This window comes from Capricornis sumatraensis, chromosome 13, assembly GCF_032405125.1.
Source record: "Capricornis sumatraensis isolate serow.1 chromosome 13, serow.2, whole genome shotgun sequence".
Taxonomy (NCBI): domain Eukaryota; kingdom Metazoa; phylum Chordata; class Mammalia; order Artiodactyla; family Bovidae; genus Capricornis; species Capricornis sumatraensis.
The window spans coordinates 7004885-7076973 of NC_091081.1; the positions used below are offsets into that span (position 1 = coordinate 7004885).

The following is a 72089-nucleotide window of genomic DNA, read 5'->3' on the forward strand; positions in this document are numbered from 1 at the left end:
CCAAAAAATCTCTTTATAAAAAAATTTGATATAGTTTAGCACTTTTGAGAGATTCAGTTCCTAGTAAGTAACAGGAACACAATTTAGAAGATGTAAGTAGTACATCTTGTAATTAGGGACCTAACCAGTAAGTCTTGTCAGATAATTATGAAATTATATTCAATAATCATTTATAAGAACTCAAGATAGAAACTGATTCCCTGATCAGTATGTATGCTTGGCATCAGAAATCCTACTATGAACAAATATGTAGCAAATTCTTGAAAACTACAGTTCACTTTAGAATAAATGCCAATCACCACTTGTTCTTTCCCTGACATACTATTTCCACCACTCTTCATTTGCACTGCCTTTTCTCCTAGGTTGGTGGTATATTTCTGCTGCTTAAAGACCAATCATGCCCAGCATAATCCAAGGTCATCGACTCCTTTGCAGCTGAAGTGGGCTATGAAACAGCAAAAAAAGCCCAAACACTTTTCAACAGAAAAATCATCCACCCAACTCAGCAAGGGAGGAGCTCCATCTGTAAAACACTTTTCACCAAGGCTGCTTTAAAACTAGTCCTCTTAAGTCCAATGGTATCACATGATCATTGTCTCTTTGGTTTGACAGTAAGTTCAAATCTTAAAGTACATGTTAAAATTTCCAAGTTATGTTACTCTGAGTTGAAAATCTTGCTCTAGTGGGATGAAATTTCTTCCATTCTGTGCATTTGGTATGACATCTCACAATCAATCACTGAGATACAAAGAGCGTTAGGAGTTCAAGGAGAGGAATTACTGATTACACTTCACCAGAGCCTCTGGAAGCCAAGACAGGGAGGGCGTCATTCCTGCGAACAGAAAGACGTCTTCTGAATTCAACCTGATGAGTTAGCACAGCTGTAGGTAAGTGATGTACTGAGACTCTGTCACTGCGAAATGAGTAGCATTTAACTGTGGTTACTTCCAGAAGAATGGGAAATTCCCATGTTGTCACCATTTCCACTTAAGACTAGCTCAGCCTTGGCATGTTAGAAAGGGACCCCCTTCACTCCTAGTCACAGTGGAGAGGTTCCTAGTGGCACCAGCTCCCCACTTCTGGTAACTGCACTTCCCTACAGCACCTCTCACTCTTCATTTCCACGCAACCATCAGCGGGAAAACTGCATTTAGCTCAGTGAGGACAGGACCAAAAATAATAGGGATAAAACAGAAAATGAATGTGTATGCCAATGGAGTAAAACTCCTCATAGAGCTGATTCAAGAGGTAAAACCTATTTGCAAAAAGGAAGTGAGATACATCTCTATTTGCACAAAGAAAGTAAGATACATCTCTATTTTTGGTTTCATTCAAAAGAGCCTCCTTCTGTATTGGCAAACTAGCTACATGGTGTGGTATGAGCTACTTTTCACTGTATTTATATACTAAAAATTATTCCTTCATAAGGACTTGTTAATACATTACAATACTCACTTCCTTTTTGCAAATAGCTTTTACCTCTTGAATCAGCTAAATACTGTATTAAAATATCTTAATAATTACAACTGGAAAAAGACATTCTAGTCAGTCATCTCAGCACTACTTCTTCAATTTCATCTTCTACAGAATCAACTGCTTTTACCGCTGGTTTACTGTTTCCATGTCTTAATCGGTGTCTGCTTGGATTAAAACTTCCTTTGCTGAGGAAAGAGTCATCATCATCTCTATGTTCCCTATCCCAGCTGCTTTTATCCCCAGGGAGAAAATTTAGAGAGTCACAGTCTTCTTTAGTGGCAGCCAGAGAACTTGGGTCACTGCTTTTGGAGGAAAGGCTGCTGCTGCCACTGGCACCAAACAGCAGTTCCATCAGGCTGGCTTTTCTTTCTCGTCGGGTAACTGAATCTATACCGTCTCTACTACATTTCTCTGTATTATTTCCTGAGAAACCCAAAAGGTCACTTTTTTGGCTAACTGGATTCGACCTCACTGGTGTTTTTGCGAATGAAGGCACATAGCTGCCAAACACAAGCTCAGCTGGAGAGGCTGGGCTTCGAGTACGGCCTGGATCCTGACCATCTTCTCTGGTCGTTGAAAGACTGAGGTCTTGCAGATGATGCTCGTTAAGTAATCTCTCTGAGGATCCAGAGGACATGTGTGTTCTGGGGTTTCTCTCTGGGGAACGCAGTTTTGGTTTCAAGTCAGGAAGCGATGGCAGCAAAGGATATTTTACATTCTGAGAGTCTTGTTCTCTATTGATTTCATTCAGTTTAGCAAGTAGCATTTCTCTCTTTAGCCTCCCTTCTTCCAGTTTATCAATTTTCTGAACCTGGTACATTTCCGCTTGGTATTGTCCAGTTTCCAACATTGGCTTTCCTACTCTTTCCAACAAAGATGTCTTTTGCTTTGGCTTTTTAGCAAGTTTTTCTCTTTCCCATCCTGTAAGAAATCAAATTTTTAAAATGGGATTTTATAGTAGTCAGTATTTTCAAATAAGAAAACAACTCTCATCTTAATTTACAAACCAGTTTCAGCTAATTTGTGTATGCTCAGTACACTATAAATTTCATTTTTATACTTGATATTCTGGGTTTAAAAAACATACTTAAAGACTTAAAGTCTTCATTCTTTTTCTTTCCTTCAAAACTTCATTCAGATGTCTGCGCCTCTTGATAAAGGGGATATTAACCCTTTCTTTCCCAAGGGATGTTTACTCATCATTTGCTTAAGCTCTTACCATTCTCCAGCTTCTCAACATTCTGTTTCACAACACGGAGTCCTTGATCTTTAGCAAATTTGTCTTCTCTTTCCACAGTTGGGTTTAGAATCCCAACTTCTCCAAGATTATCTCTCTCTTGAGATTCCATATCCTATTATGTGTTTAAAAAAAAAAATGCAAAGTTCACATGCCGGAAAAGGGGGAAAAGTAAGTATCATAAATTTATCTCCCATTAAGCAACTAAGTTAGAAATTAAAGCAAATTTTCCATTTCCAAAGCAGCAAGCCACAAGTTACCACCTTTGAAAGATTTTCACAAGCACATAAAATTCTTACTTTAGTTAAAATTTTTAAAGAGGCATTTGGAAGACATATCAGAACCAATATCCTACATAAAATTCTAAAGTACCCTTACTTCATACATTTCACAACAAAATCTGATGAATTCAGTTAACAAGAAAAGGCTATTCATCAACTATTAAAGGCCCAAGTGACGCACTCAATCTTTCAAGTTTATACTATGCCCAAGGCCTCCAATTAGTAAATCTCATAACATTTAAAATCAATTAAAAATATAAACTTAAAACATATTGTTTCTTATAGTCCCTTTCATATGTGTGTGTGATTTTTCTTAATAAAAGTAGAATATATAATTAGTGGACATGCAGAAGAAAGAACTGTCTCCTAGTACCCATTTCCTCCTTCTTCCTTTTAGTTACAGAATCCCTTGAGTTTCAGCAGAACATAGGGCTCCCTAACTGGAGGTCTTATTTGCTAGCCTTCCCCTGAAGCTAGACAGGACCAGTGGAAAGTGAGTGGAAGTACATATGCAACTTCTGACCACATTTATTTAAACAAAAACTGCTTGCCCTGCACTTCCTCATTCCTCCTTCTCCCAGGTGTGCTAAGCCAATTCCAGCCACACAGATGAGGATATATTCTTTATGACTGAAAAACAGGCCAAGAATGGCTACCATGGAACAAAGGTGTCCACCCATCCTGGACTATCCCCTGACCTTCAGTTTATTACAAGAGAAAGTGTCTTGAATCTGGCTTGCACCACTGTATTCTGGGTCTCTTTCCAATTGTAACAGCTCCCATCTGCTGGGACCCCTTAAAGTTACAGGATAAGCTTCCTGATTAGTTACTACCACAGACCTGAAGGGTAACCCGCCCTTGTTTTATAGATTAGGAAACTGATGTTCCAAGAAGTCATACAAGTCACTAAAATGTTAGAATCATAATTTAATTAAAAAGCAGCGCTAACTCCAAGGCCACATCCTCTCTTTCACCACACCAGACTGCTGCTGCTTGTGCTGACTCTTAAAAAAGAGCATTTTTTTTTTACCTTTCTAAGATTAAGAATTACTTTGGTATTCTACGCTTTACCTTTAAAAATAAATCAACATGATCTAGTCTTGATGGGCTTTCCAGGTGGCACTAGTTGTAAAGAACCAACTGCCAATGCAGAAGACATGAGAGACGCGAGTTTGGTCCCTGGGTTGCGGGGATCCCCCGGAGGAGCACCTGGCAACCCACTCCTGTATTCCTGCCTGGAGAATCCCATGGACAGAGGAGCCTGGTGGGCTACAGTCCATGCGGTCACTAAGTGGGACACGCTGACTTAGCACACACACAGTTTCAATGATATTCAAATGAAGAAAGAAAAGAGATACCATAACTTATATTGTAAAACGAAATAAAAGAAAAAACTAGAGTACACACAGGAACCAATTTAGTCCGTCCTTTTTATTTTATACCACAGGAGGAGATCTCAACTGTAAACACCGAAGACAAAACCCTATTAGAGAAAAGGACCTTTCGGTACTCAATGAATCCTTTTTAATGAAGATCCAACACAGAGCTCCTGAAGGCCACTCTAATTTGAATGATATAAAGTCAGATTCTACTGCAATTATTTGGTTCAACATTCATCTAACCTATAAAAGTCTCTTATGCAGGAGGCCAAAAAAATAGTCAAATTCTAACAGATCATTTGAAAGCTACTATAGTTTGCTATTAAACACAAAAGCAAGAAGGATTTTGAGAGACTATCTGGTAAGAAACATAAAAGGTAAGACACTTCAAAACTTTTCTTCTTTCTCCAGCCCAGAAAGTACAACATTTCTGAAGCACCTGAAAGATAGTGCTAACTGACAGTCAATCCAAAGGAGTTTAATAAAATGCACAGATGTTACCTTTTTCCTTATAAAAGGCTAGCTGCATATTTATACAGCTACAGCACTCACTCCATTGTTGAAATTTGTAAATGTTTGATATTGTGTATTTAGGAATACTTTACACCTAGACTTTAGTACCTAATCATATTGCTAAACTCACCAAAGAAAGACGTTCAGGTTCTTCCCTTTTGTTTTCATAACACATAACTGTCTGTGGTGTTATAGGATAGTCCTCCAGCTTGAAGTCGTCACTGGTTTGTATTCCTTTTGTACACTGGTTTGTAAAATCACTCTGGCATGCAGCTACCATGAAAATTATAAAAGAATTTTTCTAATCGTACAGTGCTAAGATTTATGGAATTCAGCTGGTATATGTTCACGCTCTACATGAGATAATGCATGTTTCTCAGCTCCATGACTACTCACTATTACTATTTTTTCTTTTATTTCTAGGATTTGCTGGCAATTTTGTGACTTAATCCCATGGATGGACGAGCCTGGTAGGCTGCAGTCCATGGGGTCCTGAAGAGTGGGACACGACTGAGCGACTTCACTTTCACTTTCACTTTGTGACTTGAAGACAGTTCTGAGAAATAAATCCTATTAAACTTTTAGGAAGTTTATGTTTTTAACTCTTTGGAATTCAGAGAAAAAGGAAATTTACACTTTTGTTTTTTAAAAAACGTATGGATATGCATAAAAACACCAAAGTATTTATGAGTGAAATGAACAAGAGCTGGGATTTCCTCTAAGGTAGAAAAAAAGTAGACAAACTAGATGAAATAAAATTAGTAAAATGTATAACTGTTAAAAGGCAGGTAAGCCATAAATAAAGGCTCATTATACTATAATCTCCCATTTAGGGTATGCTTATATTTTTTCATAAAAGATAAAAAAAACATTACATTTTTTTAAATTATGTAAAATAATTTTAATGACCTCAAGGGAAAAAGCTGAGAAAGTCAAAGATTTCTGAAAAGTACCTATAAGGGAATTTAAATTTATTTCAATAAAGTTTTTTCCCCTCAGCTTCCTTCTACTTAAAAATTAATTTATTAATAAGAAAAACTGCAATATGTCTTTCAACAATAACTACTATACCATTTTTTCTTGATGGAAATTCTTTTTCTTTCTTTGAAGTCTTTGGCAGACGATTAGAATATCTGTTTTTTATGTCCAGTTCTCTCTCCTTTTCCTAAAAACAAACCCAATATAATTAAGAATGTATAGAGTTTCAGTTTAAAATAAAAATCCTCACCTTGTCCACTGGTATTTTCCTCATCAAATTGGAATACACCTAGGTGCAGCTTCCCTTTGCAACTACCAACTATAGAAAGGAATGCTTTTAGGGCATTTAGGTTAGGGTAGACCAGTGATTCTCCATTAAAAATCCAATACACACTAGCAGTCAAGAAAATCAGAATAAGGCAAAAGTCTTTTTCTACCCACTCCTATTGTCTTCAACTGACTTCCAGGCCTAGCCTCAGAGATAAAGAATTTAATTAGCATCTCTCAAATTTGGGTTCCAAATTAATGATGAGTTAAAAATTAGGCCATTTTTTAAAACACAAGTGTTCTTCACCATTTTGCAGCTAAGACTTTCTCTCTCTGAAAATTTGATTAACAAAATGAAAATTCTATGAAAGATAACGCATAAATGCTTTAAGTTGCACAATATGTCAACCCATCAGTGAACTTTGGGTAGAATTAAGAACATCTACTTCAACAAAATTAAATAATTTGAATGTTTCCTCTAAATACTATGAAAAGAAAGGGCATTATCTGAAACAACTTTAAAAATAATCAATCATGGGGTTATATGAGGAAGAACATTGGATTATTCAACCATGCAACACAGAAAGACTCTAGACCCATAATTTTTCTTCCAGGATTCTATAACATTTTTCAGTTGTAGCATTCCTATCTACATTAGTGAATCTAATGTCTCATTTTTAGTTACAGTGATTATATTAATAAATATTTTCTTTATAAGTGTCAAAATCAAAGTTCCAAATATAAATGATAACAGTGTTAAAATATTGAGTTTTCATCTAAGATATATCATGGAGAGAAATGATGCAATTTAAAATAAAATGCTTACCTTTAATTTGTCATATAGTCCTTGTAGCTCCTTTTGAAGAAGTTTATTTTCATCATGAGCCTCACATGCCCTTTTCCTTTCAGCAAGCAACTGTCGCTGCAAACTGTTAGTACTTAGCTCAAGGTTTCTTGATAGTTCCTATGATATGTATATAAATACACAGAAAAAAGTACTTAAAAAATAATTCAACAGTAAAATACTGCACACAGTGTCAAAATGACATTTTCTGTGGTACCAAACAAGACACACAAATTAGACTGGGCTTCGTGTTCATAAATATACAATGAAATGGAACATAGATTTATCAACAATTTAGTAAGATATTTAGCCTATTATTTCACTTACTATATTTCACAATGATTTATACATAAATGCTGCATGAAGAGTACATGGATAGTCATTTAAATTGGGAGCAAAAGACAGCTAAAAGATGTGATGAGAAACACTGGCTTTGGGAACCATTATTTAGCAAACAGAAACTGAGACAGCTGTGTAAAATTACACAGCACTATTCAAGGTGCAGAGAGCATCATCCCAGTTTTTACTTATTTCAGCTCAAAAGACATACGAGATCAAAGTGAAAGGATGGAATATGGTATTTTAAGCAAACAGAAATCAGAATAAAGTGGCACAGTTTTACTTATATCAGATAAAATAAACCTCAAGCCAAAAAAGGTAACAAAAAACAAAGGTCAATGATAAAGTAGTCAATACATTAAGAACATATCATAACATATACACTATCAACACCCAAACAATGAAACATATTAAGCAAATACTGATAGATATTAAGGGAGAAGTCAACAACAATACTATAACAGTAGGAAAGTTCAATACCACACTATCAGCAATGGAAAGACTGTCCAAACAGAAAATCAACAAGGAAATGTTGGAACCACACTTTATATCCAACAGTAGCAGAATACTTATTCTTCTCGAGTACACATGCAACATTCTCCAAGATTGATCATACTGATCAAAACAAATCTTAGCAAATTTAAGAATGAAATCATACCAACTATCTTTTCTGATGACTTATGCTTGTGTGCTTGTGCTAAGTCACTTCACTCATTTCTGAATCTTTGCGACCCTATGGACTGTGGCCCACCAGGCTCCTCTGTCCAAGGGATTCTCCAGGCAAGAATACTGGAGTGGGTTGCCAGGCCCTCCTCAGGGGATCTTCCCGACCCAGGGACTGAACTCTTGTCTCTGCACTGACAGGCAGGTTCTTTACCACTAGTGCTATCAATCACAAGAACAAAGTTAAAAGATTAAAAAACATGGAAATAAAAGAACACAGTTCAGTTCAGTTGCTCAGTCGTGTCTGACTCTTTGCGACCCCATGAATTGCAGCACGCCAGGCCTCCCTGTCCATCACCATCTCCCGGAGTTCACTCAGACTCACGTCCATTGAGTCAGTGATGCCATCCAGCCATCTCATCGTCTGTCGTCCCCTTCTCCTCCTGCCCCCAATCCCTCCCAGCATCAGAGTTTTTCCAGTGAGTCAACTCTTCGCATGAGGTGGCCAAAGTACTGGAGTTTCAGCTTTAGCATCATTCCGTGTTAGAGAAGACTCTTGAGAGTCCTCCAACAAGTCCATTCTGAGGTAGATCAGCCCTGGGATTTCTTTGGAAGGAATGATGCTAAAGCTAAAAGAACACACTTCTATACAACCACTAGGTCAAAAAAGAAACCAAAAGGGAAATTTTAAAAATTATCTTAAAACCAACAAAAATGGAAATATTTAATACACACACCAAATCTTGTGTATTGCAGTGAAAACTCAAAGCTTAGAGCATTAATGCATATATTTAGAAATTAGAAAGATCTCAAATAAGCAACCTAACTCAGACGACCATTATATCTACTACTGTGGGCAGGAATCCCTTAGAAGAAATGGAGTAGCCATCATGGTCCACAAAGAGTCCAAAATGCAGTACTTGGATGCAATCTCAAAAACGACAGAATGCTCTCTGTTCGTTTCCAAGGCAAACCATTCAATATCACGGTGATCTAAGCCTATGCCCCAACCAGTAACGCTGAAGAAGCTGAAGTTGAATGGTTCTATGAAGATCTACAAGACCTTTTAGAACACCCAAAAAAGATGTCCTTTTCATTATAGGGGACTGGAATGCAAAAGTAGGAAGTCAAGAGACACCTGGAGTAACAGGCAAATTTGGCCTTGGAATATGGAATGAAGCAGGGCAAAGGCTAATAGAGTTTTCCCAAGAGACCGCACTGGTCATAGCAAACACCCTCTTCCAACAACACAAGAGAAGACTCTACACATGGACATCACCAGATGGTCAACACTGAAATCAGATTGATTATATTCTTTGCAGCCAAAGATGGAGAAGCTCTATACAGTCAGCAAAAACAAGGCGGGGTGCTGACTGTGGCTCTGATCATGACCTTCTTATTGCTAAATTCAGACTTAAATTGAAGAAAGTAGGGAAAACCACTAGACCATTCAGGTATGACCTAAATCAAATCCCTTATGATTATACAGTGGAAGTGAGAAATAGGTTTAAGGGACTAGATCTGATAGAATACCTGATGAACTATGGACAGAGGTTCGTGACAGTGTACAGGAGACAGGGATCAAGACCATCCCCATGGAAAAGAAATGCAACAAAGCAAAATGGCTGTCTGAGGAGGCCTTACAAATAGCTGTGAACAGAAGAGAAGCAAAAATCAAAGGAGAAAAGGAAAAATATAAGCATCTGAATGCAGAGTTCCAGAGAATAGCAAGAAGAGATTTAAAAAAAGCCTTCCTCAGCAATCAGTGCAAAGAAATAGAGGGAAACAACAGAATGGGAAAGACTAGAGATCTCTTCCAGAAGATTAGAGATACCAAGGGAACATTTCATGCAAAGATGGGCTCAATAAAGAACAGAAATGCTACGGACTTAACAGAAGCAGAAGATATTAAGAAGAGGTGGCAAGAATATACAGAACTGTACAAAAAAGATCTTCACGACCCAGATAATCACAATGGTGTGATCACTCACCTAGAGCCAGACATCCTGGAATGTGAAGTCAAGTGGGCCTTGGAAAGCATCACTACAAACAAAGCTAGTGGAGGTGATGGAATTCCAGCTCAGGTATTTCAAATCCTGGAAGATGATGCTGTGAAAGTGCTGCACTGAATATGCCAGCAAATTTGGAAAACTCAGCAGTGGCCACAGGACTGGAAAAGGTCAGTTTTCATTCCAATCCCAAAGAAAGGCAATGCCAAAGAATGTTCAAAAGTGAAAGTGAAGTTGCTCAATCGTGTCCGACTCTGTGACCCCACGGACTGTAGCCTACCAGACTTCTCTGTCCATGGGATTTTCCCAGCAAGGGTACTGGAGTGAGTTGCCGTTTCCTTCTCCAGGGGATCTTCCCAGCCCAGGAATTGAACCCGGGTCTCCCACATTGTGGGCAGATGCTTTACCCGCTGAGCCACCAGGGAAGCCCCAAGAATGTTCAAACTACCGCACAATTGCACTCATCTCACACGTTAGTAAAGTAATGCTCAAAATTCTCCAAGCCAGGCTTCAGCAATACATGAACCGTGAACTTCCTGATGTTCAAGCTGGTTTTAGAAAAGGCAGAGGAACCAGAGATCAAATTGCCAACATCTGCTGGATCATGGAAAAAGCAACAGAGTTCCAGAAAAACATCTATTTCTGCTTTACTGACTATGCCAAAGCCTTTGACTGTGTGGATCACAAGAAACTGTGGAAAATTCTGAGAGAGATGGGAATACCAGACCACCTGACCTGCCTCGAGAAATCTGTAGGCAGGTCAGGAAGCAACAGTTAGAACTGGACATGGAACAACAGACTGGTTACAAATAGGAAAAGGAGGACATCAAGGCTGTATATTGTCACCCTGCTTATTTAACTTCTATGCAGAGTCTTCTTCATCATGAGAAATGCTGGACCAGAAGAAACACAAGCTGGAATCAAGATTGCTGGGAGAAATATCAATAACCTCAGATATGCAGATGACACCACCCTTATGGCAGAAAGTGAAAGGAACTAAAAAGCCTCTTGATGAAAGTGAAAGAGGAGAGTGAAAAAGTTGGCTTAAAGCTCAACATTCAGAAAACGAAGATCATGGCATCTGGTCCCATCACTTCATGGGAAACAGATGGGGAAACTGGAAACAGTGTCAGACTTTATTTTTTCGGGCTTCAAAATCACTGCAGACGGTGACCGCAGCCATGAAATTAAAAGACGCCTACTCCTTGGAAGGAAAGTTATGACCAACCTAGACAGCATATTAAAAAGCAGAGACGTTACTTTGCAAACAACGGTCCGTCTAGTCAAGGCTATGGTTTTTCCAGTGGTCATGAATGGATGTGAAAGTTGGACTGGGAAGAAAGCTGAGCGCCAAAGAATTGATGCATTTGAACTGTGGTGTTGGAGAAGACTCTTGAGAGTGCCTTGGACTGCAAGGAGATCCAACGAGTCCATTCTAAAGGAGATCAGTCCTGGGTGTTCTTTGGAAGGAATGATGCTAAAGCTGAAACTCCAATACTTTGGCCACCTCATGCGAAGAGTTGACTCATTGGAAAAGGCTCTGATGCTGGGAGGGATTGGGGGCAGGAGGAGAAGGGGAGGACAGAAGATGAGATGGCTGGATGGCATCACCGACTCGATGACAAGAGTTTCGGTGAACTCTGGGAGTTGGTGATGGACAAGGAGGCCTGGCGTGCCTGCGGTTCATGGGATCATAAAGAGTCGGACACGACTGAGTGACTGAACTGAAATGAACTGTACTTTACTTTGAGGAGCTCAAAGAAGAAGACCGAATTTAGCAAAAGGAAGGAAATAATAAAGATCAAAGTGGAAGTAAGTGAAATAGAGACCAGGAAAACAACAGAAAGGATCAATGAAACTAAGAGCTGGTTCTTTGAAAAGGTAAACAAAACTGACAAATCTTTACATGGACTAAGGAAAAAAGAACTGGAAACGAGAGGGGAGAGATTACAGCCAATACTACAGAAATGCTCTGTATCATAAGTGACTAGTATGAACAATTATGTGCCAAAAATTTACATAACCTAGAAAAAATGAAATACACAACCTACCAAGAATGAATCAGGAAGAAACATAAAATGTGAATAGGCTAATAATGAGTAAAGAGACTGAATCCGCAATCAAATTCCCAACATGGAAGAAAGGAGATCAAGATGGTGGAGTTAAGGGGACATGGAGTTCACCTGCCCCAAGGAACACATCAAAAATATGTCTACAGATTGAATAATTCTCACAGAAAACTAACTAGAAACTGAAAAAAGGGCTGTATAACCACAGCTGTAAGGAAGATAAACAGGTAAACAGGAATGAGAGAAAAGTGACTGGGTAAGGACTTGTGCTTCTGGGCAAGAACTCAGGAAATGAGAAATTGCATGGGGACTAAGTATGTTTAGCCACAGACTGGGGTCCCAGTCCTGGGGTCTTAGTGGAGGAGAGAAGCACCCTGGACTGCTTGGACAGACGGAAAGGCTGGGGAACCCTGGACTCCACTGAAGAGGAGCACATGAACACTGGCCTGCCTCTGAGGCTGGCTGGAGGAAGGCCCACTCTAGCAGCTACTGGGTTTCCCACAACCGTGTCACTCCAGGCCCCAGCTGAAGCCAAGTGAACAGTCAAGCCCCGCTCACTCTATGCCACCATGCTGCAATGAATCTGGGGTAGCCAGCATCAGGGGACAGACTCAGCTTTGGGACACAGAGGCAGCAGAGTCCTGCGGCAGGGCCTGGTGCGTCTGCAGCAGCCATTTTCGGCACTTTTTAAAGCAGTGCCCAGAAGCAGGACATATTTCTGGGAGCAGCCACTGTACCACACCTCAATATCCCCTGCCACACAAATGCAGAGAAACCACACAGGCTCCTCCTCCCCGTGGAGCGAAGTGGGGACTGGGGACAGTGATCTGCTGTGAGGGGTCTTGCCATGCGTCTGAGGAGAGGTCTGGCTGGTTTCTGAGTCTCCTGAAACTCCTTCACTGTGTGCCCCAGCCAAAGCCAAGCAGATGCTCTATCCCTACTCAGTCCCTGCCACAGCGTGGCTCTGGATGTGGGATGGCCACGGCCAGGGAAAAGGCTCTACCGTGGGCTGCATCTAAAGGAGCCAGACACCTGCCGGAGCAGTGCACTGAGCCTGTCTGTGCACAGCCCCACCTGCTTCAGCAACGCTGCTTGGGGGCGAAGGTCCTGGTGCTGAGAGAGAGAAACATACACACTTAAAGGGAACAGAGGCAGCTTGAGCCTGACAAGAAGAGCTGCTGTTTTGGCAATTTGGGATCAGACCCTGCCCCTGACAAAGAGGTGACAGCCACTGAACAGAGAGAAGTCCCATCTCATACCATGAAATTATGGCTGAAAACTTCCCAAACCTGAAGAAGAAAACAGATATTCAGATAAAGCACAGAGGGTTCCAAACAAGATGAACCCAAACAGACCTACACCAAGACATACAATAAAACGGTAAAAGTTAAAGAGAGAATTCTAAAGGCAGCAAGAGAAAAAAGTCATATGCAAAGGAGAAAGGTGTCCCCATAAGGCTATCAGCTGATTTCTCTGCAGAAACTCTGCAGGCCAGAAGTGAGTGACATGATATAGTCAAAGCCCTGAAAGGGAAAAACCTGTAATCTACAATATTCTGCTCTGAAAGATATTTATCATTTAGAATAGAAGTGATAAACAACTTGTCAGACAACCAAAAGTAAAAAAAATTCAACATATGAAAACTACCCTAAGGAAATGTTGAAGGGTCTTGTGTAAATTGAAATGAAGTAAGAAAATCCCTGTAGGAAAGGCAGTATGTAGATTAAAAGATGAAAAAAGTAGAAAAGCAACTGTAACTAAAACAGTTAAAGAATAATCAGGAAGATGTAAAATGTGACATCAAATACACAAAATGTGGGTTATGCAGCTTAAAAATGTAGATCTTTCAGAATGTATTTGAACATTTAAGTTCAAATGTTTAAGATTACCCAGTTTAAACCAAGTAGATATGAGTCAACGTATGTGAACCCCATGGTAGCCACAACCAGAAAACAAGCAATCAAATGGCAGTAAGTACACACCTGTTAATACTGACTTTAAATGTCAACGCACTAAATGTTCTGGTCAAACGATACAGGTGACTGACTGGATTTAAAAACAAAAACCAAGACCCTTAAATATGCTGTCTGTGTGAGACTCACTTCAGGGCTGAAGACACACACAGTGTGTAAGAGAATGAAAAAAGATGTTTTATGAAAATAAAAATGACAAAGTGTGGGTAGCAATACTCACACAGTCATATCAGCCTTTAAAATAAAAACTATAATGAAGGCAAGGAAGGCCTTGTATAATGATAAAAGGGTCAATATAATAAGAGGGTATTACACTTGGAAGGAATGATGCTAAAGCTGAAACTCCAATACTTTGGCCACCTCATGTGAAGAGTTGACTCATTGGAAAAGACTTTGATGCTGGGAGGGATTGGGGGCAGGAGGAGAAGGGGACGACAGACGATGAGATGGCTGGATGGCATCACTGACTCGATGAACCCGAGTCTGAGTGAACTCCGGGAGTTGGTGATGGACAGGGAGGCCTGGCGTGCTGCGATTCATGGGGTTGCAAAGAGTCGGACATGACTGAGCGACTGAACTGAACTGAACTGAACACTTGTTAACGTATACACACCCAATACAGGAGCACCTAAACATAGAAAGCAAATACTAACAAACATAAAGAGAGAAACTGATAATACAACAATAGTATGAGATGTTAACATCCCACTGACGTCAATGGACAGATAGTCGAGACTGAAAACCAAAAAGGCACAGGGGCCTTAAATGACATAACAGACCAGTTAATCTTGATACCTACATGAAGCTACATACAAGAAAAAAGCAGAATACACATATCATATGCACATGGAATGTCCTCCAGTATAGATCACATACCAAAATAACAAAACAAGCCTCAACAAATTTAAGACAGAAATTATTTCAAGCATCTTTTCCAGCCGCAACAGTATGAAACTAGAAATCAACTACAGAAAGAAAAGTAGATAAAGAACATATAGAGATTAAATAACATATTAATGCTAATTTAAAAAATGGGTCAATGATAAAATCAAAGAGGAAATCAGAAATACCTAGAGACTAACGAAAATGAAAACACAACTCTCCAAAATACACCAAAATGAACCCTTAGAGGAAAGTTCATAGTGATAGGGGCCTTCCTCGAGAGAAAGAAGAAATCTCAAACAGCCTAACTTACCACCTTAGTAAGAAAGAGAGTAAAGAATAAGAAAAAGAACAAAGGCCAAAGTCAGCAAAAGGAAGGAAATAGTAAAAATCAGAGAGGAAATAAAGATTTAAAAGAAACAGAAGAAAAGATCAAATGAAAACAAGGGCTGTTTTTTTTTTTTTTTGAAAGATAAAATTGATAAACCTATAACCAGGCTCACCAAGAAGAAAATAAAGAGGACTCAAGTAAATAAGCAATGAAAAATGATAAATAGCAACCAATACAACAGAGATCCAAAAACATCATAAGAAAATACTATGAATAGTTATATGTCAACAAACCGGACAATCTAGAAGAAATGGACAAATTTCTAGAAGCACACAGTCTGCCAAGTCTGAGTCAAGAAGAAACAGGCAATTTAAATAGACCAATCACTAGAAGTAACATAGAATCTTTAATTAAAAATTAATAATTAAAAAAAAAAAACCCAGAAAACAAAAGTCCAGGACCAGATGGCTTCATGGGGGAAATCTACCAAACATGTAAAGCACTTATACTTACCTTTCTCAAACTATTCCAAAAAACTGAAGAGGAGAGAACACTGCCAAATTTATTCCACAATAAATTATCATAATTTATTTAACCATATTCTGCTTCTCAACATCCAAGCATTTTCAGTTTCTCCTATGGTGGACATCCTATTATATACACATTTCAACTTAGTTTTATATTATTTCCTCAGGGTAAATGTAAAGAAGTTTCTGGATTGATAGATATTTATATGATTTTAAAGCTTTTTGAAAAGCATTACCAAAATGCCCTCTGGGAAGACTGTAAACAATTACATTCTCTTCAAAAGTCTAGTAGCCTTTATTTTACTATATTCTTGGAATGATTGGATATTGACATTTTAAAATCCGTGGACTAGCAAAAAAAAGAATATTACTGTTTTAATTTCTATTTCCTAGATTAATAATCCTGAAGTTAATTTTTATGTTTATTGGCCATCCATATCCTTTATAAACAGTTTTATACAGTGTAATAGGAATTTAGAAGACAATGACAAAATGGGGAAAAATAATATTAAAAACCAAAAAAAGGCTACAAAATTTCTAGAACTGAAGATATAAAAAGAGAGATTAGAGCTGGAAAACCATCATGATAAAGATTGAATTACAAAAGAATCATCAGTGGATGTTAAATTTTAATAGGGAAAAAGATATATATACATCCCAAGTGGCTCACCACAGATTGCTTATTGGTTTCACTGAAGAAGGAAAATAGTAATTTAATCAAGCAACACATTGGCAAGGTGATCAAAATTAACATCAACAGTAAAGGACAGGTGAACATCATGTACCTCCAGCTGTGATAGCTTAACAAGGAAATAACACATCACTTATTCAGTATTCTGCAGAAGAATACAAAAACCTCAGTCTAATAAGAAAACATCAAAGAAATACAAATTAACAATATTCTAGTAAATGAAAAGGGATAGGGTACCATATTCTTCAAAAACATGAATGTTGAGACTTCCCTGGTGATCCAGTGGTTAAGACTGCCTTCCAATCAGGGGACATGAGTTCAATCCCTGGTCAGGGAACTAAAATTTTTTAAATGTGAATATCGTAAAAGAGACAACAAAAGTATGAGGCAATGTTCCAAATTAAAGGAGGCTAAAGATATCTGGACAACCAACACAATACTTGACTCTAGATTGAATCTTGTACTACAGCAGTGAAGTGGTATAAAAGACACTATTACATCAACTGGAAAAAAACAATATAGTGTGGAGGGATTCTAGCAAATCACTTTATAAATGTAAATTTATATCATAATAGTACTATGTTTATACAAGGACATATCCTTACTCTTAGGAAATAAAAGCAATACATTTAGAGGTGAAAAGCTTATGTATAGAACTTTCAGGAGCTTGCCAGGTGGTGCAGTGGTAAAGAATCTGCCTGCCAATGCTGGAGACATAAGAGACACGGGTTTGATCCCTGGGTTGGGAAGATCCCCTGAAGTAGGAAATGCAATCCACTTCAGTATTCTTGCCTGGAGAATGCCATGGACAGTGGAGCCCGGAAGTTTACAGTTCACAGGATTACCAAGGGTCGGACACAACTAAGCAACTGAGGAAACACATAGAACTTTCTCTCAAATAGTTGAGAAAAAAGTTACATGTGTATGTATGTGCACATGTATGTTTGTGTTCACACAAGACAGAGAAAGAATATGTGTACATAAGACACATGGAGCAAATGTTAACAAAAGGTGAAGCTGGGTAAAGAGAATGAGAGTGTTGTTAGAACTACGTATTTATTTGCAACTCTCTATAACCTTAAAATTATCCCCATATAAAAACTTAATTTAAATAAGTGTACCTTTAGACACTTAGAGGTAAAACAAGAAACTGCTGAATTCAAACAAAATGTTTAAAAAGCTGCAGGAAGTTAAAAGAGAAAATCAAATTCTAAATGATAGTAACTGTCAACCTGCAATCCAAGACTCGGTAAAATTATCATTCAAGAATGAAGATAAATTAAATAGAAAGACTAGAAAACTAACCACTCAAAAGCCCTCATTGAAAGGATGACCAAAAGGATCAGAAGGAAAGTGAACCCTGAAGGAAAGGTGAACACTAATGAAAAATAGTGACATGCAAGTAATAACAGTGTGCCAAGAAACTAATTGTAAACTTCAAAAAATGATTGAAGAATTGAGGAGTTTTAAAATAAGGTAAATTAAAACAGACAACAATAATATGAGACTAGAGAAAATGCTTCACTGTCCTGATGGAATGTGAAAAAACACAAGTACTAAGACTTTCAGTTCACTTCAGTCGCTCAGTCGTGTCTGACTCTTTGCAATCCCATGAATCGCAGCACGCCAGGCCTCCCTGTCCATTACCATCTCCTGGAGTTCACTCAAACTCATGTCCATCAAGTCTGTGATGCCATCCAGCCACCTCATCCTCTGTCGTCCCCTTCTCCTCCTGCCCCCAATCCCTCCTAGCATCAGAGTCTTTTCCAGTGAGTCAACTCTTCGCATGAGGTGGCCAAAGTACTGGAGTTTCAGCCTCAGCATCAGTCCTTCCAAAGTTCAGAATGGACTGGTTGGATCTCCTTGCAGTCCAAGGGACTCTCAAGAGTCTTCTCCAACACCACAGTTCAAAAGCATCAATTCGGCGCTCAGCCTTCTTCACAGTCCAATTCTCACATTCATACATGACCACAGGAAAAACCATAGCCTTGACTAGACGGACCTTAGTCGGCAAAGTAATGTCTCTGCTTTTCAATATGCTCTCTAGGTTGGTCATAACTTTTCTTCCAAGGAGGAAGCGTCTTTTAATTTCATGGCTGCAATCACCATCTGCAGTGATTTTGGAGCCCCCAAAAATAAAGTCTGACACTATTTCCACTGTTTCCCCATCTATCTCCCATGAAGTGATGGGACCGGATGCCATGATCTTCGTTTTCTGAATGTTGAGCTTTAAGCCAACGTTTTCACTCTCCTCTTTCACTTTCATCAAGAGGCTTTTTAGTTCCTCTTCACTTTCTGCCATAAGGGTGGTGTCATCTGCATATCTGAGGTGATTGATATTTCTCCCGGCAATCTTGATTCCAGCTTGTGTTTCTTCCAGTAGAGGGTTTCTCATGATGTACTCTGCATATAAATTAAATAAGCAGGGTGACAATATACAGCCTTGACATACTCCTTTTCCTATTTGGAACCAGTCTGTTGTTCCATGTCCAGTTCTAACTGTTGCTTCCTGACCTGCATATAGGTTTCTCAAGAGGCAGGTCAGGTGGTCTGGTATTCCCATCTCTTGAAGAATTTTCCACAGTTCATTGTGATCCACACAGTCAAAGGCTAAGACTTTAGACTCCCTTAATTCAAATACAGATTATCTTAAAAATTCGAGGCTAAACTCTAAAAGAAGAGTAGTAGAATCTGTCATTCTGAAATCAATGCAAAGGCAGGGTAAAGAGTAAGAGGCAGGATGAAAAAAAAAGAAGCAGAGAAAAGGTGACAATAACTTTGTTTTAAAAAAATAACCCACGTAGACCTATCTACCTCAGTAATGCCAACAAATGTAGTAAATAAATATGGAACAAGATATTCTTATGCTGAATTTGTTTTAAAAATTAATTTAGTCAAATAATGTAAAGGAAAAAATATATTAGGCAAAAGAAAAAAAGAAAAGTAGTGTCGATTAAATAGGCTTTAAGACAAAAGTATTAGAGAGGATTTTTCATTTAATGTAAAAGAAAACAAAACAATCACCAGAAAGGTAAAACAAACCTGAACCGGTTTTACTTTTAATTGTGAACTTAAAATAACACAGCTTTCATACATGCTACATTTTTTGGCAAGCTTTATCAAGAAGAAGAGGAACATATTAACTGTATTAGGAATTAAAATGGGGCATATAACTACAGAAGTAATAGAAATTTTAAAATCATTTCTTGTTATTCAGTTGCTCAGTCATATCTGACTGTGTGGCCCTATGGACTGAGGCATACCAACTCCTCTGTCCTCTAGTATCTCCTGGAGTTTGCTCAAATTCGTGTCCATTGACTCAGTGATGCTATCTCACCACCTCATCCTCTGCCATGCCCTTTTCTCCTTTTGCCTTCACTCTTTCCCAGCATCAGGGTCTTTTCTAATGAGTCAGCTCTTTGCATCAGGTGGCCAAAGTATTGGAATGTCAGCTTCCACAAAAAATCTTCTAATGAATTCAGGGTTGGCTTCCTTTAGGATTGACTGGCTTGATCTCCTTATAGTCCACAGGATCCTCAGGAGTCTTTTCCAGAACCATAATTCAAAAGCATTATTCTTCGGTGCTCCACTTCCTTTACAGTCTATCTCTCACATCTGCACATGACTACTGGAAAAACCATAGCTTTGACTATACAGACCTTTGTTGGCAAAGTGATGTCTCTGCCTTTTAATACGTTGCCTAGGTTTGTCATAGCTTTCCTTCCAAGAAGCAAACATCTTTTAATTTCATGACTGTGATCAGTGATTTTGGAGCCCCCCAAAATAAAATCTGTCACTGCTCCCACTTTTCCCCCTGCTATTTGCCATGAAGTGATGGGACCAGATGCCATGATCTCAGTTATTTTTTAATGCTGAATTTCCAGCCAGCTTTTTCACTGTCCTCTATTTCACCCTCATCAAGAGGCTCTTTTTTAGTTCCTCTTCACTTTCTGCCATTAGAGTGGTATTATCTGCATATCTGAGGTCACTGATATTTCTCCCGGCAATCTTGATTCCAGCTTGTGATTCATCCAGCCCTGAATTTCACATGATGTACTCTGCATAGAAGTTAAATAAGCAGGGTGACAACATACAGCCTTGTCATATTCCTTTACCAATTTTGAACCAATCTGTTCTTCCATGTCTAACTATTGCTTCTTGACCTGCATACAGGTTTCTGAGAAGACCAGTAAGGTGGTCTGGTATTCTCAACTCTCTGAGAATTTTCCACTGTTTGTTGTGGTCCACAAAGTCAAAGACTTTAGCACAGTCAGTGCTAAAGTAGATGTTTTTCTGAAATTCCCTTGATTTCTCTGTGATCCAATGAATGCTGACAATTTGATCTCTGGTTCCTCTGCTTATTCTAAATCAAGAACATCTGAAAGTTCTTGGTTCACACACTGCTGAAGCCTAGCTTGAAGGATTGTGAGCATTACCTTGCTAGCATGCGAAATGAGTGCAACTGTGCAGTAGTTTGAGCATTCTTTTGCACTGCCTTTCTTGGGACTGGAATGAAAACTGACCTTTTCCAGTCCTGTGGCCACTGCTGAGTTTTCCAAATTTGCTGGCATATTGAGTGCAGCACTTTCACAGCATCATCTTTCAAGACTTGAAATAGGTCAACTGGAATAGCTCACCTCCACTAGCTTTGTTTGTAGTGATGCTTTCTAAGGCCCACTTGACTTCACATTCCAGGATGTCTGGCTCTTGGTGAGTGATTACACCATCATGATTATCTGGGTCGGGAAGATATTATTTGTACAGTTCCTCTGTGTATTCTTCCACCTCTTAATATCTTCTGCTTCTGTTAGGTCCATACCATTTCTGTCCTTTATTGAGCCCATCTTTTCATGAAATGTTCCCCTGGTATCTCTAATTTTCTTGAAGAGATCTCTAGTCTTTTCCATTCTGTTTTTTTCCCCTCTATTTCTTTGCATTGATTGCTGAGGAAGGCTTTCTTATCTCTCCTTGCTATTCTTTGGAACTCTGCATTCAGATGCTTATATCTTTCCTTTTCTCCTTTGTTTTTTGCTTCTCTTCTGTTCACAGCTATTTGTAAGGCCTCCTCAGACAGCCATTTTGCTTTTTTGCATTTCTTTTCCATGGGGATGGTCTTGATCCCTGTCTCCTGTACAATGTCGTGGACCTCCATCCATAGATCATCAGGCATGCTATCTATCAGATCTAGTTCCTTAAATCTATTTCTCACTTCCACTGTATAATCATAAGGGATTTGATTTAGGTCATACCTGAATGGTCTAGTGGTTTTCCCTACTTTCTTCAATTTAAGTCTGAATTTGGCAGTAAGGAGTTCATGATCTGAGCCACAGTCAGCTCCTGGTCTTGTTTTTGTTGACTGTATAGAGCTTCTCCATCTTTGGCTGCAAAGAATATAATCAATCTGATTTCGGTGTTGACCACCTGGTGATGTCCATGTGTAGAGTCTTCTCTTGTGTTGTTGGAAGAGGGTGTTTGCTATGACCAGTGCAGTCTCTTGGCAAAACTCTATTAGTCTTTGCCCTGCTTCATTCCGCATTCCAAGGCCACATGTGCCCGTTACTCCAGATGTCTCTTGACTTCCTACTTTTGCATTCCAGTCCCCTATAATGAAAAGGACATCTTTTTTGGGTGTTAGTTCTAAAAGGTCTTGTAGGTCTTCATAGAACCATTCAACTTCAGCTTCTTCAGCGTTACCGGTTGGGGCACAGGCTTGGATCACCGTGATATTGAATGGTTTGCCTTATAAATGAACAGAGATCATTCTGTCGTTTTTGAGATTGCATCCAAGTACTGCATTTTGGACTCTTTTGTGGACCATGATGGCTACTCCATTTCTTCTAAGGGATTCCTGCCCACAGTAGTAGATATAATGGTCATCTGAGTTAAATTCACCCAACCCAGTCCTTTTTAATTAGCGAATTCCTAGAATGTCAATGTTCACTCTTGCCAAGAGTGAACCCAAGTTTACAATGTAAGAGAAACACAAGTGGGACTGTAGGTATTGTGAGAGGGAATCAGAGGGCAGATACACTGAAACCATAATCACAGAAAAGTAGCCAATCTTATCACATGGACCACAGCCTTGTCTAACTCAGTGAAACGAAGCCATGCCGTGTGGGGCCACCAAAGATGGACGGGTCATGGTGGAGAGGTCTGACAGAATGTGGTCCACTGGCGAAGGGAATGGCAAGCCACTTCAGTATTCTTGCCTTGAGAACCCCATGAACAGTATGAAAAGGCAAAATGATAGGATTACTAAAAGAGGAACTCCCCAGGTTGGTAGGTGCCCAATATGCTACAGGAGATCAGTGGAGAAATAACTCCAGAAAGAATGAAGGGATGGAGCCAAAGCAAAAACAATACCCAGCTGTGGGTGTGACTGGTGATGGAAGCAAGGTCCGATGCTGTAAAGAGCAATATTGCACGGGAACCTGGAATGTCAGGTCCATGGATCAAGGCAAATTGGAAGTGGTCAACAGATGGCAAGAGTGAATGTCGACATTCTAGGAATCAGTGAACTAAAATGGACTGGAATGGGTGAATTTAAAAACATGACCTAAGCAAAATTAGCAAAATATCAAATAGGTAGATGAATGTTTTAAATATTGTTGTCTTCTCTATATTCAATGTATTTCATAAGGAAAAATTTTAAATATTTTAAGAAACTGAAGATGTGGGATAGAAAAAGAAAAAAAATCTTCCATTGGAAGGATCATGGGTGTTTTTTCCCCTATTTCACTTTGAAAGTGAAAGTGAAGTCGCTCAGTCCTGTCCAACTCTTTGCGACCCTGTGGACTGTAGCCCACCAGGCTCCTCCATCCATGGGATTCTCCAGGCAAGAATAATGGAGTGGGTTGCCATTTCCTTCTCCAGAGGATCTTGCTGATCCAGGAATCAAACCCAGGTCTCCTGCATTGCAAGCAGACGCTTTAACCTCTGAGCCACCAGGGAAGCCCTTGTCTAAAACTGTAACAAACATTTTCATTACAGAAAAAAAAAATGTAAATATCTGAAGAAATAAGATAGAATTCTAACCCTTTAAAGAGAGAAATAAAGCTTTACAGAATTGAATTTTTGCAAGTAAACCCAAAGAATAACTGAACTTCTTTTCAATTATTTTTCTATTAGTTAATAAAGCAATATATACTTTAATAACTGCATTTGTTAAAACAGGCCTATAAATGTCAGTTGTTTTGTGTATACCTCAGTGTTACTGTAACTTAATTAGAAAGGCCTTAGACCCTTGTATAACCAAGGACCTTTGTGTACCCTATAGAAACAGTTTTTACATTCCTAGTTAGGTGGTCATTCAATCTCTGTACAAATTGGGAAAGGAATACATCAAGGCTGTATATCATCACCCTGTTTATGTAACTTATATGCAGAGTACATTGTGAGAAATGCCGGACCAGATGAAGCACAAGCTGGAATCAAGATTGCTGGGAGAAATATCAAAAACCTCAGATATGCAGATGACACCACCCTTACAGCAGAAAGTGAAGAAGAACTAAAGAGCCTCTTGATGAAAGTGAAAGAGGAGAGTGACAGTTGGCTTAAAGCTCAACATTCAGAAAGCGAAGATCATAGCACCTGGTCCCATCACTTCATGGCAAACAGACGGAGAAACAATGGAAACAGTGACAGACTTTATTTTCTGAGGCTCCAAAATCACTGCAGATGGTGACTGCAGCCATGAAATTAAAAGACGCTTACTCCTTGGAAGAAAAGCTATGACCAACCTAGACAGCATATTAAAAAGCAGAGATATTACTTTGCGAACAAAGGTCCATCTAGTCAAGGCTATGGTTTTTCCAGTGGTCATGTATGGATGTGAGAGCTGGACTATAAAGAAAGCTGAGCACCGAAGAATTGATGCTTTTGAACTGCAGCGTTGGAGACGACTCTTGGAGAGTCCCTTGGACTGCAAGGAGATCCAACCAGTCCATTCTAAGGGAAATCAGTCCTGAATATTCATTGGAAGGACGGATGCTGAAGCTGAAACTCCATACTTTGGCCACCTGATGCAAAGAACTGACTCATTTGAAAAGACCCTGATGCTGGGAGGGATTGGGGGCAGGAGGAGAAGGGGACGACAGAGGAGGAGATACATACAGTGGAGTAATACAGAGCCTTTAAAAAGAATGAGAAGGCAAGAATGGCATAACCAAGATGATGACACAGTTGTTCCTGACTTGGCTCCACTTTAAAAGAAAAACAAGTAACTATGCAAGAGAAGACATCACTGAGTGAATCTCAGAACACAGAAATGAGGTTGAAGCACGTCCTGCACCACACAGACCAAGACAGACTGCAAGGAAGGGGGAGAGGAACAGCCAGGCGCTGACCGCAGGGCCCTCTCCCCAGTGTAGCAGCCTGCCTACAGCTGCTCCAGGGGCAAAGGAGCGCACAGGGGTGACATCCAGCACTCCCAGCACTGGGGGGTCACCTCTGGGAAGTCCTGCTCTGGTTTCGCCCCATGGGAATCACAGAGCATCTGTGGGCTCAAGCACTGGGAATCGGACTGTGACAGACAACGGGAGGAGGGGCTTCCCGCCAGCAGCACGGGGGTCCTGGAGGACAGAGCTCCTGCCTGCAGAGCACACACAGGAAGCCCACCAGCAGCTTGCTCCGCTGCGGCCCAACTGGCTGGCACAGTCTGGCCAGGGAACTCGGGTGGCGCGCAAGTCTGCCTAATTCGGGCCTTCAAATGAGGAGGTCTCCCAGCCCTGCAGCCTGGTCTGCCCACATCCCGCAGAGGAGCTGAGTTCTAGCTCCCCTGCCCCACCACGTGGATCACGGCGCCCAGCCCCTCCTACCAGAGAAACTGTTCAGGAAAACTGGGGAGGTGCCTGAAGTGGGCTCTCCCAGCTCCACCCAGGCAGAAGTCGGGTCACAGCCCTGCCCACCATGGAGTGTGGTCCCTGCCTGCCCCCATCTGACGGGAAGGGCTGACAAGAACACCCGGAAGCTGCACAACGCAGCAATTCTTGAGCTGATGGGCAGGTGAGTGGGCAGGACGGGTGGCCCCCAGAGCAAAGTCAGTAGCACCTGTTCAGCCAGTGAACCTGGGGCGCAGGCTGACTTGAGTCAAGATCACAAAGAGCACCAGTGGCCTTGGAGATACTTAGCTGATGAGCTCGGGTCAGGAAACGAACTCACAACCTCACTTGTTGCTGAAGACAGTGTTCAGCCTGCCTGACCAGGCAGCCTCAGCAGAGCACACCGCGGGCGGTGGAGCCGACCCAACAGCCCTGCTGACAGTGGCACTTGAATGGAGAACAAGGCCTGTGTCTCTCCCTGTCTGCAGATTCACATGTATAGAGAACAAAGTAGCCAGTGGGGAGAGGGAAGGCGGAAGAACAATACAGGGGTAGGGGTTCCAACTACTAGGTACAAAATAAGCTACAACGATATATTATTGTTCAACAAGGGAAATACAGTCAATGTTTTACAATAACTATAAAGGGAGTATAACCTTTAACATTTTTGAATCACTATATTGTACGCCTGTCACTTACATAATACTGTTCAGCCAACTATACTTCAACTACAAACATATATATATATATATATATATATATATATATATATATATATATATGTATGTATGTATCAAGACTGGTTCAAGACACAAAGCCTGAATAGACCAATTGCTAGTAAGGACACTGAATCAGCAACCAAATGCAGTGAAGTAAAGCACAGGACCCAGATGGCTTCACCAGTAACTTTGCTGAACAACAAAAACAAAATCAAAGTAGAGGAAATGCTTCCAAATTCATTTTACAAGGCCAGCATCACCCTAACACTAAAGATAGAAAATATCAGTACCAGGAAATAGAAAACTACCAATCAATATCTCTGGTGAATAGAGATGCAAAAATTCTCAATAAAATACTAGCAGATCAAAGTCAGTAGCACAGTAAAAGGATGATCATGATTAGGCAGGATTTATAGCTGGGATGCAAGGATGGCTCAATACATGTAAGTCAATTAATGTAGTACATCACATTAACAGAACGAAAAGAAAAAACTCATATCTCAATAAATGGAGGAAAAGTATGTGACAAATTCAACATTTGTTCTTGATAAAAATTCTTAACAAATTATAAGAATTATATCTCAGCATAATAAAGGCCATATATGACAAGCCCACTACTAATATGATACTCGACTGTGATAGGTTGGAACCTTTTCTCTAAGATCAAGAATAAGACAGGGGCTCACTCTCACCACTCCTGTTCAATACAGCATGGAAAGTCCTTGCCAGAGCAATCAGGCAAGAAAAGAAAAGGCATCCAAACTAGAAAGGAAGAAGTGAAACCTGTCTATTTGCAGACGACATGATTTTATATACAGAAAATCCCAAAGTCTTCAACCAAAAAACTGTTAGCTATCACCGAATTGGGTAGAGTTAGAGAACCTAACATTAACATGCAAAAATTAGCAGCATTTCTATACACTAAAAAATTATCTGAAAAAGAAAGAAAACAATCTCATTTACAATAGCATCAAAACAATAATATACTTAGCAATAAAGTTAACCAAAGAAATGAAAAAACTTCTACTCTGAAAGATACAAGATACTAATAAAGAAATCAAAGACTTAAGTAAATGGAAGGTATACAGTGTTCATGGATTGGAAGAATATTGCTAAAATGTCCACATTTATCCAAAGCCATCTACAGATTCAATGCAATCACTATTAAGATTCCAATGGTATTTTTAAAATTATCTTTTTTTTTTTGAAGTATATTTGAGTTACAATGTTGTATTCGTTTTTGCTGTACCTAATGGCATTTTTTTAAAACAAAAGCAGAAAGAAACAATCTTAAATTTTATATTGAATGGCAAAAAAACCCCTATTACCCAAAGCAATCCTTGAGAAGAACAACAAAAAGCAGGAGGCATCACACATTCCTGACTTCAAGCTAATACCATATAGTAAGTAACTAAAGGGGCTTCTCAGGTGGCTCAGTGGTAAAGAATCTACCAGACAATGCAGGAGCCACAAGAGACTTAGGTTCAATTCCTGGGTCAGGAAGATCCCCTAGAGAAGAACTGGCAACCCACTCCAACATTCTTGCCTGGGAAATCCCATGGACAGAGCAGGCTGGTGGGTTACAGTCCTAGTGGGTCATGAAGAGTCAGACATCACTGAGGATGCACATACTCACATAGTAATTAACACAGTATGGTCGTGGCATAGAAACAAAGAATCAGTGGAACAGTTTTGAGCCAGAAATAAATCCACGCATATAAAGTCAAAACTAATATTTGACAAGGGAGTCAAAAACATTCCATGGGAAAACACAGCCTCTTCAACAAATTGTCCTGAGATAACTAATCACATATAAAAGAATGAGACTAGACCCCTATCCTCACAAAAATCAATTTGAAATGGATTTAAAAATGTAAGATGTGAAACCATGAAACCCTTAAAAGAAAACACTGAAAGTGAGCTCCTCAATATAGGTCTTGGCAATGATTTTTTTGGATATGACACCTAAGCACAAGCAACAAAATAACAGATAAAATAAGTGACAGGACATCAAACTGCAAAGCTTCTGCACCGCAAAGGAAACAATCATTAAGTGAAAAGAACGCCTACAGAATGGGAAAAAAATTATTTGCACTAAGAGGTTAATATCCAAAATATATAGAGAACTCATTCAACTTGTTAACAAAAGACACAAATAACCAAAGTAAAAAATGGGCAAAAGACCTGAATAGACATTTTTCCAAAGAAAATATATGAAAGGCCAAAAGTACATGTTCAACATGACTAGTCACTAGAGAAATGCAAATCAAAACCTCAATGAGCTAACACCTCATACCCATTAGAATGATGGGTACTAGGATTGTAAACTGGTATAGCCACTATGGGATAAAGGACGGAGGATCATCAAAAAATTTAAAATAGAACTATTATATGATACAGCAATTCCATTTCTGGGAATATATCTCAAGGAAATTAAAATACTAACTCAAAAAGATATCTGCATTCTCATGTTTATAGCAGCATATATTTATAATATCCAAGACATGAAAATAACCTCAGTGTCCAATGATGTCCATTATTCATCAATGGATAAAGAAGTTGTGAGAGGTGTGTATGTGTGTGTATGTAATAATCCTCAAAAAAAGAAACTCATAGAGAAAAGAGGTCAGCTTTGTGGTTACTGGTGGTGGAGGTGGAGTTGGCGGGGGGTGGTGAGGAGAACTGGATTAAAGTAGTCAAAAGGTACAAACTTCTAGTTAAAAAGTACCAGGCATTTGATGTATATATAGGATGAGGACTAAAGGCAACACTGCTGTAGAATATATATGAAAGCTGTTTAACAGAGCAACCAAAGAGTTCTCATTACCAAAAAAAAAAAAATTCTTTTTTTGCTTTTTCTTTTCACTGTATCTATATGAGGTGATGGAGATTTAAACTTGTTGCAGGAATATCTTCGCCATATTTATGTCAAATCTTTATGCTGTACACATTAAACTTACACATATGTTAAACTGTACCCCAATAAAACCAGAAAACCAGAAAAGAAAAATGAGGCAGATTTAATATATGTGTATGTGAGTATACACACATATATATATTGTGCATATATCCACAAGGATATGTAAAGAGCACCAAAATACATTTTCAGTGAAAAAAACATGAAGCAATGTATATGGTACACCCTCACTTGTAGTTAGAGAGTAAAAAAATAAACACATATATAACCATGTGCATGTAGAGATGATTTCTTAACAGAGATTACTTCTTGGGAAGAGGGTTACAAAGGATAGCATAGAAGGGATACTGGTGTTTCATTACATACCTCTCTGTATTATTTGAACTTTCAGGCCTTTTTAGTGCTTCTATTATTTTTTCAGTAGAAAGTTATGATTTTAAATATCAACTTGAAATTCGTATAATAATTGTTCTATCTAAATGGGCAGTTTTTAAGAACACTACAAAATGTACTCTCTGCAATGGTTTAAACTTTGCCTTTCAATCACAGATCTTATAATTTCATTGTAAATCTTTGTCTACCAAAAATGATTAAAAAAAGAAACTTGTAAATAACAAAATCTAGCCAATTTCTTAAATTATTCTGCAATAAAAAATTAACAGGATCTCAATAAATATTTATTTTACAATCAGTTCCTTTTTTCAACATTAGAAATCTTTCATTTCTGCAACATTCAGTAACAGACATAAGGATAATGTTTTAAATAAATATGGTTTACCATACTAAAACCTTTTGACACACGAAAAGTTTAAAAATATGATTTAGACTCATCAGCTTTCAGACCTGAGAGTGGCCTCAGAATCATTTCATTTAATTCCACAAATGAAGCAACCGAAGTCTGAGCATTAAGAGGACTCAGAGTAACAGAGCAGGGGAAGAATCGAGCTGAACTCCTGGTTTGACTTCTATTACTCTGTCTTAGTTAACTTCATTTTTTCATTAAGACACAAAGCAGGTAGGTGACGCAAACATGCCTTCTGGATTTGAGTTTTGGCGGTGGCGGGCGGGGGGGGGGGGGGGGGGAATGGGGAAGTAAAAGAGCAGAAAAACATTTAGAGCAGAGACCTAGCCTCTAGAATAAGGTATGGCAGGGAAAGATTCAGAAAAAGGAATCTACCTGGCCAACACTGCACAGCTCAGTTCTCATTCTGAATAAACTAGGAAGGGTAGAGAAGACAAGGCTGAATCAATTCTTTCTTCTGAAACTGATTTCCAGTGGAGGACGATATTATTATTTTATCAACAAGAAACAAATACCTACTTGAAGGCAGCTTTCAGGTGAAAGGAATCTGAATGCCAGTTTCTCATAAGAAAAAATAACAAAAGAGAAAGAAGTCTATTCAAACTTTCTTTGAGAGCGCTATAATATTCAGGCTACTCAAATCATTTCCCCAAATCTTTAGAAATTTTTTAAAAGGGAGAGAAAGCAAACTTAATAGTTTCATTATTTTTTCTGACAAGGTTATTCACTCTGTGCCAATTTAATGTTAAAACAGAGCTGGATTTAATGTATTAAAAATGTGTGCCCTACAATTTACTGGAGTACTTGTAATAATTATGTACATGCTATTACACTTATGATCTTTTCTTAAAGCTTAGTAGATAATTTCCCATGTAGTGATTCAGGATACTTACAATAGCTAGCAACACTTCGGTATCTGCTTTACGACAGAGTTGATTGTGGCTCTGACTCATCTCTACCACATCCTTAGATCATGAAAGCAACCTCCACTGTAAGTCTTTCTTACAAGGGATGGGAGAGAACTGGTGTCTTCGGCCCCTACTGGAGGCCAGTTCCAGGCCCAGTGAACAATGGTGCAGTTAGTTGGGCAGTCATTAATAGAAACTGCAAACTGGGGAAACTGCTAATGAAGCTGATAACAATGAACCACTGATATTCAGTCAGTGATTCTCAAAGAGTGGGTCAGGGACCCTAAAGATCTGAGACACTTTCAGGAGTCTGCAAGGTCAGAACTACTTTATGATACAATATTGCTTGCTATTTTCACTCACCATCATGAATGTACGGTGGAGTTTTCAAAAGGCTATATAACAGGTAAAATTACATAACGAATGAAACGTCAACACTTATTGCTTAATGCAACAAATGAACATTTTCCAAATGAGTAATGTATGGTAATACAAAATCATTCATGGATAAAACATTCATTCAAAGGAGAAGATCAAGGGATTTTAATGTGATAGAGTATGAAAAGTTCTCTGATATGATTTTAGATTCCACATTGCAACAAACCTTTGAGACCACCACTTACCAAGTTTTAATATAGTATCAAAGAATATCCAGTTAATCTGAAAAGCTTTTAAATATTCTTCTATTTTCTAACTCCTATAGACATCTGTGTGAGGCTGAATTTTCTTGTACTTATCAACCACAACAACATATCGAAGCAGACTGAATGTGGAAGCAGCTATGAGGACCCAGCTGTCCTCTATTAAGCCTAACACTGAAGAAATTTGTGAACATATAAAATGATGCCACTCTTGACCCAATTTATTTTGGTTTAGAGAATAGATGTTTTTCATTCAAAGATTTTATGATACCATGTAGTAAGTTTTTATTAATTTTAAATAAATTAAGAAATATTTTTAAATGTTCTCAATTTTAATTTCTAATATGGTAAATATCAATAGATATACCCACATAAACAAAACTCCTGTGGTACTGGGGGGTGTGCAATAATTTTTAAGAGTATAAAAGGGTCTTAAAAACAAAAACTTTGAGAATTGCTACATTATATAACTATTAATATTTTATGAATGTTAGCACCTTAACAGGTTTTTTTGCAGCTTTTTACAGTTTGTTGCAGTTTTATTTAAATATTAATTATATGTATATAACTATTAATATGAAAATAAATATATTTAAATGGGGCTGATACTTTGACAGGACTCTATTCAACAATCTTTCTGAAGTAAAAGCCAAAATGAAGGTATAAAGCCAACTGTAAATAAAGAAAGAAACATGCAGCCTGATTTAGCTGTCTGCCCTTTTGGACAGAGTTCAAATTTAACCAATTTTAGATTTAACAAATTTAACCCTGTCAAGCAGCTCTTTATCCCAAGCATACATATGGCCTAGGACCCAGCAGACCACATCACACAAGGCTGGCAAGAAGCAACTGCCATGGGTGACTGTCCCGACTCATACATTTTTTGTTTCTGTCTAAGCATCTATCTACTTCTAAGCCACTGTACTCTTAAGTTACTTAAGACTATGCGTTCTATACTTAGACTATGCATTCTGTCACTTTCACCAACAAAATAAACCTGTAAACAACCTATAGAGGGTGCAGAGATAAGTTTTTCACAGCTGAACTATTTAGAGGTAACCTTGAAGAATGCTTTCTTTTTCCTCCCCTAAAAAGAAAATAAAACTCAAGGGGAATAAGAATTGTGCCTTAAAATCCCTTCTGGGATGAGGCAGTCTACAAACAAACAAACAAATCTGCCTGTCACAAATTCCAGTTTAAGGACTCTTAAAATGCTGTGTGTTAGTAGCTCAGTTATTTCTGATTCTTTGAGACTCCATGGACTGTGTAGCCTGCCAGGCTCCTCTGTCCTTGGAACTCTCCAGGCAAGAATACTGGAGTGGGTTGTCATTTCCTGCCAGAGGCTCTTCCCGACGCAGGGATTGAACCCAGATTTCCTGCACTGAAGGTAATCTGCTTTACCATCTGAGCTACTAGGCTACACCAAACAAAAACAAAAAACACCAGTCATCCTTAGTAGAGAATAGCACAAAACCTAAAGTCAGCACTACAAGGATTTTACTGCAATTTCAAGGGACACTCAGGACTTCGATTTTGGTTCATTTGCAAAATGAAACACCACAATAGTTCTTAGACTCCTCCCTTACCCTTACAGTCAGTGGTACTGAGGTGGGAAGAAAAAAGATTAAGTGAAATTTGAAAAACTGAATGAGGCATGAAACAAAAAAACGAACAACTACCTGGTAAAGAATCCGCCTGCAGTGCAGGAGAGCCCAGTTCAATTCCTGGGTTGGGAAGATCCCCTGGAGAAGGGAAAGGCTACCCACTCCAGTATTCTGGCCTAGAGAATTCCAACTGTATAGACCATGAGATCGCAAAGAGTTGGACACGACTGAGCAACTTTCACTTTAAAAACAAAGCATAAGATGAGCGGAATCACTCTACCATTATCACATCTATAAGGTTTACGACGTAGTCTATAATGGAAAGAATGTAGTGTCAGCAGAGGAAAAGACATATACATCAGAAGAAGAGACCAAAGAATCCAGAAATAGACCCACAGAAATATGCCCAACTGATTTTGGACAAAAGTGCCAAATTCAGTGAAGGAAGAATAGCCTTTTCAACAAACGGTACTAGAACAACTGGGCACTACATTGGCAGGGGAAAAAAAAAAGAAATGCATTTCAACCTAAACCTCACAACTTAAATAAAAACCAACTCAACATGAATCATGAACTTTAAAGTAAAACATAAAACTGTAAAGCTTTTGGATAAAATACAGTAGAAAATCTTTAGGTCTACAGGCAAAGGGTGACAGGGATAGGCAAAGAATTCTTAGACCTGACACCAAAAAGCACAATCCATAAAAGAAAAATCTGACAAATTTGACCACATCAAATTTGAAAAACTCTCTGAAAGACTCTGTAAGAGGATGAAAAGACAAGCTACACAGTGAGAAAATATCTGCAAACCATGTATCTGACAAAGAACCTGTATCTATTATATATAAAGAACTATCAAAAATCAACAGTAAAAGAACAAACAATTTGAAATATAGGCAAAAAACAAACAAATGAACAGGATCTACTAATGGCAATAAGCATTTAAAAAGATGTTCAACATCATAAGCCATTAGGAATAATATTAAGTTAACACTAAGAGATATCGCTACATACCTATAGGGATGGCTAGAATTTTAAAAAGCGGTTAACACCAAATGCTGACAAGGATGTGGAGAAAGTGAATCACTTATACATTGCTGGTAAAAATGTAAAATGGTACTACGACTTTACAAAAGAAAATGGCAGTTTCTTACAAAACCAAATGTGCTTATCAAACAATTCATCAAGTGAACTTTCATTCATATAACCCAGAGAAATGAAAACTAATGTTCACACAAAAACCTGTTCATGAATGGCCATAGACCCAAGGACTGTAGCCTACAAGGCTCCTCTGTCCATGGACTTCTCCAGGCAAGAATACTGGATTGGGTTGCCATTCCCATCTCAAGGAGATGTCTTGAGACATCTCAGGTCTCCTGAATTGCACAGATTCTTTACTGTCTGAGCCACCAAAGAAGCCAGTAGCTTCATTAGTTAATAACTAAAACTGGAAACAACCCAAATGTCCTTCAACAGGATATACCATAACACTCTTGATATCCATGTCATGGAATACTACTTGGGAATAAAAAAGGAACAAACTATTGATACATGCAACAACTCTGATGGAGCTCAAGGGAAAATGAAATCTGCCAACCTGGAAAGGTTAAATACTAGAAGATTCTGTTTATATTACATTCTTAGAATAACAAAATTATAGAAATGGTGAACAGATCAGTGGACGCCACAGGTCAGAGTGCTAGGGAAAGCAGGAAGGTCACTATTCCTATAAAAGTTGGAAACACACGGGAGCCTGTGATGAACTGTTCTAGATCTTGACCACAGTGATGGGCATGTGAATATGCACGTGATGAAACTGCACAGAACTAAATACACACACACATACACACTCAAACACAAATGAGCCCATGTAACACTGGTTAAGTCTGAGTAAGATGGATGAGCTGTATCACTGTATCACTCCCAATTTCCTGATTATAATATTATATTTGTCTATGTGCTTCCCTGGTGGTTCAACAAGTAAAGAATCCACCTGCAATGCAGAAGACCCAGGTTCAGTCCCCAGGTTAGGCAGATTCCTTGGAGAAGGAAATGACAATCGATTCCAATATTCTTGTCTGCGATAATCTCATGGACAGAGAAGCCTGGTGCACTACGGTCCACGGAGCTGCAAAAGTGACTAAACAACAACATATTGTAGTCTGCTTATGCTCTATGTTACCCCTGGGGAAAATGGATGGAGGGTATATGGGATCTATTTTTTTTTAACTTCATGTAAATCTACAATTAACACCATTTTTTTTTAAATTTCTTATTCCAGTAAGAAAAACCTAAATATTGAGAACACTATACAGTAAGTATTTCAAAGACCTGAAGCTTCCCTGAGGGCTCAGCAGGTAAAGAATTTGCCTGCAAGGCAGGAGACACAGGAGATGCAGGTTCAATCCCTTGGTCAGGAAGATCCCCTGGAGGAGGAAATGGCAACCCACTCCAGCATTCCTGCCTGGAGAATCCCATGGATGGAAGACCTTGGAGGGCTACAGAGCACGGGGTCACAAAGAGTCGGACGTGACTGAGTGACTAATACTTTCACTTTCACAGACTTATCACAGATGACTGATTTCCATGCACTCAAGTGGGTAGCCACATAATTCAACTCCATCTACAACACAGAATCCACAGATTTGTTCAAGTTTTCCTTTCTTCCTTCTCTTTCTTTCCTCCTCTATCATTCCTACAATCCCCTTCATAACAGGCTATGAGAGAGAACTGCAGTATACGTGTGTGGGGTGTGTGTGTACATGTGTGTGCACTACAATTCCATCTTCTCTCTAGTTTTACAGAAATACACACAGAGGTGTGGGTTGTTTTTAATCATACTTAATAATCAACCTTCTGTGCTCTTGGTTCCTAATTTTAAAACCCATATGGTCACATTTTGTACTTCCCTTTAAAAGTAAACGTCAGCTATTCATGACAATAGATGCTTCTATCCCCTACCCTCACCCCACTACATAGGTAGGTAAATGGTCCTACAAAAAAAGTTTTCATATGTTTGCTCTGCAGTTTGACTTGATCACTGGTAGAATCTATGCAATAAGATATCTTCTGTATAACTGAAGCAAAAGTTAATGATTGCTAATTTTGGAGAATAAGCTAAGTTCTTTTTCTGGCCACTGATATATACTCTATTTAATAAGCCACTCTCTTTGGGCAGGGCATTGGTATATAGAGTCTGGTATATTATATAGACTAAGAAGTGCTATTTATATAGCAGGTACTAAGAACATCTAATTAATACATTGCAGAAAAGCTATTTTATAGTTCTGACTTTCCCTTGTTCAAAGAATTTTTACAGCAAACATTATTCTCATACTTTTCCCCAACCTTTGCTTTCTAAACAGATTATATATATATATATATATATGGTAGCATCTAATATATGTTCTCCATATAACAGTCATGGGCTAGTACTCTTTTTCTTTAATTTCAAGAAAAAAAATTTTTTGTAAGATCTGCTGTATTCTCAGACTATTAACTCAGCATCATTCCACCCACTTTTCACATCAAGTCTTATTTGAGGGAGTAGAAGCACACCCTGCCCCAAAATATATCTTTCACAAATGTTCAAAGAAATAAAAACAGAAATTATTCATGTGGCATTTCTTACACAATGGCCCCAAATGTCAGTTTTATATACTATAGCTCTTATAGTATCATTTTCAATTTTAAAGAAACAATCACATAATCAAACAGTGTATTTCCCCCAAATAGCTAAGATTTTGGGAACTAAACATCTATTATCTTGTGGCCCATTAATGTATACAGTCTTTCACATCTTGCTCTTAAAGATAAAATCTTAAATTTTTCCTAATCTCTTACTCAGAAAGATACTTAAAAAAAAAATCAGATTTCATTTTCAAGCAAATGCTGAACTGCAATAAGCAGTCTTAAAAGTGCACATCAAATGCCCAATAAAAAACAACACAAAACAGCACAATTAGAAACTGTGGGAATTTTACCTTAATTCTTCTCTCTGTGTCATCTAATTTTAACTCTGCAGAAGCGAGTTTCTTTGCTAAATCAACTCGTTCAGGTAGGTGTTTAGCTTCAGAGATCTTTTTCAGTTTCTGTAAGGAAATTTTTGTCCTAAGTAGTTCGCCTTCTGTCTCTTTCACTCTTTTTTCAGATACTCGTTCTTTCTCTTGAGATTTTCTTAAGCGGTCTTTGAGTGCTGTAATCTCATTGTTATGACGAGCAATAAGTTGTGAGATTTCGTTTTCTGTATCTTCATACTTATTTAGGGCTTTCTCCTGCCTGTACTGAAGCCTTTTCAAAGCCTTATTTTCTTTTAGCAGCTCGGCGAACTTGACCTGGAGTTCAGTTACTTCGTTCTGCAATTCATTGATTTTTAGCTGTCTTGCACAAAAAAAGAACCTGTTTTGTAACACGATCAGGATCTTTTTGAAGTGGCTGCCTATTGAGGCTCTGGGAGCGAAATCCTGCTCGGACTCCCTTTCTGTTTGGTGGACCCTTAGGGCTTGGTTTCCTAAGGGCTGAAAAAGAAACAGTCATAACATAAAGTGAAAGCTGTATCAGATGTAGAATTATTGACTCATCCTAACACAAATGACTCCATAACATTCTTTAGTCATTTTGTTTCCTTTAAGGAAACATTTTTTTTTTTAATGATTTTACAATACTTAAATATTTGGTTTTACTTAGTGCTTTTAATATATTGTTTTTATTAAGAAAGATTTGAAATCTTTTAAGACAGTTCAAGAAACATATTCTGATCCAGCAAAACAATATCCCATGGTTTACAAGGAATTATTTTACACTGTTTGAAAAGATGGCAACATCAGGCTCCAGCATTTTTACCTTTGCAGATAAGATGGTCACTGTCAGCATTAGCACAGTGCCTAATAAATACAAAATGTCATGATAATCAAGTCATCTGTGCCAAGATATTTGGGATCATAATTTGAAATGTGGAAATGTATGGTTTTTTAAAATTAACTAGAAACCTTTCTTTCAGGAAAGATGACAACATGACAGAGATTTGGGACTTGGAGTTAGTACTTCACTGGTCCTTGTGCAATTCAACTTAAACCCTTCCAGGTCTATTTTCCCTTTTGTTGTGAGGATTAACTGAAGTATGCGTATAAGACAGAAAATTTCCAAAAATATTCTCTGTCAGTGTTAAGAACTTAATCCCACGTATCAGTGAATGAAAATGGAAAACACTTTAGCAGTACAGATGTGATTCTAAATGCTTTCTCAGAGGCTTTCTTTTGTGTGATGTTCAAATCAAAAACATCTGGCATAATTTAAGAACAAGATAAATGACTCCAGCCTAAAAAAATAAAAGCACACAAAATCTTTAAAGGGTACATATCACAACATTTCACAAAAATTTTGAATATTATTTACTCAAAGTTCATTAAACCTTGGCCTCAATATATAGAGCACCTGCCCTTCAAAAGAGGCATCTGGAAGTTTGCCATAGTTTAAAACAGCAAACTTTAATCTCCAAGGTTACTGCATTTTTTCTAGAAGGAAATGCATTCCAGAGGGGAAAAAGTGAAGAAAAACTAGAAAATCCAATCTTTCCCTACCTACTTCAGGAGCCATGGATTTTACTATGTAAACAGGTAAAGAAAAACATGTTCACAATTTAACATTACAAAGTTTCATTTAAAGAGACAGAAATTTTGTAGAGGGTATATTAAATGTGTACTGGTTTGGGATGCCAGCTCTATACATGCCTAAATATTTGAAAAGAAGTAGTAATAAAAAGAAATGAAGGAAAGCCTATTAGTAACTTTGAAACTATGCTATCCAATATAGTAGTCACCAGCCACATGTGGCGGAGAAGGCAATGGCACCCCACTCCAATACTCTTGCCTGAAAAATCCCATGGGTGGAGGAGCCTAGTGGGATCCTCAGCGGGGTCGCTAAGAGTTGGACACAACTGAGCGACTTCACTTCCACTTTTCACTTTCATGCATTAGAGAAGGAAATGGCAACCCACTCCAGTGTTCTTGCCTGGAGAATCCCAGGGACGGGGGAGCCTCACGGGCTGCCGTCTATGGGGTCGCACAGAGTTGGACACAACTGAAGTGACTTAGCAGCAGCAGCAGCCACATGTGGCTACTGAAAACTGAAATGTGGGTGATCCATATTGAGTCCATAACTGAAATACACACGAGGTTTCAAACACCTAATTCAAAGAAAAAAAAAGGAATGCAGAATATTCCACACACTATGATTTATACTAACTATATTTAGAAATGATAATATTTTGGATATTCTGGGTTAAATAAAAATTATTAAAACTAAGTCCACCTTTCTACCTGTTTTTCTTTTTAAATGTGGCAATAAAAAATTATATTTGTGGCTTGCACTTGTGATTTGCATAATACTTCCATTGGAGAAACTGCTCCAATTTTAAATTGGAGCATCTATCATTTCAATTTTCTTTCTTTCCCAACATACTGAGTGAACAGAGTTTTAGTGTCTATATGCTATTATAGAGTATGCATTCAGCTCTTGGAATGACAGAAACTTTATACATAAAAATGGTTGTACATAAGAATAAATGTTAATCATCCCAAATCTCTGATTTTTATGTATAAAATTATATTGCTCAGCAAAAAAGATTTCATGCACATGGAAACTTAATTTGAGAAGTGAAAGCCTAGATATTATACGAATCAGGTTATAAATTCTCCACTAATATTTTATTCTATGATATAGCCAGACAAAAAGGGCTTCTGCCACCAACATTTGACATCCTAAAAATCTGAACATTGTTTTCTACTATATTCTATTAACCAGAACTCAAAAAATATCTCTCACCTTTCATCTATCTCTTTCATTTTCAAAACAATCAAGATGAAATACAGGGCTAGTAACACTCAGAAGAAAGATGACTGACTGTTGTACATATCATTCTTCATCTCCCCCTTGTTAAGTTACCACCAAAAAGAGGGCAGACAAATACTGTTTTCCTTCCATCAGGTGTTAAAATTACAGTATGACTCATTAAAAAAACATGTAACAAAGATAAACTATGCATCTACCAAAAACTTGGTATGTTTATATTACTGATAAAATGAGAAACAGAATATGTACATAATATGTAATATATAAATATGTATAACCTAAATTATTATTAAATTGTATTATAGATGTAACTTCTGATAGAGCACAAATTTTATTTCTGAAATAATAAGCTGAAAATGTAAAAGGGAGAACGAAGACTATGTTACCAAATGTGAAATTCTGCAAATTCAAGTGTTCAAGATGCTTTTTTAAATCACATTTGGTTTTTCTTTAGGTTAGTCTGAAGTGAAGTCGCTCAGTCGTGTCCGACTCTGCGACCTCATGAACTGTAGCCGAGGCTCCTCTGTCCATGGAATTTTCCAGGCAAGAATACTGTAGTAGGTTGCCATGCCCTTCTCCAGGGGATCTTCCAGACCCAGGGATCGAACCTGGGTCTCCTGCCTTGTAAGCAGATGCTTTTACCGTCTGAGCCACCAGGAAAGCTCAGTTTAGTCTACAACACTGATAATTGCCAACTTAAGCCAAAAGAAATCAGTGTTTAAGGACGTTATCCGGTTGGCCCTGTTGGCTTGCACTAAAGTGCACAGACTTTAATTCAAAAGACAATGCAAAGCAGAAGACAGTATAAGTCAGGTTGAAATTTTTCTGGGCGATACTCAAACTGTTTCTCACAGCTTTTTCTCAATTATCTTCTTAAATAAAACTGCTTCTAGGTAAGGAGTGAAAAATTAAAGTGTTTCTACCAATAATTCCCAAGGTATGTGAATGATTTCTTGGGAATAAAGTCATTTTCTAAGATTCAACCCTAAGGTCTATTTATTCTTAATTATGCAGCGAAAGTTTAGTATCAGATCATGCTCTCAACCACAAAATCAAAACAAGAAAATGACACTGGGATAGATTTGGAGGAAGAGACTATGAAACCTGCAGCACTGTACTTGTAGCAAAAACAAACAAAAACATACCAGCAAAAACCATATAGAAAAAAAAAAAAAACTTGTTAAAGTTTTTTAAAGTTGTTAAAAGTGTCAACGTCCCTGGGAAGCCTGATCGAGGATTCACGAAAAGGTTGCTTTCAAAAGAAACACACATTCTTTGCAGATTTTAAAAAGGCAAATGTTACTTTTCAAAATAAAAATTTATAAAGGCAAATGTAATCAAACCCCTGCTTCGAACTTTTCAATAGCTAACTATTTCCCCCACAGAAACAGCCACTATCTTAACACAAGATTCTAGGCATTTCATTACTTCACCCTATTCTCCTTTTCAGCTCACATACTACTTCCCGCCTTGCAATCTTACCACTCGAAGCTACTAATGTGATGGCTGTATTGTATCTATTAACCGATACCATAAAACCTCATTTTACTGATGCTGGGAAAGACTGAAGGCAAAAGGAGAAGGGAGTGGCAGAAGATGAGATGATTACACAGCATCACCAACGCAATGGACATGAATCTAAGCAAACACTGGGAGATAGTGAAGGACAGAGAAGCCTGGCGTGCTGTGGTCTATGGGTTTGCAAAGAGTCAGACACGACTCATCGAGTGAATAACAACAAATAAAACCTCATTTCCCTTAGCTTACCTATGATGTACTAGTGGTCCTTACATATTTTATTACTAGCTATATACAGATTTTCTTGACTAGGGATTTATTAAGATGAAGAAGAGATTTCCAGAACATTATGCAGTCAAATATGTATTAATACCTAGCTCCAGACTAATAACATTCTAACAACAAAAATTATTTCTAAAGATTTATGCTGTTCCATTATAACACCATTTAATAGAAAACAGACTGGTGGTCCCAAATTCCATTTCTAAGCTGAGTTTGAACTTTTTCAGTAAGTAGAAGTAATTTTACCCAATCTATAAAAATGCCCCTTAACCACTTTACATCCATGCTTTTCACAACTTTCTGAAAATAAAGAAAGGTACAAATGTTTTGTGATTTTTTTTTTTTTTTTGCCTTTACAAACCCCAAGACAATCATTTATTCAGAAACAGGTGAAAACAAAAATGAGAAACCTCAGTTAGAGTTCATTGTTCTGGATACAGTATGGCTGTGAATGTAACAAAGGATAGTACACTGTAAACAACATTTATAAAAATATATCCTATTCTCATTCAGACAGGTTTCCTTAAGCAGTCAGAATGAATATTCTAGGTCTACTGGAGTCTTTTAAAGGATGCTTACCGTGATGATGCACTTGGCCATCTGAAGTTTGTTTTTTAGGATATTTTCCCTTAATACTTGCAGGGGGGGAGGGATGCACCAGCGACAACCGGCCAGAAGACTGTGGAGTAATTCCAGAATCAGATGAAGAGTAAGACGAACAGTTTCTGCTTGTCTTACCTTCCCAATCAGTGGCTGGACTTCTTTCTCTTTCCCCCATGGCTTTGCAAAATAAGTCTCTATTCACATAATTTCACAGATTCTTCTCAGAAAAATCCACAACAAGCCTGAAGAGCGATTTTTGAGTCTTCAGATCCTGGGGATGATATTCAGGTCTGGGCAATCTGTTTTCTCTCTGTATCTTTAGTTCACAATAGCAACCAGAAGATAGGCTTTTTTCCTCTACAATTAAGGAAGAGGGAGGGAAACTCATCATATCTCATGAAATAGATTTCAAGAGTTAATTACAATGAAAGATACCAAAAGCAAAACAACATATTGCTTAGAATTTTAAAAATAGGCCATAATTTAATTCATCTATATTTTCATACATAGTTCTCTACAGTATTTGGAGAAAAGATAGACTGTGAGAGACTAGAGAGGGAACATCTAAAGTACCTGACATACACTTGCTTCTGAATAAATGTTAACTGAATCTGACTCCCTTGAATCTTAAGATTTACAACAAACACAAATGCTAGGTGAATAATAAAGTCACCAGTTTTTGGTTTTGGTGGTGGGGGTGGGGGGAAAGGTGGTAAGGAACAAGCCTGCTAACAAAAATAAGAAAAATACCTAAGACTGACTGCATAAAAATGTAAAACTAAACCATGAGAAAAATAAATCAAATTAAGGCACTTGAAGAAAAATATTTACAACATGACAGAAAAATCATGACCATCCTTAACAATCAATAAATACCTCATATCACGCCACAAGAAAGATAGGAGGTCAAAAGATAAATGGGCAAATACATGTTAAGACCCACAGCAGGCAACAAAAATAGGCACAAAAAACATTCAACTTCACGCATCATTTTTAAATCTAACAAATTTCCAAAGATTCCTCAAAATAACAATGCTTCCAAAATGACTATCAAGACAAGACTGGGGAAAAAAAAGCTGGCAAAACAGGTTAAAACTTTAATTATGCTTTTAACCTTTGATCCAATAATTCTACTCCTGGATACCAAGAAAATTACCCTAAAAACAGGAGGAAAGTTATGCACAAATGTTGACTGTGGCACAATTAAAAAGAAAAAAAGAAAAAATGTCTAACCACTGCAAAATAAGAAATTAAGAAAAGTATTGAAAAAATCAATACAGCATAATATTATGCAGATGTCAAAAATGTTTACAAAAAGTTTAACAAGGAAGATGCTTATACTATTATGGTAGAGGAAAAATTCAAAGTGTTGTATACAATATGATCTCCACTACAGAGTCACTGAAAAATGCTGAGTATTCTTTTTAACCGAACTCAGGAACTGGGGAAAAAAAAAAAAAAAAAACACCTGCAAAAACCAAGGTATACACGTACACAAAAATGATTTGTCTGGGCAACACGGATTTTAGATAAGTTTATCTGTTTAACAGAGTTTAATTTTCTAGCAAAATGAAACCAGATTACTTTTATAATCAGAACAACTCTTCTTAATATTTAGAAGAAACAAAGTCCATTGAGGAAATTAGTATTAAAAGAATACTGGGCCTGGTAATAAGTGAGAGAGACATCCTCAAGGTAGCATTACTGCCGTTCACCGCAGCACTGGGCGGTGGGAAAGGACTACATCCGTCCAAATGACCATCAACAGGGAACTGGCTACCCACACTGAACACCTCCACACAGCGAAGTACTGTGCCACCAAGCTCTTAAGGCAATGAGGACTACTTCTGCATAATCTCTGCAGTCTACAGTGATCGCCAAGAAACACTAAGGAAGAGGGAGAAAGGCATGCGTAGTATGCTACCACTTATTGAAGGAGGGTTATAAATTCATATCTATAACTTGCACATTTTTAAAAAGTAGAGGAATAAACTATACACTTCATGAAAACACGATGGGTTCTCCAGGGCAGGAGTATCCAACGGAACTGTGAGCAAGAGTGGAAACGTTCTTAGAGAAGAGACTGGTGGTTGCCAAGGGGGAAAGAGCTGGGAGAAGAATGGAGTGGGAGGTTGGGGTTAGCAGATGTAAGCGTTTATATATAGAATGGATACTGCACAGCACAGAGAACTACATTCAGTATCCTGTGATAAACCGTAACGGAAAAGAAGGCATGTATTAAAAAAAAACAGAAAACCAAGGTACGTATATGTATAATGGAGTCACTCTGCTGTACAGCAGTAATTAGCACAGCACTGCAAATCAACCATACTTCAATTTTAGAATACAGAAATGTTTTAAAATCAGTTCAGTATGATAGCTAGCCGCATGCAGCTACTGAACACTGAAATGTGGTAGGTGTGAATGAGGAACGAATTTTTAATTATGTTGAACTTTAATTAACTGGTAAAAGCCAGATGCACTGGTGGTTAGCTGACTGGACGATACAGCTGCAGAGGAAGGTAAGAAGCTGAGCTGAGGGACAGGGATAGGAGTTAGATTTCTTTACCTTAACGTCTGTAGACTCAGTGCTGGAAATCATACTTATTGGAAATTAGGTTTTTAAAAAGCATTTCCTATGAATCAAAAGAAAATCTAACTGTAGGTGGCTCAGACAGTAAAGAATCCAACTGCAATACAGGAGACTCGCGTTCAATCCCTCGGTGGGTAAGATGCCCTGGAGAAGGAAATGGCAACCCACTTCAGGATTCTTGACTGGAGGATCCCATGGACAGAGGAGCCTGGCGGGCTACAGTCCATGGGGTCGCAAAGAGTCAGACCCAACAAAGCAACTTTCAATGAGCAACTAACACTTTCACTTTCATATATACGGTTGGTGGCAAAGCCACACAGATTAACCAGAACTAACAACTTTAAAGAACACAATCCCTAGGGAGATGATCCTGCTGACAAACGAGGTTCGGAATTTTTCTAAAAACAATTTTCAATAATCGCATTGCTGGTATTATTCTACAATCTAGAAATGTGGTCATACTAGAGAGCAAGAAAGCTCTGAAACACTCGTGATGGAGTGTCACAAGGGTTCAGGACAGTGCTCCAGGAAGCTCTGACCAGTCAACGATGGGACAATAGCATCTGCAACAAGAACTGTACCAGCAAAGGATTAAAACACATAGAACGTGTTTAAATTCATGAGGTCATATGTTATTTTAAAAAACTAATGAGTTACCTCTGAAAGATACTAAGGAACCAACTCATTCATCTGAAAATTGATACAGGAAGAGGAAAAAATCCAACATGTATCCTGTCTACACTGTTACAAGCTCTATCTTAGAACAACAAAATAGTAGATTAGAGGAAGTATTTCTTTACAGAATTATTCTAGCTAATAAATTAAAAAGGGGATTTTCGAATGACAGAATTAGAACATTGTCATTTTGTAGTTACTAACGCAATAATGAAACTAGATCATGCTCACTAATGGCTAACACCACAGAAAATAATCAGACACAGTGTGCCTCCAGAGGAGATGCAACTATTCCCCTGAGGTAACAGATTCCTTCTACAAGAAAAATAAAATCTGATTTTGATCAAACTTCTAAACTGAAATGACAATTTATAGAAAATTCAGGGGACAGAGGTACAAGGAAGCAATTAGCAAAATCTTCTCTGTGGCCAATTCTGTAGGACCAACTGGTTTCTTTAACATAAATTGCAAGCAGAAAAGGAAGAGATAGGGAAAGGTATCTATATATTTTAAAGGCCTCAAGAAAACAAACAACTGCCGTCTATGAGCCTTGTTTCAATCCTAATTCAAACAAATTATGCAAAAGAAAATTATAAAACTGAGGAAATTAAAACACTGACTAGATATTTAATGACATTAAGGAACTGCTATTGCTTTAGTAAGAGCACGATATTATGGTTATTTTTTTTAAAAGAGTCCTTATATTTCAAGGTAGATGTTGAGATATTTATAGATAAAATTAAATAATGCCTGGAGTTTACTTCAAAATAATCCATGGGGAAGGAGGTAAAAGTATATAGTAAATAAGACTGGCCATGAGTTAGTAAAACAATGTAAAAACTGTGGACACCTGCAGCTTCATTACTCTAATACCACTGCTTTTGTATTTGTTTGAAATTTCCCTTAGTAAAAAAAAGAATTTTTTAATAAATAAATAAATGGTTCAGGAAGGAAAGGTGAACTTATGAAAATCAATTGTATTTCCATGTACTAGTGACCAACAGTGGAAAATAAAGAGAGGAAAACAATGCTGTTTAAAAAAAAAAAAAGATTTTTAAAAAATCAAGCAAACTAACTTAGATTTTATTGCCTAGCAATCTCACTCTCTGTTACAATTAGCTATTTGAGCTGAAATCAGCAAAGGCAAGGACTAATATTACAAATATATAAATCAGTCTGAATCTTTCACTTTGCAAAGAAAATATTTCTTTTCATGAAAGAAAATATTTACACATGTAAAAAACTGTCCGAGGAAAAAGGATAATGAATTAAGGCAATTAAGTGGATCCATCACTTATCAGCTGTTGAAATCTCAATCTACATCTAAATCTCAATTTTCTCATCTGTAAAATGGAAATAATAATGGTATCTTCCTTAGAAAATTGCTGTGACAACTAAATGGAATAATTAACTATCCCACAGTAAGCACTTGCTAAATATCAATAATTATATTTATAATACAAACATACAAGATGTTCAGTAAATTCTGATTAACGTTCCCTGTCAAAGACTTTCAGTTTTAATTTTAATAGCATAATTAAAAGTTAACTATATGATACAGCTGAGGATTATTTCTGTTTATATGCATATAGCAGAAGTAGTTCCCTATGACCTATCCCCTCTAAGTCAGGAATCCACCTAACTCTTCTTGCAAAGGGTAAGAATCCACAAAAACATTACCTGTCATTCATCTCCTATGTACCAACACTAGCTCTCTCCCTACCCACCCCCTGCCCCCAATATATGCATCTTTGAAAAAAAAAAAAAAGGAAATATCCATTGCCCCATTATCCAAGTCTTATTCCCTGGGACAACCATTTTAATGGCCTATACTTTTTTGCTTTTACTATTTTTTTTTATTACTGAAGTACAGTTGATTCAAAATATTGTGTCAGTTTCAGTGTGTGTACGTGCACGCTAAGTCGCTTCAGTCGTGTCCGTCTCTTTGCGACCCTATGGACTGCAGCCCGCCAGGCTCCTCTGTCCATGGATTCTCCAGGCAAGAACCCTGGAGTGGGGTGCCATGCCCCCTCTAGGGGTTCCTTCCGACCCAGGGAACGAATCTGAGTCTCTTAAGTCTTCTGCACTGACAAGAGTTCTTTACCACTAGCTCTACCTGGCAAGTTTCAGGTGTACAACACAGTAATTATATATACACACATATATATACACACATATATATACACACATATATATTCAATTTCAGATTCTTTTCCCTTACAGGTCATTACAAAATATTGAGTATAGTTTCCTGTGCTTTATAGCAGTTCCTTTTGGTTAACTGTTTTATATATAGTAGTATGCTTATACTATTTCTTCAATTAGTAATTTTAGACTATGAAAGATAAGGATTTAACTCACATCTCATTTTTAAATGGCTGCAACATGCAACTACACGTTGGTTATGCAGTTTTTTCTTTAGAATTTCTGTCCTTTTTTCTTGAGAGGAAAAAAAATCCTTCTTACCATGTCACTGATATCTATCAGTTTCTTAGTCATTCTATCTGTAGCCTGAAATCTGTTATTCTTCTTAAAGACATTTTTTTCTTGGAGTAATTTCCTATTCTAATTTAAACTAATTACTTTCTACTTGCTGTACTGCTGTCATTCTGGAATTATTTTTATTGTACTTCTGTGTTAATCTACCTTTTCTAGTAGTTCATGTTATTTTTATTCATTTTCATTGTGTTTCACTGCTCCATATTCTCATGCAACTTCTTCTGGAAGGGTTATCTGAAGTGAAAGCTCTGAGTCTTTGTACGCCTGAGAATGTCTTTATTTTGCCTCATACTTGATTATTTTTCTAGGTTCCAAATTCTAAGTCATTCTCTCTCAGAACTTTGGAGACACCGCTCCACCGTCTTTAAAACCTCAGAGCCACTTATGGGATGTGACAGTCATTCTTTTATTCACCATATGTTTCTTGTGCTCTCATTATGCAATAGTAATGAAAAACAACAACAACAACAAAATCTCTGCCTTACGGAGCTTACACTCTAGTTATGTCCACTTGATTCTCATTCTTTATAGGTAATCTTTAAAGAAAACAAAACAAAACTCCTTAGTTGCCTTTAGGACCTTTCCTCTTGCTATATTGAAATGTCACAAAGATATACACATAGGTGTGAGGTTGTTTTTTTTTTTCATTCATTGTGTTGCCCTTTGCTTCCCTGTTCCTTATTGTGCTTAGGTTACATTTTTGATAGCTGACTTTCCCTTTACTCTTTTTTAAACTTCTATTGGTTAAATAACAGACTTTCTCTCTTTGTCTTTTTGTCCTATTTTCAAAGACATTTACTCAATTTATCTTCAAAACCATCCAGGATTTTTGAATTTGTGCAAAAATCTTATTTCCTAACAACTCTTTGTTTTGATTTTTTAAAACAATTATTCTATTCTTGCTTTAATGAGGCAATACTTTTTTTTCTTCCCCTGAGAACACTCTAACTAGACATTTTGTTTAAGATCTCTTCTGATGCAGAAATTACGTTTCACATAGCTACAGTTTTTCACTTTGTTTAGCCTAGGCTTTTTAAATACTGCTGATTTTATTTCTGTGAATTTTTGGTCACCCGTAGGAAAGAAGAATGAACAAAACTGCATGTGAGCATGGCCTCCTGACAAGCACATGTTGCTTCAGGATGAACAGCAGAGAATCAGCACTATATGGGGGACTTACTGAAAGTTAGCAAAGAGGAGGGATTATCTCCGAACACAAATGTCCGCCACGGCAACTCTACTTTTTAAGTGTTATCATTTCCAGAAGAAATTACGTCTGTATTTTTTAATGGGAAAGAGAGGAAGGGTTGAAGGGCAGAGAGAATCATACTGTTGATGTGCACAGGCTTGAGACACAACTATTCCATTCATAGTTTTTCAATTACTCTTTCTTCCCATTTTTAATTTTTCCTTTCTTTTTAAATCCTGAATCTGCAGGATACATCAGAATATTTCTTTCCCTCTTGAGTATCTTGTGACATAGTTCTCTCTGTTCTAATCTGTTCCATGCATCATTTCCCTTTCCTGTTTCAGAAATGTGTTGTATTAATAATCTCTCATCCACTGAGGGTACTCTATCATCTTTTCAATGTTACAGGTTTATTCTCTTTTATCCTTAATATGATTTTAATGTTGTCTCCAACTAGAAGAAAAATACATATGGTCAGATCTACATCTTTAACAGCAAATTTAACTCTTTGCTTTAAGTAAATGGCTACTTCTTTCTTTTAAATTTATTTTTAATTAGAGGATAATTGCTTTACAATGTTGTGTTGGTATCTGCCATACATCAACATGAATCAGCCACAGGATGAGTCATCTTTAGGCTAATTATTCCTAATAATAATTCTCAAACTTTTAAGAGAATTTGATACAAGCAATCACTCTTCCAAAGTTTATGAAACTACTATTCAATTCATACATCTATTCAATTCATACATCTATTCAATTCAGTCAACACAAATTACTAAATTACTAAGGGCTACAGATGCCATTTAAAGACAATGAGGAAATTAAGATGAGCAAAACACACTAGGAGTTCCTTTAAGGTAGGGTCTGGCTCTTCCATCAAAGATGGCCAATTAAGAAAAAATCACAATAAATTATTCTATGTATCCTTTATATATTCCCCAAAAATATTACATGTTAACTACATGAAAACATTTTTTAAAGTGATAAAGTCAGCCTCAGGTTATATATCCAGAGAAAACGATAATTTGAAAAGATACATGCACCCCAGTGTTCACTGTAGCACTATTTATAATAGCCCAGATGTGGAAGCAATCTAAACGTCCACTGACAGAACAACAGATAAAGAAGATAAGGTACACACATAGAATGGAGTATTACTCAGCCATTAAAAGAGTGAAGTAATGCCACCTGCAGTGGATGCCACGGATGGACCTAGAGATTTATCATATTAAGTGAAGAAAGCCAGACAGAGAAAAACAAGTACCATATGATGTCACTTACAAGTAGAATCTAAAAGAAAAATGATACAAATGAACTTATTTATGAAACAGAAACAGACTTACAGACTTCAAAAACAAATTTACGTTTACCAAAGGGGAAACACTGGGTAAGGGATAAATTAGGAGTTTGGGATTAACATATACACATTACTATATAAAAAATAGATAATCAGTGCTCGCTTTGGCAGCACATATACTAAAATTGGAACGATACAGAGAAGATTAGCATGGCCCCTGCGCAAGGATGACACGCAAATTCGTGAAGCGTTCCATATTTTTTAATTATTACAAAAAAAATAAATTAAAAAAAATAAAAAAAAATAGATAATCAACAAGGACCTAGTGTACAGTACAGGGAACTCTACTCTATAGTCTGAAAAAGAATAGATATATGTATATGTATAACTGAATCTCTTTACTGTACACCTGAAACTAACAGAACATTGTAAATTAACTATACTCCAATATAAAATTAAAAAAAAAAATAGTCCCTGGAACACTAGACAATATTTTTCTTGCCTCTGCCAAACTTCTGATTACTTAGCATCTATGCCAAAAGAAGGTAGGCTATTTTTAAAATATGTGTCCCATATTGTGTTACAATTCTTCATGACAACAAACAAGCCCTCCTTAGAATGTACTGCAATCCAAAGATCTAAGCATTCCTAGAGAATAGAAATTTAGACACTCGTGAAAATTTTCTTTTATAAAGTTAGGTCTTGGTCCTTGAAAAAACACAGTTGCCTGGCTAACACTACTGCCAGAAAAAAACAGTTCAAACAAGCAAACAGGAAAACAAAACAAGTTAAAGAACATACAAGAAGTATTAGACCAAAAAGATGAAAGGCAAGAAATGGATAGAGACATGATAATGCAACTATTAGAATAACAACTAATAACTTTGCTACAAAGTACAAGCAAATAAAAACCGGTGAATTACTACTAAACAAGACTGCGTAACAATTTAGCACTAGAAGGAACCCTGAGAAATCGGCCCTTTCTTTGCATAGATTAAGGACACTAAGACCCAGAAAAACAAAGTGATTTACCCAAGATGGCATTTTAACTAAGGTCACAGAGTTAAATTAGTAAAATCTGAAATGGACTGTAAGTTTTCTCTTAGTTGAGGGACCTATTCACTATTTCAATAGCAACAATCAGGTGAGAACTACCTTATCTTTAAAGGCGCTTCCATCTGCAACTACACGGTTCTGTGGCACTCTCCTACTAAAACTGAAGAAGCACTGCCGCTCCTTTTAAGAGCTAAACTCACCTGCCTTCTCTCCCACTCCTCCTCTCCATCTCAAGGACTGTACCTGCAATTCAGCCCTCTTTACTGGATCATTCCTACTAACAAAGAGGCTCTAATAAAGCTATTGCTTGGCTCCAGGTCCCTACTGCATCTACAACCCAATTTCTCCACACCAATCTTCCAATAAAAGAAGACTATTCTATCTATACTAAAATAGTCTTCCCAACCCAGGGATCGAAGCCTCGTCTCCAGCATTGCAGGCGGATTCTTCACCAACTGAGCCACCACGGAAGCCCAGTCTATACTAGAATATTATACTGTATTATGTGATAATCTAGAACCTCTACCTCCTTCCCAGCGTTTTTCTAAATTTGCACTAGTCAGGTTTTCATCTTGACCATTCCCCTGAAATAGCTTTCATCAAAACAATGACGTTCACCCTGGCGAAATCCAAAAATCGATTTTCTGTCCTGTTTGTCCTTGACCTCACAGAGCATTTGAAAAGACTAACCATTCCCTCCTTCCTACAACACCCTCTTTTATAACTTCCTTAGCCTCCTCTTCCCTGGTTTTCTCACTGCCTCACTGGCCATCTCTTCATCTTCTCTGGTGAATCTGTCTCCTCTTTCTGATCTCTAAAGGCTGGAATACACAAGGCGCCATGTTTTAGGCCCTCTTTTGTCTACGCTCTCCTCTTAGGTGATCTCATCTAGACCTCACTTGCCCTGCCTTCCAGATTCATATATTCACCTTCCTGTTTGACAACTCCAGCTGGGTATCTAAACATGCCAATACAAAATCATGATCTGTTCGCTTTCTACTCTCACCAACTCTTTCCTGTTTTTCTGACCTCATTAAATGGCATTTCCATCTACTAAATTATCCATGTCACAAATCGAAGGATCATCCTGGATTTCTTCTTAATCTTACATCCCACAACCAAACCATCTGTAAAACCAAGCTGGTTTATCTCCAAAATATATTCCAAATTGGATGATTCCTTATCATCCCCACTGCTACTGCCCTGGTCCAAACCACCAGCTTCTCTCTGTAATAGCCTCCTAACTGATATCCTGCTTTCATTCTTGCTGCCCCAGTTACAGAAAGCTACCTGACACAGAGATCAGACAGCATTAAGCAGATCTTCTACTTAATACCTTTCAGTGGCTTTCAATAGTCATCAGATTCCTTAGCCAGACCCGCAAACTCCTGTGAGATCTGGCCCTCCTGCCTACTTCTCCATCCTTACTTCATGCCTTATCTCTTCCCCTCATCTTCTGCAGCCACAGTGGCATTCTTTTGTGCCTCTAATGTGCTAAACATGTCACCAACTCAGAGAGCTGCTCCACCTTTTACCTAGGACCTTCCCTGAGATCTTCACAAGGGTGAGATTACTCTGCTTTATTTTCTTCACAGACTTCGTTACTATTGGGAATAATCTCACATTTGTCTCTTCCTGTTAAATATAAGACCCATGGGAACAGAAATCTTCTCTGTCTAGTTCACCAGAATGATCACAATACCATGTATTAATCTTTTGGTGAAATGATTACTCTATAATGCTATTTTGAATATAATATTAATACTTTCATTCAATAAAATGTACCTTTCTATTTTAAAGAAAATAATTAAATCATCCCACATTCAACTAATTGTATAAGACTTACATAAATCTCTAAAATGTCTAAGAAGGGAGAAAATGAACAAGTCAAAAGTTTTGCTCTGAGCCATTCCCATCATAAAGTTGGAATATTCTTACTGGGTTAATTTTAAATGATGGAAATAACCTATAGGGTTTCAGACAAAATAAATTTCACCTGCAGTCACAAACATTTCTATCAGACTAATATAAACTAGTCACATTAAGTGAATAAAATTTTTTTTCTTAAAAAATTATCAAGAGAGAACACTGAAGATTTATACCTCATGTAAAGCTCTCCAGCTAATTTAAACTAATTTTTTTGTGACAAAGAATGAGTCAGTTAACAGTTGTTCATCTGTTTCTCTTAATTGTACAAGGGTAACCAGATGAAAACAAAAACTATAAATCTTGTCCAATTTCAATTTCTAAGAATTGTTTATCTTCCAAAAGTGGCCAGGAGTGCTAATGTGGCAATGCTAGAAAGCCATCAAAGTTTAGCACTTATCATTTTCCAACTCATCTTTAAAAAGTCCCAAGTAGTACACATCACAAGTCAGAAAAAAGATTAGTACAAGCTTCTGCAGTAACAGAAATGCCTCCTATAAATGATATACAAATCTAGTTTCAAATGAATCAGAAAGTAAACCAAAGCTGTAGAGTCCACTGTATACTGAATATTATAATAAGCATCTCATCCACGTGACTTTAAGAAAAATTCATTTTAAGGAAAAAAAAAACCTATGTAAAATCAAAGAACTGTTAATTTCCTGTTATTTCCCTGTGTTCAACTTCTTTGCATAAAACATTGCTACCTGGCTACCTCTGCTGCCAATATGAATTCACATAATAGCCAACTAGATGAGTCAAATAAAAATAAACCAGGAGAGAAAGAGATGAGCAATATCTACCCTCTCTCCCACCAAAACCACAAATAACTGAAGATGAGATTAAAGTAAAAACAATATTGCTGCATTAAAGCTATAACTCTTTCTCTCCTATTAGGGAGAAATGATTAGAAACAAGTCAAGTGTTTCCATTCCTCTACTTCTCCACATTCTAGGATGTTGCTGAGTGGTTCCTTATTCTACATATATTTACACAACACTGACTTCTGCTTAAAAATCAAACTATGTATAGATTTTAAGTATAATTTCCTAGACTCTAGGTCAGATCACAGTAAAGGTTAGACTTAAGATTTAAGGTATAATCAACTTCTTTTAAATAGCACACTGAAACATGGGTCAAACTAAAGCATCTTAACCACAGTATGTATTCCCAAACTTCAGTCAGTCAAATGAAAACACAGACTATTCATTCATTCGGCATTTACTGAATACCTACCATCAGGCACTGGACTATGGATAAAGTTGGAGGCACAAAAATGAGTCAACTGATCCCTCGTATTAAGAAACTCCCAGCCTGAAAAGAAAGATAAGTAGTATTAAATACTAATGATAAAGGGAAATAACGGAAGCCGAGGAAACTCAAAACTACGATTAGAGGACAAAAGGGAGCTTGGGAAGACTGCCAGAGGAGAAAATGCCTAAAACTGAGTTATTTGGTATTAGCAGGGGTCAAGTACAAGTATGATTTGGGTTGTGTATTTGTGTTCTGTGGGGGCAAGATGACAGCTAAGGTTAGCAAAAGGAGACAGTTGATGAAGGAAGACCCTATTTCGATAAGAGGAAACATGTGCAGAAGTGAAAGGCATGAGATAAACTGCAAATAGTTCAAAACAGTGATGACTGAGAACCTGAAATACAGCTAGTTAGAACAGAAAGAAGCTGTTAAGTAAAAAATATACATGGGATTTTGAAAACAGTACATGAAAAGAACATAACAGCATTTTGTATATCTTGGGTTAAATAAAACATATTATTAAAATTAATTTCACCTGTATGTAATTTCTTGTGCGGATCCTGAAAAGTACATATACAGTTCACATTATATTTCTATTGGACAGTGCTGGTTTAAAATGACTGTATTGACTGGAGGTAGTGATAAAGTATTGATAATAATAAGTGAGACAGAGTTAAGTGTAAGAGACCATTACAAGAAGGATTTTTATGCTATACTAAGTTCACTGCAACCAAAGGATCTTCAATAAGATTAGAATAACCACACCGACAAAGATCTGACAATGATTCAAAAATACAATGATCCATCCAAGAACTTGAGAGCAATAAAGCTTAAGGAATAATAACAACTGGCCTTGAGATCAGGTGACAAATGATAGAAGTTTGAACTAAGGTTCGGTAACTTAGAAATACAGAATGCAGAACTGATTTAGCCATGTTTATCAAGTAAAATAAACCGGACATTGTGGCCAATTATATATGGAGTAGGAGAATGAACCTAAATAAACCCTTGAAAAATTGGGTGAATATGGTACCATTCAACAGTACAGATTTGGCGAGGAAACCTGACGAGTTGGATATCAGACACAGTGAGCGGAGGATGTCTATGGGAAATCTATGTGGAAATACCAAAAAATTAATTACATAAATTTGTAGCTACCTCAAGTGTTCCAGGAAAGAGATTTTTTAAAAATGCATTGTATATTGACAAAAATATGGAAGGTGGAAGCGAAGACTATCAAAAGCCTGAGAATGAACTCAGCCAAGAAAAGAACACAGAGTGAACAGAAGGCAGAAGACTGAATTATGAGGAAACACAATAATTAAGTGGTGGATAAAGGAGGATTCCATACAGGAGATGAGGAATGACAGGCAGGAGAAGAACCAGGAGAGAGATCAGCATGTTTATCCTAACAGTCCTCTACTGTGTCATCCAGAATCATGGTTCCATGATCGTTTAACAGAAGATATGCAACTCTGACAAAAGAAAAATCACTTTTCTGAAGTCACAGTTTTTGACATCTAAAATGACACTCTGTCAACCTAAGAGAATCAAAACAAATTATTTCCTCTTATGTTTTGAATAAACATGCAAGTCAACATTCAGCAAAATCCTAAAGTGAAATATTTAGAACAGTAGTATAAAATTCAAATGTAAAACTACAACTGAAAAAGATTAAAATAATAACCACACTAAAGTGAGAAAAAAAGTAAAGAAATCTCCAGAACTGTATCCTTTTGTTTTACTGTTTTCCAAATTGCATGAAGGCCCTTCAACAACAACAAAAATCATTTAAATGATGACTTTGATCCCAAAGATATACCTAATCCAAACTCTTAACCTCAAATAAAGGACCATCATAAACATGTAGGTGCCCAAGTGTACTTTTGTAGACAGAAGCCAAAACTTTCTTCAGACTTTCAGGGGGGTGCTCCACGACTGAAAATCACCACTCAGGGCAGACTATTTAATATCCAATTCTTTTTTCACGTTATGTAGGTACAGATGTGAACAGTCTCAATAAATTTAATCTTCACGATATCTATACCATTCCCATTCTGAAATGGGAAAATATGATGCTAGTCATTTGTTCCCAGCTAGGAATCTGTTACCAATTGATGTTCGTAGATTATCCAAGGCAGCAAAGTGCATGAGAGGGATTTACGTTCAGGTGAGATGAGAGGGGGGTTAAGGCCAGGTGAGTCAAAGAGAGGAGATGAAGCTCAGGTGAAGTGGACCCGTGTTCTTCACCACTGTTAAACACTATCCCGTGGTCCTGCCAATTTAAAACACCAAGTGTCTGAGCACCCACTGCAACTCATCTACGCCAAAAAGGCATTTTTGGGGGGCCAACTCGTTCCTCCTCTCATCCCATCTCTGAAGAATTCATAAAAATTTCACAGCCTGCACCAAAGATCCTCTCCATGCTAACCAGTCTTCATTTCCCATCATTTATCATCCCAGAGCTACCCAAAGCCTCACAGCCTCTTTCCCCTTCTTGACTCTGGTCCTCCTTTCCCATCTTCAGTCGAGAGGCCTCTGGGGTTTTCTAATAACTCTGAACCCCTTTCTCTAAGTATTCCTGCAATGCGTTCCCTTCCTTCTCTTCCCGATCACCAAATCAACCTTTCCCCCCAACTCGCTCCCCTCAAATTCCCCTCTTCCCGGGACCCTCCTAGCGCCGGGCTCGAGATTTACTTTCCTAGGGACTTTCTCCTCCCCGCGTCCCCAAGTCCTCCTCCATCCCTAATCCTTTGAAAAGTCCACTCGCACGCCCCTATCCACTAGAGCCACCTCGCCAGCGCCCCTAAAGCCCGGCCTCGCCCCGCACCCCCTACGCCCCCCTTGTCTCCACGCCCACCCCAAAGCCCACCTCCAACCCGCTGCGGCCCCTCCTCAGCGCCGGCTCGGCGCCCGCCGCCTTGCCTTCTCTCCGCGGGGCCTCAGCGTCTGCGGGCTAAAGAGGGGGTGGGGGTGCTTGATTCGGCTGCGGGGCGGGGTGCGGGGCAAGGGAAGCTGCGGGGCGGGCGCGGAGGGGGCCGAGGTGCGGGAGGTTTGAACACAGCGCCACAGCAGGGGCGGAGACAGTCGGCCGTGAGCGGCCGTCGGCGGCCGCGGCGCGGCGACCTCGGCTCCAGGGAAACGGAGGCGGAGGCCCAGACTGCACCGCGGGGCGCGCGCAGCCAATGACATGCCCGCCCCCGACCTCCCATTGGCTTCTGTTGCTACAGGATTCTCTTTCTTGCTTACAAGGGGAGGCGGCCATTGGCTGACCGCTCTAGCTGTGGCGGCTGAGGAGAGGGGCGAAGCTGTGCGAGCCGCAGCCCAGAGAAGCGCGCCCGGCCCTTTTTCGGCTGCGCGGAGCCCGCCGTGGCCGCAGAGAGGGTCTAGGGGCTTCGTGGGTGGCTGGGAGGTGAAGGCCTCGAAGTGAATTGTAAAAATGAGCCTCTGGCTAATTAAAACCATTGAAAATTGTCTCGGATCGCTTTTGGAAATCACTTGGTTTGAAATTAGAAACAGCCAGTCGCTTCTCTGTTTTCAGCACTGAAATTGCTGATATTCAAGAGGATGTAACCATAATGATTCTGCCTCGAAGTCCTGGCTTTCGTGAAGGACGAAAGCGCCCCGTGTTTTAGAAGGGGTTGGAGATGGAATGACATATGAAACATTTGAGCTTTTTTTTTAAAAAAAGGAAACGTCTGTGGCGCGTGCCAGTAACTATTAAGAGCTGCTGTATGGCCTATTTTCCCTTTAAAAATAATGGACAGTGTATTAAACGGCATTAATTGCGGGAGGCGAGGAAAGTTAAAAAAAATTGCTCTTTGTGATGAAGGTTCTTTTAAGCCCTTCTAAGCCTTCTGATTATCAAGATGGCTTAACACCACACTCCGCTGTCTCGCCATTGTTAAAATCTCTAGAACTTCATTCTGCAGACAACCTAATTCTTGAAGGCAAAGGTGTTCTAATCAATCTTCTGACCGTGGATTATGATAATTCCGTTTCTTGCTTGGCCTTGTTTTAGACTTACACTGTTTCAAACCTTTCGTTTTATCCTATCAATATATTTCAAGTTAAAGATTAACCCACTTAAACAAAACCATGTGTGCCTGCGTGGTCGCTTCAGTCCTGTCGGACTCTGCGACCCTATGAACCGTAACCCGCCAGGTTCCCCTGTCCGTGGGGATTCTCCAGGCAAGAATAGTGGAGTAGGTTGCCATGCCCTCCTCCAGAGAATCTTCCCCACCCAGGGATTGAACCTTCGTCTCCCATGTTTCCCGCGTTGGCAGGCGGATTCTTTACCACTAGTGCCGCCGGGGAAGCCCAAACAATAACATAATTAAATGTAATTTTCTCTATGTGCTAATAATCATTTGAAGAAAAGTAATTATCTGTTAGTGAAAAAGATGAGTAATATCAGAAAATGCACTGAAATAACTTTTCATTAGTTTAAATGCTAATACTCTTCATTAAAATAGCTCACTAGTTAGTACTCCGTTAAAGTTAATACTACATAGTTTAGTAAACGCATCAGTGGATTACTTTTAAAGGAAGTTGTATAAAGAGTCAAAGAACATGCTGTAGTTAGGTTTTAAAAAACCTGAAAGACAAGAAAAGTCTCCAGAATCAACTGGGGTTTGCTAGCACTCAAGGACAGTTGAGAATGAACGATATTTATTCAGCCATCACAATTTGATAGTGTAATCTCATTCTATCTTCATTCAGCTACTAGACGGGTATTGTTATTCATTGTTCTACATGAAAAAAATGATTCTGTGAGGTTAAAGGACCGACCACTAGATACTAAAATAGTAAGTGGTTGAACCAAGATTTAAGTCAAGGTAGCTAAATTCCAGGTTTCAAATTTAAGGCCTTTAATATGTTTCACCAACAAGTTGGTAAGAGTTTCTGGAAAGTAAGAAAGAACTGAAAAGTTTAGGAGTCTCCATAAAATTGTCTAATTGGATGTGATACATTTTCAAGATCTTTACAATGTAGAGTTTTATTCACTCATCATATTTGAAATAACAGGGATTATCAATTTATTAGACCTAGGAAAAAGATCAAAAGAATTTATAAGCCTACAGAAGTTAGAGATCAGTTTATTGAACTAGGTTATCCCAAAATAGATAATTTCAGATGTTTTTATTTGATTTTACATGATTTTGATATTCTGATAAGACTGGAGTTTTCTAAGATTATACCATTTGCCATCTCATTTCACTATACTACATAGAATTCTGCTTTTCAAAAAAAAAAAAGGAAGCAAAGTCAATAAAACTACACCTTTATATTTCTGCCACTTGAAATTATAATCAACAGTAACCGGGCTTCTTGTTTTTAAAGATTATATTTATGAAAAAATTTTCTAATAATCATTGAGCACTTAAGAGTTTTATTTTCAATACTCTTGGGCTTACATTGGTATTGCAATATCTCCAGTTTAACTGAAAGTGAATTTTTTGCAGCACTCTGATTTCCTTGTTTAATGCTATATGGCCAATGATGCAGATGATATTAATGAAAAATTTCCTAGACATGCTTATGAACAGACTTATTCCCATTTTCCATAGGGGGAAACTAGAAAGTGTTTGAACAATTTGTTAGAAGCTTCATAAAATTAATAGGCAGAGTAGGAAGTAGACTTTGCAACTGTAGACAATCCAGAAATTACAATGACTATAATTTAAAATGGCCATATTAGAAATAATCACAAATTAGAAAGTTCACCAGCATATAATTATTCTTAGCTAAAATTCAGTTGTCCATTTATATAATTTAAAAAAATACTGTCACAGTTTTGTGTATTTTACCTAGATACGTGATACACAATGCAAAATTCAAAAATTCTAAATCTAACTTTTCATGATATATTGCTAGAAAATTTTAAATTCATTAATAAATTCCAGGTAAATAGTATTGTCAGCACATACTATTAACTTTAAAGCACAATCTAATACACCAGATGTTTAAAAGAAATTCAGAGACTTCCCAGGTGGTTCCGTGGCTGAGGATCCACCTTCCAATGAAGGGGACACAGGTTCCATCCCTGGTTGGGAACTGAGATCCCACAGCCCTCAATCTTTCCCAGCATCAGGGTCTTTTCAAATGAGTCAGCTCTTCGCATCAGGTGGCCAAAGTATTGGAGTTTCAGCTTCAACATCAGTCACTGCAATGAACACCCAGGACTGATCACATTTAGGATGGACTGGTTGGATCTCCTTGCAGTCCAAGGGACTCTCAAGAGTCTTCTCCAACACCACAGTTCAAAAGCATCAATTCTTCAGCACTCAGCTTTCTTTATAGTCCAACTCTCACATCCATACATGACCACTGGAAAAACCATAGCCTTGACTAGACAGACCTTTGTTGGCAAAATAATGTCTCTGCTTTTGAATATGCTGTCTGCGTTGGTCATAGCTTTCCTTCCTAGGAGCAATTGTCTTTTAATTTCATGGCTGCAATCACCATCTGCAGTGATTTTGGAGCCCAGAAAAATAAAGTCAGCTACTGTTTCCACTGTTCCCCCATCTATTTCCCATGAAGTGATGGGACCAGATGCCATGATCTTCGTTTTCTGAATGTTGAGCTTCAAGCCAACTTTTTCACTCTCTCACTTTCATCAAGAGGCTCTTTAGTTCTTCTTCACTTTGTGCCATAAGGGTGGTGTCATCTGCATATCTGTGGTTATTGATATTTCTCCTGGCAATCTTGATTCCAGCTTGTGTTTCTTCCAGTGCAGCGTTTCTCATGATGTACTCTGCATAGAAGTTAAATAACCAGGGTGACAATATACAGCCTTGATGTACTCCTTTTCCTATTTGTAACCAGTCTGTTGTTCCATGTCCAGTTCTAACTGTTGCTTCCTGACCTGCATACAGGTTTCTCAAGAGGCAGTTCAGGTGGTCTGGTATTTCCATCTCTTTCAGAATTTTCCACAGTTTCTTGTGATCCACACAGTCAAAGGCTTTGGCATAGTCAATAGAGCAGAAATAGATGTTTTTCTGGAACTCTCTTGCTTTTCTAATGATCCAGCCGATGTTGGCAATTTGATTAAAGAACAGTAAAACTGGAGACATACAAAGTGTTCTCCTCGTATAAGAACAAATTTAGTCTGGTGGTTGTTATTATTTGCCTTTGCAGTACAGAAAGGCTGATACCCTTTGATTATTGCTTTATTTAAATAAGGGCTTCCCCGGTGGCTCAGGTGGTAAAGAACATTCCTGGAATGCAGGAGATGCAGGTTTGATCCCTGGGTTGGGAAGATTCCCTGGAGTAGGGAATGCCTACTGACTCCTGTATTCATGCCTGGAGAAATCCACGGACAGAGAAACCTAGTGGGCTACAGTCCATGGAGTCCCAAAGAGTTGGACATGGCTGAGTGACTAACATACTTTTCTTTAAAGGATAAATTTTATTTGATCACTTTGAAATTTACAAGTTAATTATTTTGTTAGTGGAGAAAGAAAAGTATTGAGATATTTACTAGTATTTTTATTTCATAATTGGTGAGTAAATCACTAATAGTTTCTCAATTTCATGGAGTCTATTTGTAAGGGGGAGGGGGTGTTGCTTTTGTTTTGCCTGAGTGTGTAAGTGAAAGTTCCTCAGTCCTGTCACTCTTTGTGACCCCATGGAGTGTAGCTCACTAGGCTCCTCTTTCCATGGGATTCTTCAGGCAAGAATACTGGAGTGGGTTGCTATTTCCTTCTCCAGGGGATCTTCCTGACCCATGGATTGAACCCTGGTCTCCTGCATTGCAAGCAGATTCTTTACCATCTGAGCTTTGTTTTGCATAAAAAGAACTAAACCCAAAGTTGTTTTAAGCTAGTTTGTAATACATGTTTTCATATTTTGTTCCTCCACAATTACATCTTTAAGTAAGTCAACTTATAGATCAAAATACTGTCTTCAACACTGTTTTGGACTAGCATTGAAGGAAAATGTAATTCTATTTGTATTCACATTGTTCAGTGTGAAAGGGAGAATAATGTAGTTTCCTTAGTAGATAACTTGCCTGTTCTCAACTGAAAATAATCCACAGGAGATTCTGTTAAAATAAGTGACTATTTTTAATTAACAATAAATATCCTATGTAAAGAAAAAGTATTTTTAGTACTTCCGAGATCTAGCAGAATAGGCAGCTATTTTTTTTCAGTGAAAACAGGTAAATGGCATAGAGAAGAACTGCCATTTGGAAAATGGAAAATCTGAGCTAGAAAATTTCATTCATTCATTAAATACATATTGAGTACTTGGGGGAATACAGAGATGAAAATTGAAATCATTGTCTTCCAGCTGCCTGCTATCTAATGAACAAGAAAGGTAAGTTTCCTGATAGCAAGTCCTATGTAATAAGGGCAATTATAAAGATATGCCTAAGGTGCTAAGGGGACTTGGAGAAGAAACTCTCAACTCAGCCTGGTGGCCCAGATACGCTTCCCAGAGGAAATGACTCTTGAATTAGAGTTTATGTCACCTAAAGCTAACCAGAAGTGGAAAGATATGTAAGGCGGAAATAAATCAGTATATACCCAAGCAGGACAGCGCATGCCCAGAGATGCAGGGCAAATCCTTCAGTGAACATCACGGGGAGGGCGTGGGGAAATGTAGAGCATACCCCGGGCGAGGGAATGGCCCCCTCTCTCTCCAGTGCACACCTGAAGAGGAAGCAAAGGCTAGATTTTAAATGAATTGGTTTTTTTTTTTTTTTTTAATGTGTTCATTTGGCCGTGCTGGTTTTAGTTGCAGCACACGGGATTTTCGGTGCATCATGAGGGCTCACTAATTGCAGCAGATGGACTCTTTAGCTGCTGTGTGTGACCTTAGCTGCTCCAAGGTGTGGGAATCCTAGTTCCCCAATCAGACTAGAGATCGTTTCTGTGTCCCCTGCATTGCAAGGTGGATTTTTACCTGCTGGATCACAAGGGAAGTCCCTAAATATCTTTTTAAGCTTCTGTTTAATCCCAAAAGCCATGAGGTAGTGACTAATAAATTTGGGGATCAATATGATTTGATCTCTGCTTTAGAAAGAATTGACAGGCTTCCCTGGAAGCTCAGACAGTAAAGCATCTGCCTGCAATACAAGAGACCACAGTTCGATCCCTGAGCTGGAAAGATCTGTGGAGAAGGGGATGGCTACCCACTCCAGTATTCTTGCCTGGAGAATTCCGTGGACAGAGGAGCCTGGCGGGCTACAGTCCATGGGGTTGCAAAGAGTTGGACACGACTAAAGCGATTTCGAACACATGCACACTTCACCAAAGATGGTGAGGACAGAAGGGCAAGTATGAACAGAATTTATTCATTACTTGTCAAGGACAGTAATAAGTGGTTTGGTGACCATGTTTGAGATATCTTTGGGACATACGTTTCTAACAAGACTTAGTAATTTCACTCCAAGGTACTTACACAGGAGCTATAAAAACATATATCCAAAAAGTACTTAATCAATAGTGTCTATAACAGCTTTATTCATATTAGGCAAAATAGGAAACAATTCAAATACCCATCAACATGAGAATAAAAATTATAATGTAATGCTGGTCATCAATAGAATTAATGACTGATCAACATGGATGAATTTCAAAGACATGATGTTGAGCAAAAGAAGTCAGACACAAAAAAATATATATGATGTATATTTCCATGAATCAGTTCGAAACAGACAAAGTTCATCTGTATCGGTAAAAATTAGAACAGTCAGGGTAGTGACTGACTGAAAGGGAGTGAAAGAGAATTTTAGAGTGATGTGAATTTACTATATCTTGACTGAGAGTTCCAGAAAAATATCTATTTCTGCTTTATTGACTATGCCAAAGCCTTTGACTGTGTGGATCACAAGAAAGTGTGGAAAATTCTGAAAGAGATGGAAATACCAGACCACCTGACCTGCCTCTTGAGAAATCTGTATGCAGGTCAGGAAGCAACAGTTAGAACTGGACATGGAACAACAGACTGGTTCCAAATAGGAAAAGGAGTACATCAAGGCTGCATATTGTCACCCTGCTTATTTAACTTATATGCAGAGTACATCATGAGAAACGCTGGACTGGAAGAAGCACAAGCTGGAATCAAGATTGTCGGGAGAAATATCAATAACCTCAGATATGCAGATGACACCATCCTTATGGCACAAAGTGAAGAGGAGCTAAAAAGTCTCTTGATGAAAGTGAAAGAGGAGAGTGAAAAAGTTGGCTTAAAGCTCAACATTCAGAAAACGAAGATCATGGCATCTGGTCCCATCACTCCATGGCAAATAGATGGGGAAACAGTGTCAGACTTTATTTTGGGGGGCTCCAAAATCACTGCAGATGGTGATTGCAGCCATGAAATTAAAAGACGCTTCCTCCTTGGAAGAAAAGTTATGACCAACCTAGATAGCATATTCAAAAGCAGAGACATTACTTTGCCGACTAAGGTCCATCTAGTCAAGGGTATGGTTTTTCCAGTGGTCATGTATGGATGTGAGAGTTGGACTGTGAAGAAGGCTGAGCGCTGAAGAATTGATGCTTTTGAACTGTGGTGTTGGAGAAGACTCTTGAGAGTCCCTTGGACTGCAAGGAGATCCAACCAGTCCATTCTGAAGGAGATCAGCCCTGGGATTTCTTTGGAAGGAATGATGCTAAAGCTGAAACTCCAGTACTTTGGGCACCTCATGCGAAGAGTTGAATCATTAGAAAAGACTCTGATGCTGGGAGGGATTGGGGGCATTAGGAGAAGGGGATGACAGGGATGAGATGGCTGGATAGCATCACGGACTCAATGGACGTGAGTTTGAGTGAACTTCGGGAGTTGATGATGGACAGGGAGGCCTGGCGTGCTGTGATTCATGGGGTCGCAAAGAGTCGGACACGACTGAGCGACTGAACTGAACTGAACTGACTGAGGTAGTAGTTAAAAGAGTGTTTCCTTTATCTAAACTCATCAGAATTTATACTTAAGATAGATGTTTTTCCCTGTATGTGAACTTAACCTCAATTTTAAAAAATGGCTTAGTAAAAAAAGAAAAAAAAGAAGAAGATTACGTTATATGATAGAAAAATCTAGAAGTAGACCCAGCTACAATATGGTGGTGGTTTAGTCCCCAAGTTGTGTCTGACTCTTACAACTCCATGGAGTGTAGCCCCACCAGGGTCATCTGTCCATGGGATTTTCCAGGCAAGAATACTGAAGTGGATTGCCATTTCCTTCTCCAGGGAATCTTCCCAATCCAGGGATTGAACCCTGGTCTCTGGCATTGCAGGCAGATTCTTTACCAACTGAGCCACCAGGGAAGCCCAATTAAATTTTTGTTTTCTCTTTATCTCTTGCACGTATTTTCCAGTGTGCAGGTTTTATGTCTGGCAGGCTTTCCCTGTCAGGTTTCACCACCGAAGCTCTGGGCTTACATTCTATTCGTCTAACAACCCCATTGGAAAAGAATACCTCTTTTCTGATTGATCCAGAAGAAATCCTGGTATTAAAATCTCTGTTCATACCTGAGCATGAACTAATTACTGTGGCCAGGTGGATCCTTTGGGTGGGGAAGGCAGAAAAGAATTTTCATGTTCATCCAGAAGAGTTGAGAGAGGTGGTTATCCAAAGGAAAACTGGAATCTTGCTACAAGAAGGAATATGGGGCAAAACCAATAGATGTCCCCAGAAGTGATGATAAACTTTTATTCAAATGGGTTCATAGTGTCTGGTGATTTTTTAATTCTTTTAAGAAAAGCACACATAAGTCTAAGTTCCCTAGTCTTTAATATATATAAGATCAGCCAAACTGGTTGTCTGCTGACGCCTTCTGATTTATAGCACCTCCACTGTCAAAACTTCCCTGTCAATAATTTCCAGGACTTTCCAGAGAGTATCTCATACTTAAACTAACCTCACTGGTAATCCTTAGGAAAGGAAACAGGGCTACTGCCCTGGCATATGACAATCTACCTCATTTCTCTCCAGAACCCAGCAGTTTTCACTGGTGGCTGTCACTGATTGACCGAGTACCACGACTTATGTCCATGCCAAAGTTGAACTGGAATGCTGCCAGTTATATGCGATTGTTTCTCAGTTCCTAGCCTGCCTTTCTATTTTCTATTATGTGATGCTGAGACTAGAACGCAGCTAACTGCATCTCCCAGGCTCCTTTGTGACTTGGCTCACTGCCGGGTTCTGACAGCAGGAGGCGTTAAGGAAAGGGCTGGAAGGCAGGCAGTGAGGAGAGGGATGTTCTTCTTCATGTCCTTGTTCCTATAATGTTACTCCAGCAGCAGCAGCAGCAGCAGTTGGTTCTAGTCTGACATGATTTTTGCTGCTCCTTGGACCAGATACCTGGATTTCTCTCCTGTTGGATCTTTTCTCTGAGTTCCTAAGTTTTAGTGACCCCCACCTCTCCTTTTTGGTTCCCTTAACCCATACAGGTAATTGCCTTTTGCACGGCCCTTAGAATATTAGTTAAAATTAAAGGCTACACATAAAACAAGGAGAACATTGAAAAAAAAAAACAACTATCAAAACTGCCCTCTGAGAGGGGACTGATCTGATCTACCTCTCTCAGTCTTCTTCTGCTTCTATTTCTGGCTAAGAAGGTATTTAAAGGTCACTGTAAACGACTGCCCGTCTCCAAGCTTCTCAGTTGGCTTCGTGCCTCCTTCTATTTAATCCTCCCAACTGAACATCTGATTCATCATTTTAACAATAACCCTTTCCCTCTGCCTCCCCTCCCTTCATGGCTCTCCTCCCTGGCCTGTCTGGACATGCTTGTGATGTCAGATGCCTGCACTTGAGCTGTCCTTTTTGTATCCATGGTGATGGATGAAAAATAAGCTGCTTTGGAGTGATTTAAACTTTAATCCATTCAAATGATGCATGCTTTATTACTATGCAGGTGACTTTTTTCCCCCCAATACTTTCAGATCACTGAAATCTTGAATTATTAAAGAATTAACATGCCTTTTCTTTTCTCCCTCTTTTCTTTTTCTTCCTTTTTAAAAATCTTTTTTGCCTTGCTAAGTTCAAGTAATCTTTTTCATCTCAGGATCTGCAACTCTTTTCTTGATAATTAAATCAACACAAAAATAACTTCAGAAATATGATTCCAAAGGAAAAGGAATTACAGGATATTTAAAGTTCTTCCTCACTACATGTATATAAGGGACTTGTATTAGGCTAAGTAAAGCTTGGAGAACCTATATAACACTTGGGAATACATAAGCAAACTGTAAAACATTTACAAAGTGTCACTTCCCAAAATGTTGGCCTCTTAAAACCAGTATGTGAAAAGACTTCAGTGGTCTCTAGGTATAGTATTACATAACTGGCTGCAAATCTTTCTGAATTCAGGAAAGAGAAAATGTCAGCCTGGTGGCAGTTTTCAGCACTAATGCTAATATCTGCTGACCATTTTTTAAAAACAGGCTTTGTTTTATCAAAACAAGCTTTTTAAAAAACAGGCTTTTTTTTTTTTTAAAAAACAAGTTTTGCAAGCAATGGTTTCTAGCTAAAATGTATTAACTCTTTCTATTCTATCAATGTTTATAGTTTCCTTCTCATTTATGAATGACACTGACTTTTCAGTGATCTGAAGTTTCTTTACATTAAAAAAAAATGTAATAAATGCTACAAGTGATACAAATGAATAGCAGAAGTCATGAAGGCCAGCAGTTATGGGGCACTTAATTCTCCACATTTGTGCTACAGTCAAGAGCCACGGTCCTGTCTATTTTTCTGGTGGGGAAGGGGGCGAGGGGGTGATACACATTTGTACACTTTTCTTAACTGTTACCTCTCTTATTTTCCTGCTTCAAAGTCTGGGCACTCTTTGAATTAATGTTTTTGTTTTCTGGATATATACCTAAGAGTAGAATTGCTGGGTCATTGCACTCCAATGTTCAAAGCAGCATTATTTGCAATTGCCAAAATACAGAAACAACCTAAGTATCCATCCACAGATAAACAGATAAAGAAGATGGGGTGTATATATACAATGAATATTACTCAGCCATTAAGGAAAAAAAGAATGAAATTGTGCCATTTGCAGCATGAATAGACTTGGAGGGTATTATGCTAAGTAAAATAAATCAGACAGAGAAAGACAAATACTGTATGACATCACTTCTATGTGGAATCTAAAAAATGAAACAAACTAGTAAACAAAACAAAAAAGAAAGACTCACAGATACAGAGAACAAACTAGTGGTTACCAGTGGGGACAGGGAAGATGGGAGGGGGCAGGCAGGGGTAGGATTTTAAGAGGTATAAAACTACTGGGTATAAAATAAGCTCAAAGGATATATTGCACAACACAGGGAATATAGCCAATATTTTATAAGAACTATCAATGGGATATAACCATTCAAAGTATACCTATAACTTATATAATATTGTGCATCAACTATACTTCATTTCTAAAAATAGAAAAAAAGAACAGTAACAACAACAACAACAACAAAACCCACAAAAGTCTGACACTCGAAGATCAATGCAAACAGAGGTGAGTAAGCCTTGGGGAAAAACATTAATGTATGAACAATCGAGAATAGGCAAGCTCATAGAGACAGAAAGCAGAACAGAGGTGCCCAGAAACAAAAAAGCCAGCAGGGGATGGGAGCTACTGTGTAAAAGATACAGAACTTTTGTTTGAGATGATGAAAACCTTCTGGAAATAGGCAATGGTGATGGTAATGCAACTTTTACATTTATTTAGTGCCACTGAATTGTACGTTTAAAGTGGTAAAGTTTACACAGTGATGTTTATTTTGGTGGTGGTTTAGTCGCTCGGTCGTGTCTGACTCTTTGCAATCCCATGGGCTGTAGCCCGCCAGGCTCCTCTGTCCATGGGATTCTCCAGGCAAGAATCCTGGAGTGGGTTGCCATTCCCTTCTCCAGGGGATCCTCTCAACCCAAGGATCAAACCTGCATCTCCTATGTTGCAGGCAGATTCTTTACCACTGAGCTACCAGGGATATTTTACCACAACTTTAAAAAATATTGCAATTCATGGCTGTTCTTAGCCTTGATGACAGAAGCTTTTGTGAACTGGCACAGGTGGTCATATCTGGCTTTAAAGCTGAGTGAAGCTGGCATGGACAGGATGCCCTTCCTGAAAATTCAGAAGCAAAGCAGGACTCAGGGCAAGTCTAGGCTGAGCAGCAGTAACCATGCGATTCATTAGACTGGATCCTGAGACGAGAGTGAGGGACCTGGGACTTCTCTGGTGGTACAGTGGTTAAGAATATGCTTTCCAATGCAGAGGACGCGTGTTGGATCTCTGGTTGGGGAACTAAGATCCTACATGGGTCCACAACTACTAACCCCGAGCGCCCTTGAGCCCCCTTGCCACAACTAGAGAAGTTGGAGTACCACAACGAAGTACCACTTCTAAGGCCAGATGCAGCCAAGTAAATAAGTAAATAAGAAACACAAATATACCCAGTTGCTTATGGCTGCTCTAAAAAAAAATAAAAGAATGAGTGACCTGAATCTGAAGACGCAGGCAAGAAATGAGACAGCCGGAAGCCAGATCCCACCTGTCCTCTTTGGCATCCCCGAACTCTGTTTCTTCTTGTCAAGGGCACAGTGGCCAGCTGCTTGCTCTTGGTGACAGGACAAGAGCAGGGTCCTGGCCATGGTATCGCGACCAGGCAGCAGGTCACTAGGTAAGACATTACCTAAGACATTTAAGAAAACGGTAAGAGTTGGATGAATTGAGACTTCACCAAATAATACAAATTAAATAATATAAAGACAGAGAGTGGGATAAAAGTTTTTGAACTTGAAAAGTGTCTCTGGTCTTCCCCTTACCCATTTCCTAATATTGTATGAGAGTTCCTGTTGGTCCAGAGTTGTAGCTAATGCCCAAAGCTGAGATCATTCTCTGAAGTGAAGTGAAAGTGTTAGTTGCTCAGTCATGTCCGACTCTTTGTGACCCCATGGACTGTAGTCTGCCAGGCTCTCTGTCCATGGAATTCTCCAGGCAAGAGTACTAGAGTGGGGAAGCTATTCCCTTCTCCAGGGGATCTTCCTGACCCAGGGATCGAACCCATGTCTCCTGCACTGCAGGCAGATTCTTGAACGTCTGAGCCATCAGGGAAGCCCCATCATTCTATAAAGAGCCATAAATAATTAGGACTCAAAACGTTCCACCAGAGCTTACTAAAAAGTATAGAATCAACCTTACCACTACCAACCACCACCCTCAGAAACTCCTTTCTTTGCCTTCATCTTACCAAAGGAAAGGCCTAGTGGGTGGGCGTGAGGGGAAGAAATCCAGGGGAATAATTCATAGAGATTCATCAGATGCCTTGAAGAACAGACTAGCATCTTGGTCCCTGAATGATGCCTGCTAAGTTGCAACCTCTTGGGAACTTTGTGCTGCCATTGGACTAAAGCATTTGAGCTGGTTTGGGAGTGTCTCCCATTGTTTATGAGGCATGCCTAGAGACTAAATGTTCATTTCTGGGCTAAAATTTCTGATGGTGAGAGTAGAAAAGCCACTCCCAATAAGGCTTGAAGATACAGTGTGCCTAGAAGAAGGAAGGGCTGCTGGCCCCAATCTGTTGGCCGTGGTGTTAAAGGACACAGCAGGGGCCCCTGGAGCCTCAAGAGTCCGTGTGCAGGAGTGGGGAATTAGAGGAGAAGCAGAAGCGCACGGGGCAGCCCAGGAGACCCATGAGTGGTCAATGCACAACCCAGACAGACTGGAAGGATGACCAGCAGGGCAACCTGAAGGAAGTCTGGTTGGACCTTGTCTTCCTCACACCAACAGAGGGGACTGTGGGGAAAGCTGAGCATTGCCCCGAGGCACCCACACTTCACCTGCCTGGGGACCAACTCATCCTCAGAGGCATTGGCATCAGACAAGAACATGATGAACCAGAGAGACTAGCAATGCTTCCCCACTGAGACCCATGGGGCATCACAGAAGAAGGTGGAGGCTGACCCTCTCATACTCCAGAGCCAGCTGGACCAGCTCCCCTCCTTTTGTTGTGTTCAGAGCTCCAGCTTCTACTGTGTGAGGGGAGGAAAAGAGATTGAGTCAGAAATCAGCCTGAAGCTTTAAAACTGAAATACACTTCCAACCCTGAAAGTAGCAGGTGTGTTCTAGAATCTGCCCAAGATGTTAATCTGGAATTCAAGACAGCACAGTGGAAAGCAGTGATACTGCCGTATTTTTGAATATTGAGACAGCTTCATTAACATACATAATCCTATATACATGATTTTTATGAGTTTTTTTTCCACTTGATGACAACAATTTTCTCATCTTAAAAAACCTTCACAGTCTCAAAAAGTCTATATAAATATTGTTTATAATAGTCTATTTCCATTACCGATATGTCACAACTTGTTACCCATTAATATTTCAGGATACTGATGTTGTTTTCAAATTTTAAGAATTGAATTCTAACATTTATTTGTTCCTTTAAATGTGATTATTATTTTCATTATTAAATATTTGCTGATCCATGGACAAAGAGATTCTGACCACCAAGTAATCC

The 72089-nt window shown here is 38.5% G+C and overlaps 1 protein-coding gene and 1 non-coding gene across 2 annotated transcripts; one reads left to right on the forward strand and one right to left on the reverse strand.

The window, feature by feature from the left end:
* Window positions 1-1549: 1549 nt before the first annotated feature.
* Window positions 1550-42296, reverse strand: LCA5 (lebercilin LCA5). Its single transcript, XM_068985509.1, is given in 8 exon segments — window positions 1550-2397; window positions 2696-2828; window positions 5017-5159; window positions 5958-6051; window positions 6958-7095; window positions 36853-37257; window positions 37259-37386; window positions 42098-42296. Coding segments are annotated over 8 exon segments (2088 nt in total).
* Window positions 42297-50531: 8235 nt separating this feature from the next.
* On the forward strand, window positions 50532-50638 carry LOC138090004 (U6 spliceosomal RNA). Its single transcript, XR_011145832.1, has one exon. It is a non-coding gene; the product is annotated as a U6 spliceosomal RNA (small nuclear RNA).
* Window positions 50639-72089: the final 21451 nt, after the last annotated feature.